At 45.9% G+C, this 72,089-nt stretch overlaps 2 protein-coding genes across 2 annotated transcripts; both read left to right on the top strand.

Annotated features, from left to right (window-relative positions):
* Positions 1-34,568: 34,568 nt before the first annotated feature.
* Positions 34,569-35,714, top strand: LOC142302035 (beta-1,3-galactosyltransferase 2-like). The gene has a single exon (XM_075343109.1). The coding sequence runs from the start codon at positions 34,569-34,571 to the stop codon at positions 35,586-35,588; it is 1,020 nt and encodes a 339-aa protein (XP_075199224.1). The 3' UTR covers positions 35,589-35,714.
* A 9,338-nt stretch (positions 35,715-45,052) lies between these two features.
* Positions 45,053-49,228, top strand: LOC142302033 (beta-1,3-galactosyltransferase 2-like). Its single transcript, XM_075343108.1, has 2 exons — positions 45,053-45,163; positions 47,562-49,228. The coding sequence occupies exon 2, from the start codon at positions 47,597-47,599 to the stop codon at positions 48,614-48,616; it is 1,020 nt and encodes a 339-aa protein (XP_075199223.1). The 5' UTR covers positions 45,053-45,163; positions 47,562-47,596; the 3' UTR covers positions 48,617-49,228.
* Positions 49,229-72,089: the final 22,861 nt, after the last annotated feature.

The following is a 72,089-nucleotide window of genomic DNA, read 5'->3' as shown; positions in this document are numbered from 1 at the left end:
TAATAACTGTTTAACTCCATATCAACATGGATTTATGAAGGATCGCTCCTGTCAAACTAACCTGATCAGCTTCTATGAGGATGTAAGCTCTCACATGGACCGAGGAGAATCATTGGATGTCATTTATCTCGACTTCGGTAAAGCATTTGACACTGTCCCACATAAAAGACTACTAAGTAAAATGAGAAAGCTTGGGCTCGGGGAAAATGTGTGTAGATGGGTAGGTAGCTGGCTTAGTGGTAGAAAACAAAGAGTGGTTATTAATGGTGCATACTCAGATTGGGCCAGGGTTACTAGTGGGGTGCCACAGGGGTCTGTATTGGGTACCCTACTATTTAATATATTTATTAATGATCTGGTGGATGGTTTACAGAGTAAAATATCAGTATTTGCAGATGATACAAAACTATGTAAGGTAGTTAACACAAAGGAGGACAGTTTGCAACTACAGATGGATTTGAGTAAATTGGAGAATTGGGCTGAAAAATGGCAAATGAGGTTTAACACAGATAAGTGTAAGGTTCTGCACATGGGAAGGAGAAACAGATGCTATGATTACCTACTAAATGGGAAACTGCTGGGGAAATCAGACATGGAAAAAGACTTAGGCATCTTAGTCAATAAGAAGCTAAATTAGAGTGCCCAGTGTCAGGCAGCAGCCACCAAAGCAAATAGGGTGATGGGATGCATTAGAAGAGGTCTGGGGGCACGAGATGAAAACATCATTCTCACTCTGTACAAATCACTCGTCAGACCACACTTGGAGTATTGTGTGCAATTTTGGGCGCCGGTGCTCAAGAAAGACATTACTGAACTTGAAAGGGTTCAGAGGCGGGCTACTAAAATAATAAATGGAGTGGGTGCATTACAATACACGGAAAGGTTATCAAAATTAGGTCTATTTACTCTAGAAAAGAGAAGACTTAGGGGAGACCTAATAAATATGTACAAGTATATCAGAGGGCCATATAGAGATCTCTCCCATGATCTGTTTGTACCAAGGACTATGACAAGAACAAGGGGGCATTCTCTTCGATTGGAGGAAAGATAATTCCTACATCAGCATAGAAGAGGGTTCTTCACGGTAAGAGCAGTGAGGCTCTGGAACTCTCTTCCTGAGGAAGCGGTGATGGCCAACTCACTGAATGAATTTAAGAGAGGAATGAATGATTTTCTTGATAGCAAAAGTATAGAAGGTTATAAATAGCATAATCTTACAGGTAGATAGAAGAGCGACCTAGATTATTAGAGGAATGGGTGGGCTGCAACACCAAGACAGGTTATTAAACTTGGGGTTATTTAGTTTGGAAAAACGAAGGCTTAGGGGGGATCTAATCACAATGTATAAATATATGAGGGGACAGTACAGAGACCTTTCCAAAGATCTCTTTACACCTAGGCCTGCGACTGGAACACGGGGGCATCCGCTACGTCTCGAGGAAAGAAGGTTTAATCATAATTGCAGACGAGGATTCTTTACTGTACGAGCAGTGAGACTATGGAACTCTCTGCCGCATGGTGTTGTAATGAGTGATTCACTACTAACATTTAAGCAGAGCCTGGATGCCTTTCTTGAAAAATATAATATTACCAGTTATGTATATTAGATTTTATGACAGGGTGTTGATCCAGGGAACTAGTCTGATTGCCGTATGTGGAGTCAGGAAGGATTTTTTTTCCCCATTGGAACTTGTTTGACACATTGGGGTTTTTTTTGCCTTCCTCTGGATCAACATGTTAGGCTACGGGTTGAACTAGATGGACTTAGAGTCTCCCTTCAACCTTAAAAACTATGAAACTATGAAACTAATATTATCACCAATATACACAGGTTCTCTGTATATAGTGAATAGTATACAGGTAATACAGAGAACACTGGTGACATTATACACAGGAGCTCCCTATATAGTGTACAGTGTAGTGTATAACAGGGGTAGACAATTAATTTTCTCCAGGGGCCACATGAGATACCGTAACTGTTGTGAAGGCTGTTCCAATAGGCTGAAAATAATTGTGCTCAATACTAATATTAATCATATTAATTGATATTAATTGTATCATTTATTATTGAGCAGAATAAACTACACTGACCTCTCCCTATATACAATATGAGCCCACACAAAGCCCCCTATATACAGCATGAGCCCACTCACAGCCCCTATATACAACATGATTCTACACAGAGGCCCCACATACAGCATAAGCCCCCACACAGGCGCCCTATACACAGTATGATTCACTCACAGCCCCCTATATACTGTATGATCCACACAGCCCGCATGTATAAAGTATGACCTACACACAGCCTGTCTATATAAAGTATAACATACACACAGTCCCTATATACAGTATGATCCATGCAAAGTCCCCCTATATAAAGCATAAGCCACCCACATCTCCCTATATATAGTATAAGCTCACTATAAGCAGCAATAGAAATCAGAGTATATCAGCTTCAAGTTTCCTAAGGGTACTGGTAAAAACAAAAAAAATATAAAGAAAAGTTTTAAAAAAAACATGAAAAAGTAAAAAAAAACTCGTAAGTTCAAATCACCCCTTTTTTGTCAAATTGTAAGTAAAACAAACAAATGAAAAATACACATATTAGGTATTGCCGCATTTAGAAATGCCCAATCTATCAAAAAATAAAATTTCCTTATTTTTCGGTTTTTAAGATGCACCAAATTAAAAGCTACACCCCAAATTTAGAGAAAAAGAAAGGTAAAAAAAATAAGGTCCATCTTGCAATCCATTGGTCTCTTACCGGGGTTATGGCAGCAGTGGTAGAGCGGGGTCACAGGTGGCAGGGGCAGTGGTGGAGCAGGTCGATGCTGCGGGTGGTGTAGGCGGCAGGTGTCCCAGATGCTGTGAGGCAGGCAACTTCCAGAAACTGTCAGCGATGCGGGCTTCAAACAAATGGCGTCTAGAGTCGGCGTGTATGCAGATTGAGCTATCGTCTCAATGACAAGCCGAGATCTGATCTGTGCATGTGCCACCTCCAGGTGCCATTTTCCTTAAGGCCGCTGCTGGGAGATCAATGCTGGTAGGTAGCAAGTGCGCAAATGAGATCTTGAGCTGAGTGCTCTATATGCACATGCGCCGCCTCCGGGTGCCATTATTTGAACCCCGCACAGCTGACATTTTCAGGATGCCCCTGCCTGACAACACCTGCCCTAGCACAGCCCGCAGCACTGGCCCCAGCACAGCCCACCGCCGCACCGGCCCTAGCACAGCCTGCCTCACAGGCCCCAGCACAGCTCGCCGCAGAATCCACAGCACAGCCCGCCGCACAGACCCCAGCACAGCGCCTGCTTTCTGCGACTCCTCTCCACCACCTCCCGGTAACGTGCATTCGGATTATAAGATCAACCCCTCATTTTCCTCCCATTTTTTAGAGGGAAGTGCGTCTTATAATCTGAAAAATATGGTATTCAGACTAAAATTGAAAACTCCTGTTTTTGAGAGAAGTAGCGTTTCAATTCTTTCAGCATTTTACAGCATTTTGCAGCATTTTTGAAACAATTGAAAACATTGAAAATACTGAAAGCAATGTGAAAGTGCAAAAACACTACATATGCACATAGCCTCAGGGTTGGAGGAGGCTTTTTTTTTAATCTCTTTTCTTATTTTGCCGCATACAAGTCATTATACAGGAAAGAATGTTTCTTAATCTTTTTTCTTGTAAATCCATTTTATCTTCGGTTTTGCATGTTTTATTGTTAGTCTGTAAAAGTGGCGTAAGACTCTGACAATATTTTTCCCAGAAGCGACCTGTGAGTCAGATGCGTACAGGCGTCTTCCCCATGCTGTTCCCATTTGATTTGAGTTCTCTTTCCATCCATTTTAGCGATTCTCCTGCCCCCCTAGTCCTACTGTTAGGGTCTTCCTGAAAAGTTTGAATTTCCCATTGACGTCCATTATACTCATTACTCAAATTGAGCTTGCATCCACTCAATTTGAGAAACATGTATAATGTTAGTGTGTGTGGAGCTCAAGCATTTTTCCAGCAGACCATCCCAGGAGGCCTTGGGAGCAGTAAAATAGCTGAAATGGATGGAAAGAGCACTCAAAACGAATGGGAACAGCATGGGGATAATGACTGGATGCATCTCTGAGTCCGAGGTCGCTGCTGGATAGTTAAAAATTAAATAATTTTTAAAAGAAGCATGGGGTCCCATCCATTTTTGATAACCAAAGTAAAGCAGACTTCAAAAATAGTGGGGACCCCACATCATTTTTTAAAATTATTTATTTATAATTAAATAGTTTTAAAAAAGTAATTCCCCATTTTTTGATAACCAGCTAACGTACAGCAGACAGCTGTTGGCTGGTATTATCAGGCTGGAAAGGTCCAAGGTAATTGGGCCCTTCCCAGCCTAAAAATAGCAGCCCACAGCTGCCCCAGTATTGTCGCATTAGATTAACCCCAGCTCTTCCTAATTGCCCTGGTGCTGTGGCAATCAAGATTGTAGTTTAATTGGGTTGTGTAATGTCAGCTGGCATCAAGCCCAGAGTAATGGAGATGCATCTGTAAGACACTCTGCAAGTGTAAAGTTAAAAACACACACAGGAAAAAAATAGATCATTTGGATAAAGACTCTCCGACACTTTCTCTCAATTACCAGTTTATAAAAAGAATGTTCCCATGAAACTCCAACATAATTCTCTATCCAGGACCATTACTCCGGCAACTGATTAGCAGTAAAATACAGCTATTCACAGGCACCAGGTGACAACAACTTACATCAAAGCTGCCGGGTGTCATTGAGCATAGCGTTGCGCCGTCAGCTCTGTTGAGAATTGTGATCATACCCCCGGCTCTTCCTGATACAATGTACACTTATGCACATCCATATTCTTCCTCCAAACGCGTGAGTGGAGTTGATACCAAAAACTACTATTTTGGTCTCATCTGACCACATGACCTTCTCCCATGCCTCCTCTGGCTCATCCAGATGGTAATCGGTGACTTTCAAATGGACCTGGACATGTGCTGGTGTGAGCAGAGGGACCTTGCGTATCCTGCAGGATTTTAACCCATAAAGGTGTTGTTACGGGGGGCAGTCTGATAATAAAACCTAAAGGAATGTCAGACAGTCAGGGTCCACCGTGCAAAGACTCTGCTGCAGACTATGGCAGAGGATAAGGGGTATATAAGTGTGCCACTGTAAAAAATAATAGCACAAGTGCAGAGTGCAATACCTCTGTTAAACTCACAGAGGAATATAATTAGAAAATAAAGCAATTCCTCCCTTACTTGGAGGGTGTGTGGAATGGTCTCTGTTAAAGATCACAGAGACAAAAGCAGTGAGTGGGAAATGGCACCTACCTAGGTCCGTTCCTCTAGTGGTGCCAGGAGACGGACAGCAGCGTAAGCCACACAAAGCTCCTACCTGCGTTCGCTCCACTAGTGTGCGAGGACACGAACCACTAGATATGGCACCTGCCTAGGTCCGCTCTTCTAGTGGTGCAAAAGAGACGGACAGCAGCGTAAGCCGCACAAAGCTCCTACCTGCGTTCGCTCCACTAGTGTGCGAGGACACGAACCACTAGATATGGCACCTGCCTAGGTCCACTCTTCTAGTGGTGCAAAAGAGAGGGACAGCAGCATAAGCCGCACAAACCTCCTACCTCTGTTCGCTCCCCTAGTGTGCGAGGATACGAACAACTGCCAGACGCAGTATAAGGAACGTTACCCTAGCGGCAACGTCCACCTATGAGTAGAATCACAAGGCCCAGCCGGACCATGTGCCTCAGGCACCTGCCTATGTCCGCTCCACTAAGAGGTAAGGATACGGACTGCAGCCGAAGCTGTGAGGTATAAGAACGCTACCCTGCCGGTAGCGCTCACCTAACATAGACAGACAGATGCCTAGAGGGACGTGCACAGGGCGTCTATCCTCATGCATGAACCAAGAGGACTGAGCGCCGGGCGGCGTGTGTCAGGGTCTTATATAGACTCTGTGCCTCATCCAAGATGGGGGACACCAGAGCCAATCTGCTGCCAGAATGACAGCAATGACGTCACGCTGGCCTATCACCGAGCAAAGCGTCACAAGCACATGACCAGCGACCAATCGGCATAGAAGGTGTCAGAGACATGTGACCACGTGACACAAGCACATGACCAGTGGCCAATCAGCTTAGAAGGTGTCAGAGACATGTGACCTCGTGTCAGCGATGATGTCACCCGCACATGTGCAATGGCTCCAAGATAGGACTTAGTCTCCAGCGCTTGCACATGTGCAGTAGCATGAAATCTGGACATAGTCTCCAGAGCCACAGCAACCGTAACAGGTGTGATGTGTTACCAACAGTAATCTTTAAGACTGTGGTTCTAGCTCTCTTCAGGTCATTGACCAGGTCCTCCCATGTAATTCTGGGCTGATTCCTGACCTTTCTAACATCCATCCTTACCCCACGAAGCAAGATCTTACATGGAGCCCCAGACCGAGTAAGATTGACAGTCATCTTGTGTTTCTTCCATTTTATAATAATTGTGCCACTAGTTGTTGTCTTCTTACCAAGCTGCTTGCCTATTCTCCTACAGCCCATTCCAGCCTTGTGAAGGTCTACAATTTTGTCCCTGGTATCTTTAGGCAGCTCTTTAATCTTGGCCATGGTGGAGAGGTTGGAGTTTGGTCCATTTGAAATTAATCCCTGTTTTTTTTTCGTTTATTTATTTATTTTTTTATAAGGGGGAATAGCAGCCTACTAGGGCTTAGCACAAATGTGCTTGAAAATGTGTCTCCCCAGTGAGTGAGCTCTGTCATTGTTTGCAAAGTGGTTTATTCTATTCTTGCTACTATTTGAGTTCTGAATTTTGATATTACGTTAGCCTTGTATACTGATTTTGTTCCGCAATATTTGAGCATTGTATATTGGACTGTTTTTTTGGTATTTTTTAAACACTGTATATTGGTTTGAGTTAATGGGATTTTTGGGTACAAATTGGTATTTTTGGAGCATTTTATACTGGTATTAATTAATGGGATATTTTTGGTAATATTCAACCACCGTATGTTGTTGGAAATGGTTTCAATGTATTTTGGCATTATTTGTGTTCCGTATAGTCAGCGCTGTATAGTGACGTGTTACTGTGTAGTTGTCTATATTGTGTGTTTGTTGTGTGTAATGTCTATGTGATATACAGTTGAACCCTTTAGTTTCCGTTCGCGCTCTATAAAGACACATCTGCAGGTTTTTCCCTCCGCTCTCTATAAAGACACATCTGCAGGTTTTTTCCTCCCTCTCTATAAAGACACATCTGCAGGTTTTTCCCTCTGCTCTCTATAAAGACACATCTGCAGGTTTTTCCCTCCCTCTCTATAAAGACACATCTGCAGGTTTTTCCCTCTGCTTTCTATAAAAACACATCTGCAGGTTTTTCTCACTATCTAACATGAAACCAGAATAAACCTTTCCCGTTTTAGGTCAATTAGGAACCAAACTTATTTCTATTTGCCAAATACCAGAATAATGAGTGAGAGAAATTTTTTTCAGTCATTTTTATTAATTTCTGCAAAGTCAAAGGTTTACATAAATTAAGAGTACTATACCTTTAAACAATATGGGACAGCCCATATGATGATGTCATGTCTTTGGAAGCTTCTGATCGGTTTATTGGCAACATTCGACTTCATTAGAGACACACCTGTGGATGTATTGTAATGCACACCGGAAACACACGGCTTCTTTGTGTAGCATCATGGGAAAGTCACAAGAAATCAGCCAAGATCTCAGGAGGAGAATTGTGGACTTGCACATGTCTGGTTCATCCTTGGGTGCAATTTCCAGATACCTGAAGTTGCCTCGTTCATCTGTAAAAACAATTAAACACAAATACAAACAAGATGGGAATGTCCAGTCATCATACCGATCAGGAAGGAGACGGGTTCTGTGTACCAGAGATGAACGTGCTTTGGTCAGACATGTGCATATAAACTCACGAACAAAAGCAGAAGACCTTGTGAAGATGCTGGCGGAAGCTGGTAAGATTGTGTCATTATCCACAGTGAAACGAGTACTGTATCAACATGGTCTGAAAGGCCACTCTGCCAGGAAGAAGCCATTACTCCAAAAGAAACATAAAAAAGCCAGATTAATGATTGCAAATGCACACAGGAACAAAGACCTCAATTTTTGGAGACATGTCCTGTGGTCTGATTAAACTAAAATTGAACTGTTTGGACATAATGATCATCGTTATGTTTGGCGGAAAATGAGAGAAGCTTTCAAGCCTAAGAACACCATCCAACTGTGAAACATGGGGGTGGTAGCATCATGTTGTGGGGTTGTTTTGCTGCAGGAGGGACTAGGGCACTTCACAAAATAGATGGCATCATGAGCAAAGAAGATTATGAGGCAATACTGAAGAACATCTCAAGATATCAGCCAGGAACTTAAAGCTTGGGTGGAAATGGGTCTTCCAAATGGACAATAACTCAACGCATACTGCCAACATGTTACAAAGTGGCTTAAGGATAACAAAGTCAATGTTTTGGAGTGGCCATCACAAAGCCCTGATCTCAATCCTATTGAAACTTTATGGGCAAAGCTGAAAAGGCCGGTGCGAGCAAAGCGACCTACAAACATAGTTCAGATACACCAGGTCTGTCAGGAGGAATGGGCCCAAATTCCTACCTACCATTGTGAGAAGCTTGTGGAAGGAGATCCAAAACGTTTCACTCAGGTCATACAGTGTAAGGGCAATGGTACCAAATAATGATGAAATGCAGGGAAACTTTTGACTTTGCAGAAAGTAATAAAAATGCCTCAAAACATTCTCTCTCTCATTATTCTGGCATTTGTCAAGCATAAATAATTTTGGTTCCTAATTGACCTAAAACGGGAAAGGTTTATTCTGATTTCATGTCAGATAGTGAGAAAAACCTGCAGATGTGTCTTTATAGAGAGTGAAGGGAAAAACCTGCAGATGTGTCTTTATAGAGAGCGAAGGGATAAACCTGCAGATGTGTCTTTAGAGAGAGTGAAGGGAAAAACCTGCAGATGTGTCTTTATAGAGAGCGGAGGGAAACTTCTGGTTTCAACTATACATTCTTAAGCTGCCCTGTAAGTGTGTGGGGCACAATCAGCTTCTTTTTGCTCTACTTTTGGAAATACCCATGACGTCCTTCTTCAAAGCATTTCACAGAACAATCCAATAAAAAATCTGCCATTATTTTCTCATCTTTCAAGAATTATAATTGTTGTAGGTGAAAGCAGTTTGGGAGCGGAGTAAATATTGAACTGAACTAGGTTGTTTAATGATTGACCAAAAACAGGTTTTAAAATATTGTAAACCCCCATCATCGCTCCTAACGACAACTTCGCATTTAGAGATTATTTTTAAAAAGATTTTTTCCAAATGCTTCAAGCTATCTGCTCACAAAGCATTAGCTCATTGATCACATTCTAGCTACAGCCACCACTAGGTGGCGCTTTGGAGGGGACTGCATACACATGATTGCTAGGCAAGTTATGTACATGTGTTACATACTTCACAATGTTGAATGGAAGTGTCCTCAGAGTGCACATCACCCCATTGCAACATCTTGCAACTCCTAAAAATAAAAATGGTTTAAGTGATACATGCCAATAGTTTAATAAAAAACATAATCATATTATTGGTTAAATTCCTTTCTGTATGAACATGTTAATAACATTTTTCAATTTGATCCAAGATTTTGCGCTCATATACAGAGGTTGAAATAAGCATTGAACACAACACCAATTTTCTAAGCAAATATATTTCTAAAGTTGCTATTTGCTTGACTTTCTCACCAAATGTCAGTAACAACCCATCCAATCCACATAGGCAAAGAAATCAAACCATAGTTGTCCATAAATTTAATGAAATGACACATCTAAAAAGTATTGAACGAGCTTAGTAAAATGTATTTAATACAAATGCAAAAGGCTTTGTTGGTGATGAAGCTTTAAGGCGACTCCTGAATGGAGAAACTAGTTGCATGCATTGCTCAGGTGTGATTTTAGCCCATTCTTCCATGCAAATACACTTCAAGACCCGAAGATCTCGTGAGCTCCTTCTATAAACGCTGAGCTTTAGTTCCTTCCATAAAGTTTCTATTGGATTCAGCTCCGGTGATCGGCTCGGCCATGCTACCAGATTTATTTTCTTTCTTTGAAACCAATTGGGAGTTTCCTTGGCTGTGTGCTTGGATCATTGTCTTGCTGAAATGTCCACCCTTGTTTCATCTTCATCATCCTGGTAGATGACAGATTTTTATCAAGAATGTCTTGGTACATTAGTCCAATCATCCTTCCTTCAATTACATGAAGTTTCCCAGTATCATATCATGAAAAGTAGCCCCACACTATGATGTTCCTACTTCCAAACTTTGCTGCTGGTATTTTTGTGGTGATTGTGACTCACCCACCCCAGGGCTATGGGACACCCGGTGCCGGGCCGGACTAGTCCGGGGGTCGTCAGTGTTGGCGGGACCCGACTCCGTGACCCTGGCGGGAGTCAATTAAAATGGCTGCTTTGGGGGTGATTAAAGTTTATAATATTCGTGACGCCACCTGTGGTTTGCGGCTATTAAGCCGCCGCTGCTGTATGAGGCCTCCGGGGCTGGTGGAATGGCAGCTTGGATGGTCCTGCTCCCCACAGGTGGAGCGGTGCCCCGGGGACACTGTTGGTGCTTGTAAGTGTCGATGTAGTGATGGAAGTCTATGCCGTGCAGATGAAATAACAGAAGCAACACCAAGGGTGCAGTTTCAAGTTGTTTACTCACAGTTCTTGGTTTATGGCGCGCTGTTCCTTTGGACGGCTGGAACCCCCTGTCAGGGACCTCCGCTGATCCCGGGTAGATCTGGGAATAAAATCCGTTGCACCCCTCTATTGTGTTCCTTTCTTCAGCTGACTTCTAAGCCTTGCCTTTGCTGGATGAACCTGGCTTGGCCTCCAATACAGCCTCCGGGCCGGGGCTTGCCCAGTGGGTCTCCTACCCCCTTTCCAGAGGTTCTGCAGTGGGCTGTGGCCCTGGGTGCTTGAAGCCACCCTGGACCTTGGTTTTTACTGTTGGAAATGACTTCTCTTCCTCCAGTTTCTAGGGACCGTCCCCTGTGTGAAGCCTGATCCCTCCACCGAATGACTTTGTGGAACAGGCCACCAGCTTGGAAGCTTTGCAGTGGCCCTGGAATCCCTTCTGTTGTTCTGCTGTGGTGTCATCTGAGCCTATCTGGGCCCCAGGGTCTTCACCAGGAACTCAGCTCTCTTCAGACTTTTCCTGAGGTAGCTACCTCCTTCTCCTTCTCCTCACAGTCTTCGCTCTCTCACTCCCTGAGGTAAACTGAAACTAACTGATCCCTGCTTCTACTCTACACTCTGTTTGCTCCTCCCACCTCCCTGTTGCTAAGCTCCCACCCTATGGGAGAAGGGATGGGTCTTACGGCCCCTCCCAGCATGCAGCATGGAAGGGTTGCTGCCACTGTCCCTGGTCCCTATGTGTGCCTAACAATGGGTGTAGTGTAGATTTGCTTGTGGACCGGCGTTTACTCCTTTCCTTACCAAGGATGGGACATCACACCTCTAGCTGGGGTGCAATGTTCCTGTGGCGACGGAAGCCAAGGGCACCACAATTGGCCTTTTGGCCTCCAATCATGGTGTGTGTTATGCCATTCAAAGAGTTTAATTTTGGTCTCATCTGACCAGACTATATTCTCCCAGTATTTCATAGGCTTGTCTAAATGTTGTCAAGCAAACTGTAAAAGCAATCTAACATGCTTTTTGCTCAGCAATTCCGGATTAAGGCCCAACAGCGCTCACTAGATCCTTCAGTAGTTTAGAAATCCTGTAACCAACGTCATCAGTATTTTTTGCAGCAATAAGGTTGTTTTTACGGTTGCTGTGGCTCTGGAGACTATCTTCGAATTTCTTGCTACTGCACATGTGCAAGCGCTGGAGACTAAGTCCTATCTTGGAGCCATTGCACATGTGCGGGTGACATCATCGCTGACACGAGGTCACATGTCTCTGACACCTTCTAAGCTGATTGGCCGCTGGTCATGTGCTTGTGACACGTGGTCACATGTCTCTGACACCTTCTAAGCTGATTGGTCGCTGGTCATGTGCTTGTGACGCTTTGCTCGGTGATAGGCCAGCGTGACGTCATTCCTGTCGTTCTGGCAGCGGATTGGCTCTGGTGTCCTCCATCTTGGATGAGGCACAAAGTCTATATAAGACTCTGACGCACGCCGCCCGGCGCTCAGTCCTCTTGGTTCATGCATGAGGGTAGACGCCCTGTGCACGTCCCTCTAGGCATCTCTCTGTCTATGTTAGGTGAGCGCTACCGGCAGGGTAGCATTCTTATACCTTACAGCTTCGGCTGGAGTCCGTATCCTTACCTCTTAGCGGAGCGGACATAGGCAGGTGCCTGAGGCACATGGTCCGGCTGGGCCTTGTGATTCTACTCGTAGGTGGACGTTGCCGCTAGGGTAACGTTCCTTATACTGCGTCTGGCAGTTGTTCGTATCCTCGCACACTAGGGGAGCGAACAGAGGTAGGAGCTTTGTGCGGCTTATGCTGCTGTCCGTCTCTTTTGCACCACTAGAAGAGCGGACCTAGGCAGGTGCCATATCTAGTGGTTCGTGTCCTCGCACACTAGTGGAGCGAACGCAGGTAGGAGCTTTGTGCGGCTTACGCTGCTGTCCGTCTCCTGGCACCACTAGAGGAACGGACCTAGGTAGGTGCCATTTCACACTCACTGCTTTTGTCTCTGCGATCATTAACAGAGATCATTCCACTCACCCTCCAAGTAAGGGAGGAATTGCCTTATTTACTAATTATATTCCTCTGTGAATTTAACAGAGGAATTGCACTCTGCCATAGTCTGCAGCAGAGTTTTTGCACGGTGGACCCTGACTGTCTGATATTCCTTTAGGTGTTATTATCAGACAGCCCCCCATAACAGTTGTGAAGATCTTGAGACAGCTCATTAGTTTTACCCATCATGAGATGTTTCTTGTGTGGCACCCTGATAATGAGACACCTTTTTATAAGCCATCAGTTGAACCAGTTGATATTATTTTTTGCTTAGTGGCAGGATTGCTTTCTAATTACTGATTGATTTCACTTGGTGCCATGACCTCCATGGCTTTTTGAACCTCTCTTTCTTCATGTGTTTCAATACTTCATACACTGTGTGGTTATACAAGGCATTTTCTTTTCAGGTATTAAATATTAGACAAAAATTCAGATGGATGTATTTTGGAGTCACAGATAGCCCCATCGCAGTTCTTCTAAAATGTCTAAAATAGGATGGCTTTTGTGGTAATTTCACAGAGTGTATTGAAAAACATATTTCTCATTTATTTCTGACCATTCAATACTGTGTTGTATTTAGGTTCAAGATTTTGCTGATACAGATAACAACAACTTAATAACACTTGATCCACTGGTTTTCTTTTACAGTGCTCCAAATCATCTGCTCAAAAAGCTATAATGTTAACTGATTAGAGCTGGGCGGACCTGGACTGTAAAAGTCGGGATCCGTGTGGTTTCAAAGTTTTTCAAGTGCTGGACCTGGGCCCGGGATTCCATCTGTTTGATCCTGATCCGGTACTTGAGAAGTTAAAATAATAAAAAATGAAGAATGAAGTGACTGCTTCATGCTTACCTAGGCTCCGCAGCTGTGCACTGTTCTCGTACGGCTGTATGCTGCTCCTGCAGCCTCCGATCATTATTGCTCATCCATATGCACTCAGCACAGCTTTCCCCGCCCACTGGCCTGCGCAATAACATCACCGGCGCTCATGATTTGAAAACAGCGCTCAGTCCCGCGATAGTGCCACTGCGCATGCGCAACTTTCCGGAGCACTGTGGAACATGAAGGCGGTGGCCTCATCTATGTAAATGAACACTGGGGGACGGCAAACAGCGGCAGGAGGGGGGATAACAGGCGAAATACAGCCCGCCCCCGGGGCCAGCAGACCTCATTACCATAGCAAAAGGTAATATTTTAAAAAGTTGTTATTTAGGTCTGAAAGGGGGGCCAGTAGCAAGATGAACCTTTCTAGAATGCAGCCCAGGAGCTGCAGAAGGGGAGTCTTTTAGTTTAATAGCGAAAATTCTGGTGACAGGTTCCCTTTAAAAAGATAACTATTAAGGCAACCCCTTAGAAAATTCCTCTCTTACCTTGGTCCAGGGCACATTGTGGTATTTAAAGTTGTAACGTGTCTTGCCCTTGTGACGCCCTGGCAAAACCAGGTAGTCACAGTTAGGCCCCAGCATTACACCGTTCCCTCACTAGGAAACATACAGCCAACCAGAATACCTAGTCACCCTTCCTTAGGGAAAGATAGACACACCAGTGGGCATGACCAAGTAATTGGGACACGCCCACCCAGGGGTCTAGACAGCCCGGGGTAGGAAAACGAGCGGTGAAGTTTTATGCGGGCGTCACACGAGACGATCCATCGTGCGATATGTCGTTGCGGTCACGGTTTTTGTGACGCACATCCGGCATCGTGTGCAACGTCGTTTCGTGTGACACCTACAAGCGTCTCAGAACGATCGCAAATCGGTTACAAATCGTGTATCGTTTACACGTCGTTTATTTTTAAAAAATCGTTTATTCTTCTTTGCGCCGGTTGGTCATCGTACCCGGGGTAGCACACGTCGCTCCGTGTGACACCCCGGAACGATGAACTGCAGCTTACCTGCGGCCGCCGGCAATGCTGAAGGAAGTTGGTGGGCGGGATGTTTACGTTCCGCTCATCTCCGCCCGTCCGCTTCTATTGGCCGGCGGCTGTGTGACGTCGCTGTGACACCGAACATCCCACCCCGTTCAGGAAGTGGATGTTCGCCGCCCACAGCAACGTCGCTCAGCAGGTAAGTATGTGTGACGGGGGTTTAACCACTTTGTGCGCCACAGGCAACTAATTGCCCATGATGCACAAACGACAGGGGCGGGTACGATCACTCGTGCGATTGCACGATAGATCGTATCGTGTGACGCCCGCTTTAGAGTCTAGTTTAAAGTTCAGTGTGGAGAGGAGTGTGGGCTGGAGCTAAGTGTAGCTCCAGCAGAAGAGTCCAATCTGAATGGTGCCAGGGTAGGAGCCCTGGTGCCACTGGCTAGGAGGCAGACGGTGGTCTCTGTCAGCAGGAGATGGGAAGATGGCTCGGCAGAACCGAGGTGGACCGGGACAGGGTTGTAGCCCACTGGTAAAGACACGGGGAACCGACCCGGAAACCGTAGCACAAAGGGGGGTACTCGGACCCTGAAGCCAGAAACTGGAACCAAGCGGACTGGTTACTTAACCGATTGAGGCCAGGACTAGAGGACCTGTCCCACCCAAAGTCCCTCATAGAAGACAACAGCCCACCGATTAGGGATAAGAGGTCACCGCCAGCGCCCATAGATCCCACGGGCCAGCGTCTGCGGGCACGGCTCCTTAGGCCACATGCAGCCGGGAGCGGACTCCTGAGTTTCAAACTAGGAAAGTCCAGCTTACACAAAGCAGTGCAGGAAAAGGATAGAGACCACCAGCCAAGTGGGAGGACCCAAAAGCAACTGGCCACGGCACCGGCCACCATCACCTTGGTTTACCAGAGACTCGTGTGTTTTACTAACAGTGACTACATCAGCACCCCCTGTGGTCGCTATACCCTGCACGGAGCCACTGGGTCCCGAGGCCACCATCCCTGCCCACGGAGGGGTTAACAACTTGCTGCACAACATCTCCCCCGGGTGCCCCATAACAGCAGCGGTGGTGTCCCACCTCACCACACACCGTGGGTGGCGTCACGAACTTACTATGGCCTAGCCCGTACATCTACGTCCCCCCATTTATTCGGCGTGTCCGCGAGACCCCCCAGGTCCGGAGACCCTCGAGCCACCTCCTCTGAAGGTCCGGACCCGAGCAGCGCCGGCTGCTGGCACGGGGGTGGCACATCCCGAAACTTGGCATCACGAACAGGATACTTACCCATCCACTTACCTTGTGGAAGTGCGCCTTGTATTGGACAGTCGGTGGTGATCCGTTGCCAAGTTTTCGGAAGTCGCCATCTTGCCGCCATTTTGGGCGCGAAGGCTACAGCTCAGCGTCTTCTTCCCGGAGAAAAGGGCGTGAAAGCCGAAGCCCCGCCCCCTGGGAATGCGGCCGGAAAGCGAGCCCGGAAGTCGAGAAACGAAACTAACAGGCCGCAGAAAGGAGTGCCGGCAAAAGACCAAGGGGGGGTGGCGGGTGAAGATTCTGTGACATGTGACTGAGCAGATAAAGGGCAGGGACTCCAGGACCTGGCCACCCTTCTTGTTCCTGGATACCACCAACTGTGCCGAATCGTCTGGCAGGCCCGCAATGCAAGAGCCCTCGCCCGGAACAGCTGACTAGGTAGAAGCTCAGACAGAGCGAATGTGCCGCTGGATCCAGGCACAGGCGAGCTTTCTGCTCAAGACATGGACGGCCGAGATGGCGGAGTTAGCGGCAGTCGTTCGGGCCCGTGAAGTGGAGGCAACCTCGGAGGAGCGGGTAAGCGACCCACGCCCCTATGTCCCCCAGGGACTGGCCGAACAGGCTGAGGGGCCCGGTCAACGCTGGCCGCTCCCAGACTCCCGGCCTCGGCTGAGGCGCAGCGGGGATGTAGCTGCAAGGCAGCATAGCGGGCCACGTCATAGTGGGGTTCCCCATTGCCGAAGGTGTCAGTCGTAGCCGGCACGGAGGGACTCTGGCTGACAAAGGGGGGTACTCGGACCCTGAAGCCAGAAACCGGAACCAAGCGGACTGGTTAATTAACCGATTGAGGCCAGGACTAGAGGACCTGTTCCACCCAAAGTCCCTCATAGAAGACAACAGCCCACCGATTAGGGATAAGAGGTCACCGCCAGCGCCCATAGATCCCACGGGCCAGCGTCTGCGGGCACGGCTCCTTAGGCCACATGCAGCCGGGAGCGGACTCCTGAGTTTCACACTAGGAAAGTCCACCTTACACAAAGCAGTGCAGGAAAAGGATAGAGACCACCAGCCAAGTGGGAGGACCCAAACGCAACTGGCCGCGGCACCGGCCACCATCACCTTGGTTTACCAGAGACTCGTGTGTTTTACTAACAGTGACTACATCAGCACCCCCTGCGGTCGCTATCCCCTGCACGGAGCCTACGTCCCCCTATTTATTCGGCATGTCCTCGAGACCCCCCAGGTCCGGAGACCCTCGAGCCACCTACCCTGAAGGCTCGGACCCGTGCAGCGCCGGCTGCTGGCACGGGAGCGGCACACCCCGAGGGCAGAAAGGTGTCCTGAGAGGGTGGCCTGAGACCAGAGAGGAGAGCTGAGCAGACATACTGAATTCAGAGGTTATCTCTTAAGAGATGGCATGAGTTCAGAGAGGTGATCTGAAAATAAGGCTTGAGAGCAGACAAAAAAGCTGTAGAGATGGTCTGAGAGCTGAGGGGAAAACTGAAGAGATGACTTTGGGGCAGAGAGAAACGCCGCGGAGACAGCCAGAGAGGAGAGAGGAAAGCAGAAATCTAAGAACAGATAGGAAATTGCCTCACAGTAGAGAGGATTGCTGCAGAGACAGCCTGAAGGCATAGAGGAACACTGAGGAAATTGCCTGAGGGCAAAGAGAAGCACTGAGAAGAAGGCCTGAGAGCAGATAGGAATACAGAGGAGGCGGGCTAGGGCAAAGAGGATCTCTGAAGAAATGGCCAAAAAGTGAAGGAATTCTCAGGAGGCGGCCTGAATGTAGAGAGGAATGCTGAAGATATGGCCTGAGAACAAAGCGGATTGCTGAGGAGACAGCCTGAAAGCAAAGAGGAACAATGAGGAAACAGCCTGCAGGCAGAGTGGAATGCTGAAGAGGCACCTTCAGGGCAGAGAGAAGATCTGAGGAGACTGCCTAAGGGCAGAGATTAGCTCTGAGGAGACAACCTGAGGGCAGAGAGGTGAAGTGAAGAGATGGCCTGAGAGCAGATAGAAATGCTGAGGAAACAGCAGTAGTGCAGAGAAGAACACTGAGGAGATGACCTATGAACAAAGAGGAATGCTGACTAGATGGCTTGAAGGTAAAGAGGAATAGAGATGAACAAACCTTTCATCGTTTGGTTCGTCGAGCCATACCAAGCAAATGCTACGTTTGCCAAACCATTCGACAAACCTTTTTGAGCCTCATTGGATTCAATGGGAGGCCAAACATAAGGCAAAGAAAACACCTTTCAAAAAGCTTCCAAAACAGCAAAAATATGTCTTACAGTGTAGCCCCACTGTTTTGGCATAGCCGTTAGCTTCCTAGACTATCGATATAGGAAATATAGATGAGGATGAGAGACAGGTGTAGGGCTGGTGCTCCCATACCCCTGCCAGTACAGACAAGACACAAATTGGAGACTTATCTTGGAGTATCGATATTTAAAAACCTTTCAGGGAGACAGCAAGACAGTGGCATCAATCCCCCCCCATTTCCCATTTTGGAGACTCTTCTTGGAGTGTCCACATTTCCAAAAATTAAGGTGAGACAACAGGAAAAGTGGAACAGTTGACACAGACTAAAAATAGTAGAATGCTACAACATGGATGCGTGGGACTGGCCCTGTATCAAAGCCTGAAACAACATATCTACCTTCACCAGAGACAGCAAGATGAGAGGCAGGGGTAGGCTTCTTGCTCCAAGTACCCTGGTACAGACAGGACACAACTTGAAGACCCATCTTGGAGTATTGATAGATAAAAACCTTTCAGGCAGACAGCAGGACACTGGCATATCCCCCATTTCCCCATAGTGTGTTTGCACACCAGGGAAGTAGGGTCCATGCAGGGACACAGGACGTGGCCTGGCATTTAAATTTTGAAAAATTAAAAGTGGGATGAGTGACAAGATTAGGCCTCTTGCTCCCACACCTCTGCCAGTACAGACAAGACACAATTTGGAGACCCAACTTGGAGTCTTCAGATTTAAAAACATTACAGGCAGACAGCAGGACAATGGCATCAATTGCCCCCCTCCCTATATTTCCCCATACTGTCTTTGAACAGCAGGGAGGTATGGTCCATGGAGTACACAGAATTTGGCCTTTGTGTATCACATAGGTCAAAAACATCAGGCATGGTCACTTTCATAGCAGCTGACGGTCTCTCACTCACCCCAACTGTATTGGTTAAACAAGAGGAGGTTCTGCTGTCAGAAACCTGTGTGAGAATAATTTTGATGGTGATGCAGGAAGATGAAGAAGCAGGAGACACGGTTGATATGGTGGCCGGTTGTTGGGTAGGCTCGGTAGTCCACATTTTAGCGTAAAAAGATTCCCACATTAATGCATGTTGGTTGCACATGTACTGGCTCATACATGTAGTAGTCAAATTATTTTAATTTTTGCCTCTACTGAGTTGTTTCCAATGTTGGCAGATAATGAAAGTTGGGTCATCCTTTACGGTCTCAAAAAAGGCCCAGGCTAGGCAACCATTCCTGCGAACTGCAGACCCACGACCGCTGTTGGCCACAGCCAGAGTTGTTGCTGAGGATACAGTGCTTCTCATGGTGATATCACTACTGTATCATCCTCGTTTTCCTCATCATCATCTGCTGAGCTACTTAGCTGCATGCCTTTGGGTTCACACCAACTGGGAACAAGAACTTTATCATCAGGCTCTATGTTTTCTCACTCCTCCTGTTCCTGAGCTGACATCACCGAACAGTACGTGTGCGCCTCAGGTATTTGAATCTCATCATCATCACCTTCACCCACAGGAGTTAACATCTATTGGCGAAGGTCGGGATCCTGCTCGGACTCTACTTCGTCCAAGCCAGGATCCAACTGACAAAGATTTTGGGCATCGGTGCAGATGCTTTCCTCCTCTTGAGTCTGGGAATTTTTGGAGCAGAAGTCTGATGCCCATCGGATAGAATGTGTGAAAAGCTCTGCAGACTCACCCGTGTGTGGTTCCCCACAGTCAGTTTGCTGGTTGGAGATTTGTGACGTGGGCGAAAACAAGTGTAATTACGGTAACACCTCTGAGGAATGAAGTGTGTGTAATGTGGAGGTACAGGAAGAGGAGAAGAGGCCACTTGATGAAGCGCTTACCATCCACTCTAGCACCTGCTATTTATCAGCCTTGTTTCGAAGTTGAAGCGATGTACAGCTGCCAAAGACATCTAGTGCAGTAGGCTGTCCAGTAACGGAAGTTGTTCTCATTTCTTTTGGGATAGGATGAGTCGGTGTTTGCTCATTAGAGCTTTGACTAACAGAACATCCCACACACTACCTTTTCACCCTTCCAGCACAATAACATCGTGATTTACCGCTCATGGTTGATATATACCTTTCTTTCAAACAAATGTTTTGCAACCCTATGCCTACACCTGTCGGACACCTGACTTAAAAGATAAATTTTTTCTTTCCTGCCTGAGTTGGCAATATTGTGAATGTACTTAAAAAGTACCACTTATGAGAACTGTGGTTGACTGTGTAATTTTGAGCAGGCAATGAAAAGTGCCAAGCCCTTTTTAGCTAGTTCACTAGCAAAGTTACAGCAGGCAGTACTAAATAACAATACCTAGAAATGTGGTTGACAGCGTAATTTTGAGCAGGCAATGAAAAGTGCCAAGCCCTTTTTAGCTAGTTCACTAGCAAAGTTACAGCAGGCAGTACTAAATAACAATACCTAGAAATGTGGTTGACAGCGTAATTTTGAGCAGGCAATGAAAAGTGCCAAGCCCTTTTTAGCTAGTTCACTAGCAAATTTACAGCAGGCAGTACTAAATAACAATACCTAGAAATGTGGTTGACAGCGTAATTTTGAGCAGCTACATGAAAAAAATGCACTATAGACCAAAATACATATAAAATAGAATTTATTGAAACATTAAAATACAAAAAGATGAAAGTTATTTAGAAAATACCCACAAGATGGTACTGCTCACAAGATGCAGGAATATTCAAGCTCGGTATATATGTCAGACTGAAAAATGCTATATAATTAGTACCAATAAAGTAATCACTGCAAAATAGTAATAAAACTGGTACAAAATTTAGTAATAGTAATTGTATTGATACCTCAAAAGCACATTGTAGGTGGAGTTTCGCGTCCGGCGCATGCATCATTGGCTCCTTGTTATGTGGGCTTGTTATGGATACCATTTTCTATATTGCTGCTGTGATCTTAATATCCATTAATCTGGAATGCTGCAAATATTTTATGTTTCAGTAGAATATTAACTCAAACATTGAAAGTCATAAATTTAGCATGGATTTTTGTAGGTTTGCAGATAGTTTTATCTAGGTGATAAATATACTGCTCAAAAAAATAAAGGAAACACAACAAAATGGTATTTTAGTGTTCCCTTTATTTTTTTGAGCAGTACACATCACCATTTGGTGTTCACACTATTTAAGATCACAGGTTCTGTTATATAAACTAATAGATGGGAATCTACCCAGTGTGTTTATGTGTATAAATTCCACAATATTACTTTCTTGTGATATTTTCCTGCCACTTTAGCACATAGTCACTTTTTTCATACTTACAGATGGATATTGATTTAGGTGCAATAGCTATTATCATTGAAATTGTTATATAAAGTTGCTGTAAGTTTTTCTTCCACTAGGTGGCAGCACTTTTCACAATTTTTTTTAATACCGTTTTTTGCACAAAACATTTATTTATCCATTTTTTTGAATAAGATGAGCTCTTAGGTATAATTTTTCTATTCTCTGATTTTGCACAGAATTTTTTCAACTAGTTACTACTTTTATGTATAGATATTACAGATTGGTGTTATGCAGTGGAAATATTTACATCTGTTATTGAATTACTTTGCGGTATTTTGATGATTTTGTTTTGTAATGGATTTATCCTCCCTTTTATAAATGTACTAGCTGTAGTACTCGACATTGTCGGGGATAGTAAGGCTGTGTCCACGGGAGAATGTAGCTGCGGATTTTTCTGCATCAAAATCCGCAGCTTTCCCGCAAAATCTGCACCTTTTCAAAGGTGCGGATTTGCCGCGGATTTACCGCGGAATTGCCGCGGATTTGATGAGGATTTTGGTGCAGATTTTTTTTTTTTTCCCAATTTTAAAGCCAAAATCCGGATGAAAATCCGCAACAATAATTGACATGTTGCAGATTTTTCCGGATCAAAATCCGCACGAAATCCGCACAGCACAGCATTTCCAAAATGCCATAGAAATGGCTGGGAAGTGCCTGAGCTGCACATTTTCGGGAAATCCGCGGCTTTTCTGTGAGAAATCCGCGACAAAATCCGCGCATTTTCTGCAGCGTGGGCACATAGCTTAACTGTCTGTCTCTCTTCCTCTCGACCACCCTCCTCTGTCTCTCTGTCTGTCTCTTTCTCTCTCTCTCTCTGTCTCTCTCTGTCTCTCTGTTTCACTCTCTATCCATCTCTCTCTGTCTTTCTTTGTCTGTCTGTGTCTCTCCCCGTCTGCCTCTCTGTTTCAGTTTTTCTCTCAATCTCTGTTTCTCGCTCTGTCTCACTTTGTCTTTGTCTCTCTCTATCCATCTCTCTCTGTCTCTCTATCCATCTCTGTCTGTCTCTCTCTGTCTCTCCCTCTCTCTGTCTCTCTTTCTATCTTTGTGTCTGTCTCTGTTTCTCTCTATGTCTCCCTCTGTCTCTCTGTCTGTTTCTCTTTGACTCTCTCTGTCTCTCTCTATCCATCTCTCCACTGAAATCATATTACCGCACACATACGTTTCTTATACTGAGAATATCCTTCATTGCCTATAGCAACCAATCACATCTTTTATTAATGACCTGTAGCTCCCAGCTCCATTGACTTTAATGTAAGCAGGTTTTCTGGTGAATAACTGTAAAGTGCAGGGTTAAATGTTCCCCTCAAAACATAGTCTATGACATTCCCTGAATCAATTGAGGTGGCTGCGGAAAATTTCGTGATTGTAAATGTGATGGTGCAGATTCCTTTAGTGGACATACACGCACACACACACACACACACACACACATATATACATACACACACACACACACACACACACATATACACACACACACACACACACACACACACACACACACATACACACACACACACACACACACACACACATATACACACACACACACACACACACACACACACACACATATACATACACACACACACACACACACACACACACACACACACACACACACACACACATATACACACACACACACACACACACACACACACACACACACATATATACATACACACACACACACACACACACATATATACACACACACACACACACACACACATACACTCAGCTTTATATATAAGATTTTAATATGTTATTATAATTAATAAATATGTTTTAAATATATATATATATATATATATATATATATATATATATATATATATATTTATAGTCCCAGTGTTTTGCCTTTGGTTCCCAATTTCTATCATGAAATGTACACACACACACACACACACACACACACACACATATATACATACACACACACACACACACACACACACACACACATATATACATACACACACACACACACACACACACACACATATACACACACACACACACACACACACACACACACACATATACACACACACACACACACACACACACACACATATATACATACACACACACACACACACACACACACATATACACACACACACACACACACACACACACACACACACACACATACACTCAGCTTTATATATAAGATTTTAATATGTTATTATAATTAATAAATGTTTTAAATATAAATATATATATATATATATATATATATATATATATATATATATATATATATATATATATCTATATATATATAGTCCCAGTGTTTTGCCTTTGGTTCCCAATTTCTAGCATGAAATGTGCCAATTTCTGGCACACACACACACCTTTTCCCACACTGCACATCCCTATTCTAAACTATTGCTCTTCGATCTATCTCAACTACCTATCATTAACCCCCTAGCTAAACTAACTGTCTATCAGCCCTGGTGGCAGCATCGGCAGCAACACTTTCCCTAATGTTTCACATTCACAAAATGGCGTCGACACCACATGTCCACATTTTATATGCAGACGGACATGTGACTTAGGCAGCCAATGACACAAGCCCTTGTGCCTGAACCTTGTGGATGTTTGCTTCCCTGTGATTGGCTGTATGAACATCCATAAATACAGTTAAGGAAGCAAAGATGGCACCGTGTGCGTCTGGATTCTCCCGTCATTAAACACATCTCCCCCATTCATCATACAGCACCACAATCCTATACAAAAGCATAAAAAATTGTTTAAAAGAACTGAAGTCCTCAGTGGTTGATACTTTTTTTATATTTTACCTGTATACAAAAGCATAACATGTTAGTAGAAAAGCATTTTTTGAAAACACCGATTAGTGATTGAACAAAACTGAACAGTGCCGACTTTTGGAGAAAGTGTTCATGTTACCGAGCCCGAGCTGAACAGGCTAAGACTCACCTTGAATTTGAAATTGGCGAAGCTTTATCGAACAGGTTCGCTCATCTCTAAGGAGCAACATTGAAAAGGTGACATGTGAGCAGAGAGGAAATCTGAGGAGACAGGCTGAGGATATAGGATAACTCTGAGGAGACGCATGAGGGCAGAGAGGAAAGCTGAAGAGACGGCCTGAGGAAAGAGAGGAGCACTGAGGAGACGGCCTGAGGATATAGGATAACTCTGAGGAGAAAGCTGAAGAGACGGCCTGAGGATATAGGATAACTCTGAGGAGACGCATGAGGGCAGAGAGGAAAGCTGAAGAGACGGCCTGAGGGAAGAGAGGAGCACTGAGGAGACGGGCTGAGAGCAGAGAGGAGCACTGAGGAGACAGCCTGAGGATATAGGATAACTCTGAAGAGAAAGCTGAAGAGACGGCCTGAGGGCAGAGAGGAGCACTGAGGAGACAGCCTGAGGATATAGGATAACTCTGAGGAGAAAGCTGAAGAGACGGCCTGAGGGCAGAGAGGAGCACTGAGGAGACAGCCTGAGGGCAGAGAGGAGCACTGAGGAGACGGTCTGAGGGTAGAGAGGAGCACTGAGGAGACGGCCTGAGGATATAGGATATCTCTGAGGAGAAAGCTGAGGAGACGGCCTGAGGGTAGAGAGGAGTGCTGAGGAGACGGCCTGAGGGCAGAGAGGAACACTATGGAGATGGCCTTGCTCATCTGCACTTATTGCCTTGCTGATCTGTACAAGGAAAGCGCCTGTGTCATTTTTTTTTTTCCTCAAAACTTGTACAAAACACTTATCTGAAAGACATGCATAATGTACCCTGACACGTGTCATTGGTTATTGCAATCTGTTTACAATAGGAGGCATTTATGAAATGAGTTTTTTTTCTATTTTAACTGAGATTGATATGGTTAATTGGATTTGGAATGGCACTCCAAACTTCACGTGCTTCTTTACAACTATGAATACCACAATAAGACACTTTGGATGATGCATATCCTCAATAAAATTCTTTTATTTTATTAATTTCTAAATATAAAATCATTTTCAAATTGCATATATGTGTACAACAGGGTCACAAAATTCTTAATCACACTGGACTAGCTCCAATCCCGCTATTATAAGTTACAGTAGCTGCATCAACTTATTCATGGCCTATAACAAGCCTCCACCATAAACCATGATGATTTTCCCCTCCCATCGGGTGAATCTCTATCTTTCAAGGGGCTCCCTCACGCTACATGCGCACGCTGCTTCTTTTTCGTGTTCACAAAATGCAGCCAAAACTGCACCTTGTCAGAGAGAGCCTGGAAATGTCACAAGAAATGTAGGTGCTTTTTTGCTGCTTTTTTGGTGCGTTTTTGGCTGCAGTTTTGTCAACAATTGTTTCATGTATTTTTCAGTTCAAACAAGCCCATAAAGCTTGTTGAATTGAAAAAAAAAAAAATTAGAAATAAATAAATAATTAAAAAAAACTGGCGTGCGGTCCCCCCCAATTTTAATGCCAGCCAGATAAAGCCATACGGCTGAAGGCTGGTATTCTCAGGATGGGGAGCTCCACGTTATGGGGAGCCCCCCAGCCTAACAATATCAGCCAACAGCCGCCCAGAATTGCCACATACATTATATGCGACAGTTCTGGGACTGTACCCGGCTCTTCCCGATTTGCCCTGGTGCGTTGGCAAATCGGGGTAATAAGGAGTTTTTGGCAGCCCATAGCTGCCAATAAGTCCTAGATTAATCATGTCAGGCGTCTCCCCGAGAATCCTTCCATGATTAATCTGTAAATTACAGTAAATAAACACACAAAATCATTTATTAGAAATAAAAAACACAAACACATTCCCTCATTACCAATTTATTAACCCCGACAAACCCTCCATGTCCGGCGTAATCCAGCATGCTCCAGCGTCGCGTCCAGCTGTGCTGCATGCAGGTGACCGGAGAAGTAGCAGACACCGCCGCTCCGGTCACCTCCATGCAGCTAATGGAGACAGCCGCGCGATCAGCCTGAGCTGTCACCGAGGTTACCCACGGCCACCGCTGAATCCAGCGGTGGCCGCGAGTAACCTCAGTGACAGCTCAGCTGATCGCGCTACAGCGTGGAGCCGGCAGGAGCGTGGAGCCGGCAGGAGCGTGGAGCCGGCAGGAGCGTGGAGCCGGCAGGAGCGTGGAGCCGGCAGGAGCGTGGAGCCCGGGACTTTCAGCGGCGGCGGCGGTGAGAGGGGTCCATCATCTCCCCTGTGCGTACACGCTGGGGACAGCGGTACGTCGGGGAACACGTGGAGGACGGGACTATCAGCGGCGGCGGCAGCGAGAGGGGGATGGACGTTGGCAGCTGAAAACATAGATTTTTCCCTCTCGCTGCCGCCGCTGCTGATAGTCCCGTCCTCCACATCATCTCCCCTGTGCGTGCATGCTGGGGACAGTGGTACTTCGGGGAACACGTGGAGGACGGGACTATCAGCGGCGGCAGCAGAGAGAGATAAAAATCAATGTTTTCAGCTGCCAATGTCCATCCCCCTCTCGCTGCCGCTGCTGATATTCCCGTCCTCCACATCATCTCCCCTGGGGACAGCGGTACTTCGGGGAACACATGGAGGACGGGACGGGACCACTTGCTTGACCTCACTTCCTGACAAATCACCTGCGTTTTTGCTAGCAAAAACGCAGGTAAAAGGCAGGTAAAATGCACCACTTTTGATAACATGCATTTTTTCCTGCGTTTTTGATGCCCTCATTGATTTCAATGGGTGACAAATGTTGACAAAAACGCAGGAAAGAATGAACATGGTGCATTTTTTTTGTCACAAACTTTTGACAAAAAAAACGCTGACAAATAAACTGCAGTGTGCGCATGACAAATCTGACTTCTCATAGACTTTGCTGGGAAGTCAGATGTCAGAAAGTTCTGCTGACAAAACTGCAGCCAAAAAAGCAGCAAAAAAGCAGCAAAAAAAGCAGCGTGCGCATGTAGCCTAACACTTCCTCACCATAGCCTCCAATAGCACTATACATATAGTAGTTCCTGGCGTGGTTTGGAAACCCTGATTAATATTTATAGTGGAGCGCAGCTGTAACTAACCTGTACGGAGTCAATTGCGGTTGTGCCGTCCTTGGGACCAAGGACGGCACAACCGCAATTGACTCCGTACAGGTTAGTTACAGCTGCGCTCCACTATAAATATTAATCAGGGTTTCCAAACCACGCCAGGAACTACTATATGTATAGTGCTATTGGAGGCTATGGTGAGGAAGTGTTAGGGAGCCCCTTGAAAGATAGAGATTCACCCGATGGGAGGGGAAAATCATCATGGTTTATGGTGGAGGCTTGTTATAGGCCATGAATAAGTTGATGCAGCTACTGTAACTTATAATAGCGGGATTGGAGCTAGTCCAGTGTGATTAAGAATTTTGTGACCCTGTTGTACACATATATGCAATTTGAAAATGATTTTATATTTAGAAATTAATAAAATAAAAGAATTTTATTGAGGATATGCACCATCCCAATTGTCTTATTGTGGTATTCGCATTTATCAGGTGTGATTCCTGCGTTATGTAGGTTCAAGATAAGGACAAATGATGCAATTCTTTACAACTATGTTGTTTCCAGGCTTTAATGAATGACACCCTTCCAGTCCTTCAAGATCTGATATGGAAGAGAAAAAAATGCTGTTAAGTTTATGACAATGTATGTTGTAATCCCTTACATCCTATCAACTCCTTGTGTAAGTTCTGCAACTGCTGAGTAATAGGAACTTCTCTTACCAAAACTCCGAAAAAGAATCTCATTGAGAAAGTCCTGTTTTTCTGTTGGGAGTAGTTCTGACTGAGTATAGAGCTACCGATAGACACAGTGGTGTACCTCCAATATCGGTAGACCACGCGGCCGCAATGGGGCCCATGATTCAGGGGGGCCCGATTATTTCTATGTACACCCCTGGATAGACAGCTTCCTTGTTATTACCTTTTTTCTGTATCTTCAGTGTCCCATTCAGTCTCTCAACTTTACCACTTTTCTGAAGATGATATCGGGTGTGCAATGCCTACTGTATTCCCAAATTATATAAGATCTTTCTCAACACTAAAGCTGAGTGGACTCATGGAAAATTGGGCCTGCTGGGTCCCTGCTAATTTTTTTTTTAAAATCTGGTTCCAGCCCAGTATCTTGTACTCATTTAAGTCTATGGGAACCAGAATCTGGCGATTAAAAATGTTGGTGGAAGGGATGGGGATAGGAGCGCTTCCAGGTCATACATTCACTTCCGGAGCTGCGTGCGTCTAGATCGTGCACTAAAAATAAAGGTAGATGTAGAATGTACTGTCTACTTCCAGGTATGACGTAATTTGTCACGTGATGGGGCGTGTTCAAAATGCAGCCCGGTTTTGAGTAAGCATTCTTTTTCTAAGTCCATGTGGGCATGGACCAATTGAAGCGGGGGTCTGGGGGTAAAACCCCTAGATGGGGGGAGAGCGATAAGCAGATCTCTGAGACCGCAATGTGTCCTCCTCTGCTCATCCTGAGCCTCATGCTTCATTCTTCCAGCTGTATGCAGCAGGGGGCTGAGGATGAGCTGCGCCCGCGATGATGTGTCCTCCTCTACTCAGGTGTGATGCCCTGGACTAGCCAGGTAGTCACAGACATAACAACACACACACCCCCTTCCCTAGACAGTCACAAGAGTCAAACAAAAACCCTTGTTGCCTCCCTCCAGGGTCTGATGTCCACACCAGGTGGGGCGGAGCCAGGTGGTTGGCCCCACCCACCGAGGAGTTCAGAGGCCTGGTGGTGGGAAAAGCAGACAGATTAAGTTTGGAGGTGGAAGTGAGAGGAGCAAAAGTCTGTGTGTGTCTGGGTCGAAGCCCAGGCACTGTCAGCAAGGTTGGCAGACAGTGGTGGCCATCTGCAGGAGTTAGTGGAACTCTGCAAAACCGTAGGACCGGGGTCGGGCGGTGAGCCGCCGGTACCGAACCGGGGAGTGGAGTGAAGCTAAGCACACAGGCAGGGCCATCGGACCCCGACTAGGCTTGGAGCCGCCGACAATGGTCAAATCCGAGTGTGACAGGAACCCCAGGGGTTTCCTAACAACAAAGACCCGACAGAAGGCAACAGTCCACACCGTGAGGATATACAGCCACCGCCACAGGCTAGAGATCCAAGGGCCAGCGCCTGCGGGCAAAACGGGCTCCTCTGGCACCTATACACCGGGGAGCGGACTACCGGTGGGCAACCACAGGAGTCAGAACATTCTAACAAGGTGCAGGGAAAGACAGCCACCATCACACTGTCCGGGGAGAGCACAAAAGCACTGCAGCTGGCTGCGGGACCCGTCCATACAGCCGCTTTGTTTACCAGGGACTCTGTCATTGACTGCCTGAGTGAGTACACCAGTGCCATCTGGCACCACGCCGCTCTGTCCCTGCAACCCTGCATCCCACCCACCCAGCCTCCCCGTTACACCACCGGGCCCCGGGATCACCAACCCCTACCCACGGAGGGGACAACATCCTAGCTGCTCCCCGCCATCGCTCCCGGGATCCCCGTCACCAGCAGCGGTGGTGCCCATTATCACCACGACCCGTGGGTGGCGTCACGAACTATCTCCCTAAACAAACCACCCCCTTTTCACTCGTGGAAGAGGAGCGCTGCTCGAGTCCCCGGGTCCGGTCCACCGCTCGAGCCACCGAGCAGCAGCAGAAGGCCCGGACCCGAGCGTGGCGAGCGCGTCCCCTCCGCCCGCGACACAGGCAGATGCTGTCACACAAGCTGGGGGCACGTCTGACTGTAACCAATCATAGACGCCAGGAGGCTGGTGGGCGGGGAAAGCAGTGCATATGAAATGAGCATTGATGAGTGGCACAGGGAGGCTGAAAGAGCATCATACAGCTGCGCCGGACCCTTGGTAAGTATGAAGCGCTTTATTTTTACTTTATTTTTTTTCAATTTCTTGAGTGCTGGATCCAGATCAAACACCTGGAATCCCGGGTCCAGTGCCCGAGCACCTTTGAAAACACGCGGATCTGGACTTTTACAGTCTGGGTCCGCCCATCCCTACTCAACACTTCTTCTGTAAAATGTTTTCCTCTGTCATTTTCTGTTATCTCCAGAACTCTATATTGACATATCACTTCCAATATCAATTTGGCTACTGCTTTGTGGTTACCTTCTCACAAGACCCATCTTCAGATTATCCTAATAAGAGATCAACACATACAAGGATGTCCTCATATGTGCCCACCATTGGTAACTGTAAGTTCTTCTCTATTAACAGTGTTAGGTTGATCTGACCAAGGAAGTCAAAATTTCTCTCCCACGATCCAAAAATCCCACCCAATGCTCTATGACTTTTGCACTAGTCTATTTCTTTGTCTGATAACAGCTGCTGGACCTCACCTAACAGCTCAAAGTTCATTTATTCCATTGCACAATACATGAGTAGTTCTCTCATAGTGGCATGATGGCAGCTGCCTTAGCAGAAGTCTCCATGTTGGCATTACCATGGGTTTCTCTTGTCTTTTCCTATTTGTGAGACTTAACTTTAAGGCACCACTCCAACATTTTTCTTTTTTTCACTGCTGGAGTAGTGTTTTAAATCTAAGTCCTGTCCCTACTCTTATACTTACTGTAATGCTAGTCACTACTTATGGGTAGTATGGACGGAAGAGTAGTCAGGAAAGCTGGAGTTTGGTAACGGGAGGACATGTATGAGCGCAAGGAGTAAACAGAGGCGTAGTCAGGTCACCATCCAAGGGTCAGAAATCCAGGAGAGCATGTAATAGGTTCAGGGAGAAATCAGACGGGGTCAAGTAACAGTCGGAGGTCAAAAGGCAAGCTGTCACGACAGGAACAGGGAGTGGGCAGAGAGTAGTCAAATAACAGTCCGGGGTCAGAAAACAAAAATCAAAACACTAGCAGAGACACAAACCAACAGCACAACTGTATAACCAGAAAATACAACTGGCAGAGTTCTGGGCGAGCATGCTCAGTAAAGAAACCTGAGCCATTACCAGGAAGGAGGAACACTTGAGTAATCAGTACCAACATGCAATCCTGCACTGTCAATCAAGCTGCTAGCTTAGTAACTCAGGAAAGCGCAGCAGAGCATCTCCCAAGGCAAAATGCTCTGCACAGAGGAATCGTATCACTGCCAGGTTTGTAATACAGGAAAACGCAGCAGAGCACCTTTTAATCTGCAAGATGCTCAAACAACAAAAAAAAAAAATGGTAAAACTGATGTGTCAGTGTGATGCCTCAGGTTGGTTTGTTTTTGTTGACACCAAACATGTATAGGTTTACTGTTATCTAAGGGGTTAAAAAAATTCAGATGTTTGTCCAAAAAAAGTGGCGCACTTTTTGCGCTATTTTCCGAAAACCATAGCATTCTCATATTTCAGGATCTGGGGCTCTGTGATGGCTTATTTTTTGAGTCTCGAGCTGTTGTTTTTAATTGTACCATTTTTGCACAGATGCTATGTTTTGGTCGCCTATTATTGCATTTTGTGCAAAATTTGTAGCGGCTACAATACATAATTTTGGCGTTTTGATTTTTTTTGCCATTACGCCGTTTACCGATCAGGATAATTGATTTTATATTTTGATAGATTGGGCATTTCTGAAAGCGGCGATACCGAATGTGTGTATATTTTTTATTTTTTTAACCCTTTAATTTTCAATGTGGCGTATGGGGGTGGGGTGATTTCAACTTTTAGGTTTCTTTTATTTTTTTAAAACTTTTTTTTAACTTTTTTTTATTTTACTAGCCCTCTTAGGGGACTATAAGGATCAGCAGTTTGATCGCTTGTTCCTTTCTGTAGATCACAGCTGCACAGCTAAGACCTTACGTTTATGACAGCTAAGATCTGCAGAAAAGCTGCAATGCTCTCATCCACAGCAGTCTGCTGGGTGTAAGAGGAACTGAGTCATGATAGCTACAGGAGTTATCACATGACCCTGTGCTACCATGGCAACCATCGGCTCTACATGATCACGTCACGTGACTTCCGATGTACACCGTGCTCTGACATTTTGGCAGTGTGGTGTAAAGGGTTAACAGGCATGAGTGGAACGCGGATCCACTCGTGCCTTATAGCTGCACATGTCAGCTGTTCAAATCAGCTGACGTGTGTGACTCACCGCCGGCTGCCCACGGCAGCCTGCAGTGAGTATACCTACATAAGGTAGGATGTACCAAGTACATCCAATGTCGGTAAGAGGTTAAGTTTGCACAAATGTATGAAGCAATTTGTAAGCATTGAATAAAATTGTACAGAACGAGTTTTCGTATAAATAGTTTATGAAAATGTCATGTAATAACAAAATTACAAGAAGTTCCGTTATCCTGTCTTAAAATCTTATTTGAGCAAGGTCCATGGTATTGTTAGAAGTGCTTCATGCATCTGCTTTTGCGTTTGTGAGCGGTCATATTCCGTTACAAAAATTATTATTATTATTTATTATTATAGCGCCATCAATTCCATGGCGCTTTACAAGTGAAAGAGGGTGTACATAATAGGGACAAGTACAATAATCATAAACAATACAAGGCACAGACTGGTACAGGAGGATATAGAGGTCCCTGCCCGCGAGGGCTCACAGTCTACAGGTGATGGGTGAGGATACAGTAGGTGAGGGTAGAGCTGGTTGTGCGGCACTATGGAGGACTGAGGGTTACGGCAGGTTGTAGGCTTGTCGGAAGAGGTGGGTCTTCAGGTTCCTTTTGAAGCTTGTCAAGGTAGGCGAGAGTCTGATGTGCTGTGGCAGAGCATTTCAGAGAATGGATAAAAATCAGCGGTAGTCCCGTTAGCCCAGTGTAACACATAGTGCAACAAATATGAGGTGCCCAGCTGTTATCTTGATCTCCAGTTTGACAGTCAAAGTAATACTTTACTTGTAAGCAAGATGCACTTGCTTTGTGAGATTTTTGTGCTGATCATGAGAAGTGTATTTGCCACATATGCAGCAGAAATTGTTCAGATCATTAACACATTTGCCTCTATCCATCTTAAGATTATAAACTGCTATAACTATGACAGATCTGATCTCTTTTGCAAACTCTGTCCAGCTTGACTTATATACTTACTGCTGACATCAGCCGATAGACCTATTTGAGCAAGTCCGGACAGGTCCAGGCATGTCAGCAGGAATATTTACAATATAATTTAATGCATTAATATTATAATGAGTTAATATAGGCTTTTCATCCATAACATAAAATCTAGACGTGGCAAGCAAATTCGGAGTTCATATTTGGAATTAGTGCCCTCAACTTAGTATAAATCACATTTTTTTCTCTCAATAGCAAAATCATTGTTCAGCAGCTGGATGGCAGGAGGGCTCCTCTGGGTCATATCGTAAAAATCAAAATAAAAAAAAAAAACAATGGCAGATTTTTATTTTATTCTCGATTTCACTGAACTTTGAATTTTTTTAATTATTTTTTAGTATATTATATGGTAAAATGAATGGTGACATTCAAAACTACAACTCATCCCGCTAAAATCAAGCCCTCATATGTCTTTGACAATTAAAAAAAAAGTTCTGGATCTTGGAAGAAGGGGATAAAAAAGGAAAGTGCAAAACAGAACATGGGAAAAGGGGATTTGGACCCCTTTATGTAGAGATGAGCAAATCTGAAGTTCGGTGTTCGGTACAAATTCAGACTTTTCGAACAAAGCAAAGTTTGAGTTTAGAGTTCGGGTGCTTTACTAATGCAAACCACTCCTGGGAGCATTGCCGTGGTTGGGTATGTACGGTGCTCGGCTCGGCCCAGCTGCTAGCAATGTTTGAAGTGCTCTGTTTATGGCTGGCTACATGCAGGGGAAACCCGAACTGCCAATCACTGACTTCAAATCAAGTTCAAGTCAAGTCTGGTCCAAAACTGAACTTTAGAAAAGTCCAGCTGGATCAGCAGAACCCAAACTTCCACGAGTCCACTCACCTCTTTCCTTAAGCTTCAGGACTTGAGTGTGACTGCATCCACTATAGGTTATGCCCTTGTATTAGGACTATAAAGGATGTAGACTACTGCAATTTACTGGCTAAGTTTTTCCACCTTTTTTACATTTTATCTCATTTTTACAGAATTCTTGGTGAGGCCTTGATCTTCAGAGGACAAAATGTATGTATGGATTTGCTATCGGAAATTTCTTACCTTTTATTTCGGGATCTTTATGTTAATGTTCGGATGGTTATTCTACTACGAAAGTAAAATCAATATAGACAACAATTGGATTGAAAATTCTGTAAAATTACAGGAGAGAACAAAACCTGTGAATAATATGACTTACCCGGCGTTCAAGCACCCCCTGGCTCCTCCATACCCATTTCCATACAAGTTCCTTATTAACCAGCCGGACAAGTGCAAGAACCGGAAGCCTTTCCTTCTTATAATGGTGCTTGTACAGTGCCAAGACTTGAAGTCTAGACACACAATACGAGGAACATGGGGTAATGTAAGTATTTATGATGTTGAGGTGGTCAGGATTTTTCTGGTGGGTCTACCTCATATTGCTCTTGACCGAACCAAAGATGTTTTGGACGAAGAAAGTGAGACCTTTGGGGACATCGTACAACAAGACTTCATGGACACCTATTACAATTTGACCTTGAAAACCTTAATGGGTATGGAATGGGTGACCAAATTCTGTCCTTCTGCCAGCTATGTCATGAAGATAGACAACGACATGTTCCTTAACGTAGACTACCTGATTCATAATCTTCTTCATCCAGACTTACCTGTTCGTACAAATTACTTCACTGGAGCCGTATATATGAGCACTAAACCTAAGAGGAAAAAGTCTTCAAAGTGGTATGTTCCCAAGGAGGTCTATCCAAATGATACCTACCCACCTTATTGCTCTGGTCCTGGCTATGTCTTTTCAGCTGACATGGCAAAAAAAATCTATGATGTGGCCCAAGACATTAGGGTCATCCCCATGGAAGATGCTTTTATTGGAATTTGCTTGCATGAGCTCCACATTCAACTCAGTGTACCCCCAAGAGGAATATTTATAGGCCGCAAGATTCATTATAACCACTGCAAATTTAAGAACGTTGTCACAGTGCATCATTATCGTGGAGAAGAGCTACGGAGTATATGGGCCGACTTTTGGGCTAAGAAATTTCAGAAGTGCTAAAAAAATAGAAACTGAAAATGAAATGGAGAAAAAAAAATCATATTTGATGAGAACTTCCCATCATGAAGAGACTTTTTAAAAAGTTTAAACAATCATATTTGCACCTGTGTTAATATTTTATAACAAACGCTATACATATTTTTATATTTATTTAAAGACTATAGACTCTTTAACACTGACTTTTGTATTTATATTTTATTTGTTTGCAAAATTAAGCAACTTTGAAAATACATTATTAAAAAAAAGTACGATATTACTGCTGCAGAGTCTGTGTAAGTGCTTCACATGTCCGGCTTTCCTGTTGGTCATGATATAGTTTTGGAGCTCCTGGCTGCTCTCCCTGATCTCATTCCTCCTTATCTCAGAGTTAAGTGGGTTTTACACGCAACGACATCGCTAACGAAATGTCGTTGGGGTTACGGAATTCGTGACGCACATCCGGCCTCGTTAGTGACGTCGTTGCGTGTGAAACACAGGAACGACCGTTAACGATCAAAATTACTTACCTAATCATTGAACGTTGACCAGTCGTTCCTTTCCCGATTATCGTTGCTGTTGTACGATGCAGGTTGTTCGTCGTTCCTGCGGCAGCACACATCGCTATGTGTGACACCGCAGGAATGAAGAACATCACTATACCTGCGACCACCCTCAATGAGGTAGGAAGGAGGTGGGCAGGATGTTCGGCCCGCTCATCTCCGCCCCTCCGCTTCTATTGGGCGTCTGCTTAGTGACGCCGCTGTGACGCCGAACGAACCACCCCCTTAGAAAGGAGGTGGTTCGCCAGCCACAGCGACGTCGCTAGGCAGGTAAGTATGTGTGTCAGGTCCTAGCAATGTTGTGTGCCACGGGCAGCGATTTGCCCGTGATGCACAACCGACGGGGGCGGGTGCTTTCACCAGCGACATCGCTAGCGATGTCGCTGTGTTTAAAGTCCGCTTTAGACATAGCAGAAGGAACAGGTTGTAGACAACAAATCCAAGTGTAGAGAGAATAGACAGCATTCAAGTTTTCAGGGACAGTAGATCACACAGGCCTCCGCTCACTTAGCACAGAGCAGTGACTGAACCCACGTTGGCACCACCCCTGTGACTGTAATCCAAACACTGCCGGTAGGAATAAAGTTAATTTCCTCATGGTACTAGGGTTCAATTTGCAGGTTTCAAACACTAATAACCTGTAGATTAACCTCATATCTGTAGGATAATAGTTTATTTTTTCACGTGACAGGTTACCCTTAAGTTTGGGCCTGGTATCCGGTAGAGATGAGCAAACCTCCCGCAATTCGTTTTGCCGAATTAAACCAAACAAGGGGTATGTTCGCCGAACCTTTATCGAACTGAACTTCAAACTTTTATCGAACCTTTCTGAACCCCACTGGATTCAACGGGAGGCCAAACGTAAGGCACAGAAAATATCTTTAAAGGGGTCAAAAAGCTTCAGAAACAGCAAAAATATGTTTTACAGTGCAGCACCACCTATTTGGCATAGCCATTAGCTTCCTAGGCTATTGACAGCAGAATATAGAGATGATGAGAGACAGGTGTAGGGCTAGTGCTCTCATACCCCTGCCAGTACAGAAAAGAGACAACTTTGAGACCTATCTAGTAGTCTCGACATTCAAAATACTTTAAGGCAGACAGCAGTACAGTAGCATCAATTGGTTCCCTCCCCATAAGGCGTTAAAAGAGCTGGGAGGTATGGTCCAAGCAACACACAGGCTGTGGGCTGGCATCAGAATTTGTAAAATTAAGACATGCTACAGTGACCAATGTAGGCTTCTTCATCCCAGGAGACTGGCACTAACCACAAAACACAACTTTAACACCTATCTTGAAGTCTCAACATTTAAAAACCTTTCAGGCAGACAGCAGTACAGTAGCATCAATTGTCCCCCCTCCCCATAGGGCTTTAAAAGAGCAGGGAGGTAAGGTCCATGGAACACACAGGCTGTGGCTCGGCATTTGAATTTAAAAAATGAAGACATGCTACAGTGACTGGTGTAGGCCTCTTGCTCCCAAAAGACTGGCAAAAGACAGCTTGAAGGCCCTACTTGCAGTCTCCACATTTAAAAAAATTAAGGTCAGGCAACAAGAAAAGTGGCAACAATTGGCACTCACTACAAAAAGCCCAACAAAACAACATGTCTGCAAGGGACTGGCCCTGGAACAAGGCCTGAACCATCATTTCTACCTTCACCAGAGATAGCAAGATAACAGACAATCGTATGCCTCTTTCTTCCAGATCACGGAAACTGCAGTGAAAATTTAACTTTGAAAACAGACTTGGAATGTTCAGATTTAAAAACATTTCAGGCAGACAGCAGGACAGTGACATCAATTGCTGCCCCCATTACACCATACTGTCTTTGCACAGCAGAGAGGTATGGTCCTTGCAACACACAGGATGTGACTTGGCATTTAAATATTAAAAATCAAGACATGCATGACAGACAGGTGTAGGCTTCTTGCCCACAGAAGCCTGGCACTACACTATTGCTTAGTCTGCACAGTCTGGGACTGGGGTTTAAAAGTCACTGGACATCCACGACTTGTTCATGTTAATGAACGCTAGCCAGTCTACACTTTCAAGGGATCATCACAATCTAAAACTTGCAAATGTGGTGCTATCATCCACTAATGAAGAATGTTGTGCAAAGATCACAGATTTTGGGCAGTCCAAAATTATTGGCGAAACCTCATTAATGACAACTTTGTGTTGGACACCCAACTACTTGGCGCGTGAGGTGTTGATCATAGGAGGAGGAAAAAGCAACAGACGTAGTTGATTTGACAGCTAGAAGTTGGGTAGGCCCGGTGGTCCGGGCATTGTAGCGCAGTGAGATTCCCACAGTAATGTATGTGCCTGTTCATGCTAGTAATAGTCAAATTATTTGAATTTTTGCTTCTACTGAGTCGTTTACAATGTTGGCAGATAATGAAAGCTGGGTCATCCTTTTTCATCTAAAAAAAAGGCCAAGGCTAAACAACTCTTCCGACATTGATTGTGCAGGAATCGCCAATGTAAAATCCTCACCTTCCCCCTACTCCTCCTCATCTGCTGAGCTACACAGCTGCGTGCCTCTGGGTTCACACTAAGTGTGATCTACAACTTCATTATCAGGCTCTATGTAGTCCCACTCCTCCTCTTCCTGACCTGACATTACAGGACAGTACGTGTGCGCTACAGGTATCTGACTCTCATCATCATCACCTCCACCCTCGGGGGTTAACATCAGTTGATGAGGGTCAGGATCCTGCTGGGACCCTACTTCGTTTGGGCTAGGATCCAACTCACAAAGATTTTGGGCATCAGTGCAGATGCTTTCCTCCTCTTCAGTCTGGGAATCTTTGGAGCCGACCTTGATGGCCATGGGATAGAATGTGTGAACAGCTCTTGAGACTCGCCCATGTGTGGTTCCCCACAGTCAGTTGCCGGTTGGTGATTTGTGACGCAAGCACAAACAAGTTTAAATGGGATGGCACCTCTGAGGAATGAACTGTGTGTGATGTTGAAGTGCAGGAAGAGGAGGAGAGGCCACTTGATGCAGCCTCATTTCAAAGTTGAAGTGATATGCCGCTGCCAAATAAATCTAGTGCAGTAGGCTGTCCAGTAACGGAAGTTGTTCTAATTTCCTTGGGGATAGGATGAGCTGGTGTTTGCTCACTATTCCTTTGACTAACAGAACTTCCTACCTGTACACCTTCAATACACCGCCTATCCCCCCTTCCACGACAACCTTGTCGTGATTTACCACTCATGGTTAATGTACCCATCTCCTTTCAAAAAATGTTTCCCAACCCTGTGGCCACACCTGTCAGACACCTGACACAAAAGATAAATTATTGATTTCCTTCCTGTGTTTGCAATATTGTGAAGGCACTAAAAAGTACCACAACCTACAAATGAGGTTCACTGCATAATTTGGAGAAGACATGGTAAAGTGCCAAGAAGACTTTTTTAGCTTGTTCAATAGCAAATTTTTAGCAGGAACCACTAACAATACCTAGACATGTATTTCACTGCGTAATTTTGAGCAGGCAATTAAAGTCGCAAAGAAACACTTTTTAGATATTTCCTTAGCACCTTTTGTAGGCCAGGCACCAACAAGTAGCAAAACCTATAACTGTGTTTGCAAATATTTTACCAGGCAATTAAAATTGCCAAGAAACACTCATGATTAAGAACATTTATTGTTCAAAACGCGTAGACCGGACGGTGGACGGTGTCTATGTGTTAACTTTTGGAAGAATAAAGCAAAGGTTTTAATATACTATCTGCAGATGCTTGTCTTCCTCTAACCTTTGCCCTACGCTTAGTTAGACTGGCTCACCAGAACACCAACTAATCCTCTATTCCAGTGTTTCCCAAACTCCAGTCCTCATGGCCTCCAACAAGTCATGTTTTCAGGATTTCCTTACTATTGAACAGGTGATGGAATCATTATCAAGGCATCACCTGTGCTATGTAAGGCCTCTTTCACACGTACGTGCCTCCGGTACGTGTTTGGCAGTTTTCTCACGTACCGCAGACACGTAAACACGTACACCAATGTTACCCTTTGGTAACAGGCACATTAACGTAAATCCAAACGGAACGTGTGTCCGTGTGGATTGTACGTTTGTGCGTGTTTAAAAACGGCCGACATGTCCACGTATCCTCCGGCATCACGGGTGTCACACGGCCCGCACCCGTACCACACGGATGTAGTGTGGATGCGGTCCCGTGTGACACGCGCCGGAGAAACATGTGTCATTATTTTAAAATTAAAAAAACAAATACTCACCTTCTTCAGCCCTGCAGAATCTTCCGCTGCAAACAGTTGCTGCTGTCCGCCGCTCATTATGAGCATGTTAAGGAGGTGGGCGTGATGTCACGGGCGTTGATCTCCGCCCCTCCGCTCGGCCGGAAGCAGCATCAGCGGGGAGTGGGCGTGGCTGGAGCCGGAGATCAGTACCCTGGACAGCAGCAAGGACCACGTGAGTATGTAAATTACCGGTTCTCCGTGTGTTATCGCGTACTTACCTAACGCAACACGCAAGGAAAATACGTGTCTCGCGGCACGTGCGTGATTTTCACGTGAGTGTGAGAGAGGCCAAAAGGAAATCCTAAAAACATGACCTGTTGGGGGTCGTGAGGACTGGAGTTTGGGAAACACTGCTCTAGTCGCTAATGGGATATTGTCCTCACATATTAATGAACTTCTACTTAAACATGGTTAAGAAAAATGGAGCAGAAGACAATCCCATGTACAATTCCATTGGTGCCAATCACTTAAAGAGCTATTCGTTATTTGATAATTCAAAAAGAGCTTGCCCCTGGGAGAAAAAAAAAGGTGTAAATAGATAAAAAAGGTGTGATAGATAAAGGCTGTATGAGCCGGCCATCAGCCAGTCTTTGAAATGCTTTTGAGTGCGGTGGAGTTTGATGGAGAGTTATGTTGTGAGAAGTCGTGCATGGACTATATGAATTGACATCAATTAGGGAGTGTGATAGGCCGCCCTAAAAAGATGTGTTTTTAGGGAATGACTGAAGCTGAGTAAATTGTGGTTCATCCTAGTTTCTTGGGGTAGAGCGTTCCAGAGGATTGGTGCAGCTCGGGAGAAGTCTTGAAGCCGGGAGTGGGAGGTTTAGATTTGTGTGGATGTTAGTCAAAAGTAGTTTGCAGAGACTAGAGAACGGGTAGGGTAATAAACAGAGATGAGGGTGGAGATAAGGGGGGTGCTGCACTGTGGAGAGCTTTGTGGGTGAAAATAAGCAATTTGATTTGGATCCTGTGATATATGGGCAGACAGTGCAATGACTGGCACAGAGTGGAAGCATCCGAGTAACGATTAGCCTAATAAGTGACCCTGGCTGATGCATTAAGGATGGACTGTAGAGGAGAGAGTCTAGTTAGGGGGAGACCAATTAATAGAGAATTGCAGTAGTCAAGGCAAGAGTGGATCAGGGCCACGGTGAGGGTTTTGTTGTTTCCATGGTGAGAAAGCGGCGGATTCTAGAGATGTTCTTGAGGTGCAGGCGGCAGGAGCAGGCAAGAGATTGTATATAGGGGGTGAAGGAGAGATCGATGTCAAGTATAACACCCAGAGAGCGAGCCTGCGGCCTAGGCATTATCATGGTGCAGAAAGTTCCAGACTTTTGGGCATTGTTTGCTATATCTCAACTTTCTGTTGCCTTGTTCATGGGATTGTCCTAGCAAAATCCGGCCTGTTGAAAAGTATGGAACAGCACAATAAATATCACACTCGTATTGCTGTACAACAGCATAAGTACATTACATGTCAATACCAAGCAGTAGATGGGGAGGTGACAGTGGATGGTGAGGTGGAAAAATCACAGACAGAATCTCCAAATTAATTTTCCAGGACATCCAACAGTGTCTACACAACAAGGTCTTGCCAGAAAAGGTACAAGTATTGTATTTTTTTCACAGTAATTAGACAGCACCTTAACTTAAGTTATTCCATCACATACCTGTATGTCATGGTGCCTTAAAATGAAATATGAAATTATTTGTGATGGGGAGGATCATGGTGAGGAAGTCAGCATTTTCCTGGTGGGTCTACCTCACATTGCTCCTGATTAAACTCAAAAGTTGTGAGAGGAGGAAAATGAGATCTTTTGGGACATTTTGCAACAAGACTTCATGGACAGATATTTCAATTTGACCCTGAAAACCTTAATGGATATGGAGTGGGTGACCAAATTTTGTCCTTCTGCCAGTATGAAGGTACACAACGACATGTTTCTTAATGTACACTACTTAAGGCCTCTTTCACACGTCGGTGCTTCTGGTACGTGTATGGTCAGTTTTCTCACATACCGGAGACACGGGCACACGTAGACCCATTAAAATCAATGGGTCTGCGTTCACGTGCGTATTCAGCTATGGACCGTGTGCATGGGTGGAACATATGTGTGCCCATGTGCTCCACACGTCAACATGTCCGTTTTTCTCCGGCATCCCGGTTGTCACACGAAACGCAAATGGACCACACGGAGGTGTTCCGTGTGACACGCGCCGGAGAAAACACACGTGTCTGAGAAAAAAATAACAAAACTTTACTTACCTTCTCCAGTCCTGCAGTCTCTGCCACAGCTGTCACTTGCTTCCGACCGCCACTCATTATTCTCATTGAATATTCACTTCACCGCGGCCGGAAGCAGCAGCAGCGGGGAGTCGGCAGGACCAGAGGCCGAAGATCAGCACCACAGGCAGCGAAGCCAGGGACAGGTGAGTAGAAAGTTCCCGTTCTCTGTGTGTCATCATGGATAACACATGGAGAACACACGTGAGCCATAAACACGGCTCACGGAGGGCAAAACGCACCTTTGACACATCCGTGGAAAACGTGCGTGGTTTTTCACGGGCGTATGAAAGAGGCCTAATTCATAATATTCTTTATCTAGAATAACAAGGTCATAGAAAATAGATCACAGAAGCCACAGCAGCCACTCATTTCAGTGGTGAACATACCTGCTAGCTGGTTTATAATGAGGGCAATCTAGCTCATTGACCAAAACTCGAGGCTCTGGGGGGCCCCTGGCCAGATTGCCCTCATCATACGCAGCGTGCTGGGCAGGGAGCGACCTTGCCGCTCCGCACAGTGTAGGCAGTGGAAAACAGAAATCTGTCCTCTGCTCTCTGTCCAGCACTTTCTCTGTGACACAGGCGCTTGCACATTGATGACGTCAGCACACCGAGTGCACCTGTGTCATTTGAAAAGTACCCGGCAGGAGAAGCAGCAGCACAGGGGGGAAGGCCCGTACAGAGAGGTGAGGGGTGACAAATAGCCTGAGGAGGGTACAATAAGAAATGGGAAGTAAGGGGTGACTAATAACCTGAGGAGGGGACAATAAGGAGGGGGAGGTGAGGGGTGACAAATAGCCTAGGAGGGGACAATAAGGAGGGGAAGGTGAGGGCTGACAAATAGCTTGAGGAGGTGGACAATGTAAGGATTGGGATCAGAAGAGGGTGGAAGAGGTGCTTCAGGGCCTTTTGATGAATGCGTGGGAAGGGGGGAGAGGGGGACATTATATGTGAATTTTAAGGCAACTTGACAGGTAGCCTCCAGCTGCATTCACATCTGTATGTCAATATTCCCTACCTAACCAGCCCTGTGTAATGCTTTTCACTAAAATTAATGTTTAAGAAAAGCATTTATAAACTGCGTTGTTTCTGTGATAATTAGCGCCTTGACTAGTCAATGGGGCGTTGTTTCCCCAGTCTAGTTGGCCTGTTTCTAGGTTATCACACCCTGTGGGCGAAATAACATGATTTCCAAAAGCCGGCGTCACCGCCAACCCCTTAAAATTTGTGCATGTGCTCGACTGTGCTCTCTCACATTGAATCTCATCTGAAGTCAGGTGTCCACGTCCCGGCTTCAGAGAGGCGCACTGCACATAATCATAAGAACAGCTTCTGCACTCCTGATCATGCGCAGTGCACATCTCTGAAGCCGGGATGTGTACACCCAACTTCAGATGAGATTCAATGTGGATGAACACAGCTGTGCGCATGAACAAAATTTCCAGGGGTTAGTGGAGACGCTGTCTTGTGGAAAACATGTTATCATGACCACAGGGGTGTGATAACTTGGAAAGAGAGCCGACTAGACAAAGGGAAACAACACCCCATCGACTAGTCAAGGCCCTAATTAGCATAGAAACAGCGCAATTTATAAATATTTTTATTTTAAAACATTCATTTTAGTGAATAACATTATACAGGGCTGATTAGGCAGGGCATTTTGACATACAGATGTAAATGCTGCTGGAGGGCATAAAGGGACCTGACAGGTTCCCTTTAAAGAGTATTGAATGGTAGAGGAGGATGCTAAGTTTCTCCTAGCTTCCTCTCCACAATTCATTATATGGCCTCATAGCCGCATCCTCACCCCATCATTACATGGCCCTCATAGCATCCCCCACCCCACAATTCATTATATGGCCCTTAATGTCCTTCCCACCCCACAATTCATTAAATGGCCCTGGTTATGCTTGTCCTCCACACCCCACAATTCATTATGAAGCTACCGGGGACACATGACAGGGACTAAGGCTATGTGCACCCGTTCAGGATTTGCAGCATAAAATTGTGCTGCAAATCCTGATGTGTTGGTAGTAAGAACACTGCGTAAAATACGCGTTTTGCTTGTAACTGTAAAACACTGCGTATTTTCCACTACAAAATCACAGTGTGTGCAAATAGCCTTAAAATTAATTGGGGGGGGGGTGTCACAGAGACTGATTAGTTTATATTTATTCGGCGGCAGAGATTATAATTAATGGGGGCACAGTCCCGGCTTATTTATCCCTTTATATTGTGAATAGTGGGTGGCTAATTGTGTAATATATAGTCTAGCACATATTTACATTCAGTGGCACAGTCTAGGGGACTTTTTATAAAGGAGGTAAATGTATGTATACAATATATGTGACCTTTCTATTTTCAGGGCTGCGGTGATCAGTGTGACAAGACGAGTCGTGGCTGGAAGATGGCGACATGAAGATCTGACCAGATGGAGAAGAGACAACAGAAAATAACAAAGCAGATGAGACGTCAGTGGGAAGTAACTTTCTGAAAATATTTATCCTGTACTATATGACTTGGAGTATTGCTGTTATTTGTTAAATCCCTTAAGCCATATTCTCACATTTGTGTGATATGTCCATGTGCTGACAGACTTTTTTATCAAACGGCTCACAGACTCCTAGAACTTCGTAGATCCATTCACATATCTGTGAAAATGACAGATCCGAGAATGAGATCTGCGAGACTTGGAGCATGTGCTGTTCTGAGCCTATTATAAGGAATAGGACATACTCCATGTGTCTGAGAAAAAAAAATATCAGACAGTACACCGACACTGCACACAGATGCGGGAATGTAGCCTTATTATGTATAAGACAGTCCATTAGTATTTAGTGTACTCACTATGTAAAGCACCATCCTTAATTACATAGTTTTCCCTTTTATGTATAACATTGTACCTTATTAGCATCCTTTCTAGTTATGTATGGTGCTGTCCCTTATTATATAGTGTCCTCTTGTTATGTATAGGACCATCTCTTATATAGCATATTCTTGTTGCTTTTGTTATTCACAGCGCCCTCTCTTTATTATATAATCCTCACTTGTTAGATATAAAATGACTGCCTGACAGGACATCACCTTCTTCATTAGAAAATAAGCCTTACCATGTTCCATCAGCCGTCATGTCATTTTATATCTAACAAGAGAGGACACTATGAAATAAAGAGAGGGCGCAATAAATTGCAAAAATAACAAGAGAATGCAAAATGTAAGGTATGTTGCTGTATGGCACGGTGGCTCAGTGGTTAGCACTGCAGTCTTGCAACGCTGGGGTCCTGGGTTCAAATCCCACCAAGGACACCATGTGCAAGGAGTTTGTATGTTCTCCCCGTGTTTGCGTGGGTTTCCTCTCATACTCCAAAGACATACTGATAGGGACATTAGATTGTGAGCCCCAATGGGGACAGTATTGCCAATGTATGTAAAGCGCTGTGGAATTAATAGCGCTATATAAATGAATAAAATTATTATTACATAACAAAAGAGGGCACCATGTAATATAAATGTATATACATATATATCTGCAACTTTGTTGCCATAAAATAAAGTGGGGACCCTGGCACAATTTCTTGCACAGGGGACCCAAGCTGTCAGTGTCCGCCCCTGACTCATTTTATGCTTATAGAGGAGTTGTGCCCCTCACAATATCAGGTGAGCGCTTCCCCCTCACTCTTTCTCCCATTTGTACACGGTTAAGACCCTATTGCACTTTTTTTTTTAATCTTTCCAGCCTCTTTTACAATTTTGGAAAGTTGTCACAGTGCATCATTAAGGTGGAGAAAGCTACGGATTATATGTGCAAACTTTTAGGATGAGAAATCAAAGAAAATGATAATGTAATAATATTTATACAAAATAAAAACGGATTGGAGAATAAAACATAAACAGTGGAACCTCGGTTTACGAGTAACTTGGTGCGCGAGTATTTCGCTACACGAGCAAAGCCTGCTGTAAATTTGTAACTCAGTTTACGAGAAAGCTTTGCTGAACGAGCAAATACTCACCGCACACACTTCCGGTTCCGTACTTTAACCGCGCTCCGACCCACTCTTGCAGTCCGCACAAACACGCATAAACACACACAAACACGCACGCACACACATATTATGCTCACCTTACCTTCCGTTCCATCACCGGCCTCGCCAGTACAGGATGTGTATCGAGTAACCATCGCGACAATGGAGGAACTTCTGCTGTCAGCCGCTTCTCAAAGGCAGTGCGTTGACCAATCAGAGGCAAGCGGCTCCTGTCTTTGACGTCAGCGCTCTGACAGTGGAAGCTCCGGCATCGGTCGCTATGGTTACCCGATACACATCCTGTACCGGTGAACTACAAGAACCAGGAGGCCGGCAATGGAATGGAATGTAAGGTGAGCATAATATGTGTGTGTGTGTGCGTCTTTGTCTGTGTTTGTGTGTGTTTGTGTGTGTTTGTGCGTGTGTGGAATGGCACAAAAGGGGACCAGGATGTGACATTGAACAAGTTGTGGAACAAATTGTCTGAGCTTGCATTATTTCCTATGGGAAAATTTGTTTTGCTAGATGAGTAACTTGGTTTACAAGCACACTCCCAGAACGGACTATGCTCTTAAACCAAGGTTCCACTGTACGTAAATTTACATAGAAAAAGTATTGAGAATTTATCATCATGAAGAGTCTCTTTGGAAATGTACAAATATTGAGGCTAAGAAGCTTCAAGTTACTTCAGAGCCTTTGTGGTCTATGGGAAATATACAGATTTTGCATTCATGACTGGTTACTTCTCATCATTGTGTACACATTAGAAATATAAATAATGGAGACACATTTAATCTAATGTCAAAGATTTTACATAGTTTCTGTGTTAACTTTTTACATTTTCTGTCATTTTTACAGAAATCTTGGTGAGGTCCTAATCGTTGGAGGACAAAATGAATGGGAGAATTTGCTTCCAGAAATGTTTTATCTTATTTTTCTTGATCCTTGTGTTCATGTTTGGGTATTACCTCTACAACAAAAAACAAATAACAATAATCAACAATTGTATTGAAGATTCTATAAAATTACAGGAGAGAACCAAACCTGTGAATAATATGACTTACCCGGCGTTCACGCACCCCCTGGCTCCTCCGTACCCATTTCCATACAAGTTCCTCATCAACCAGCCGGACAAGTGCAAGAACCGGAAGCCTTTCCTTGTTCTAATGGTGGTCGTTCGATGCCAGGACTTAGAGTCTAGACATACAATACGAGAAACCTGGGGTAATGAAAGTAGTTATGACGTTGAGGTGGTTAGGATTTTTCTGGTGGGTCTACCTCAGATTGCTCCTGCCCAAACCCAGGATTTGTTAGAAGAGGAAAGTGAGATGTTTAAGGACATTGTACAAGAAGACTTCATGGACACCTATTACAATTTGACCTTGAAAACCTTAATGGGTATGGAGTGGGTGACCAAATTCTGTCCTTCTGCCAGATATGCCATGAAGGTTGACAGTGACATGTTTCTAAATGTAGACTACTTGATTCATAATGTTCTTTACCCAGACGTTCCAGTTCGTACAAATTACTTTACTGGAGCCATAATTAAGGACTCTAGACCTGTGAGGTACAAGGCTTCTAAGTCATATGTACCTATGGAAATTTATCCAAATAATACCTACCCACCCTACTGCACTGGTGCTGGATATGTTTTTTCACTTGACATGGCTCAAAAAATCTATGATGTGGCCCAAGAAATTAGGGTTATTCCCGTGGAAGATGCTTTTATGGGAATTTGCTTGTATGAACTCCACATTCCTATTAGTGAATCCCCTACAGGTTCATTCATCATCTACAGGCTTAATTATGACCACTGCAAATTTAGGAAAGTTGTCAGGGTGCAGGATTATTCTGGAGAAGAACTAAGGAAAATATGGGCCGACTTTCAAGCTAAGAAGTCCCAGAATTGCTAAGAAAATAGGAACTTTTATTAGAATAAAGATTGTGTTTCCTCCCAAAACATAACATGACAGATGGTCTTGGTGTATGGAACAGCAATACACAATTTCTATCAACATTAGATATCGAATGAAAATTAATGTTGGCAAAGTGTCCAGTATTTTGACTATTAAGGTCATGGGTAAAAAAATCAGAAGTGGTGCTCATGTTTCTATTATACTGAGGGAAAAAACTCACCAAATACTCCATGTGTACACTTTGCTTAAGATTCATGTGGAAAAAAATATTACTCTGAGATGAACAGACTTCAGTGAAATATGTCCTTGATTTTTCCGGTGCCACTCTACTTTTACAGCACAGTCCTAGAGATCATTACTGGTCCCTTGAATCTCTTTAGTGAACAATGTCCGATGGCCATTCCTACACTTCTGAGTGGCACTGTAGACAACATCATGAAACTTTCCATAACTGTTTAATCAACTACCATATTTTTTTGTTTTATAAGACGTACCGAATAATAAGGCACACCCCCAATTTAGAGGAATAAAAAGGTTAAAAAAAAAATGGGGTCCACTTTATAATCCGGTGATGGCTTACCGGGAATGAGGGTGGTAGCGGTGGTGGAGTGAGGGTCACAGGAGGCAGGGGTCGTGCTGGAGTACGGTGATGGTGCGGGCAGTGCAGAGGGGGGCCCAGATACTCGCGGCAGGTGGTGGTGTTGTCCTGGGGCTGCGAGCGCTGCTCTGTCTTGGGGCCACGGGTGCTGCTCTGTCTTGGGCCGCGGGCGCTGGTCTGTGCTGAGGCTGCTTGCTCTGCTCTGTGCTAGGGCAGTAGGTGCTGCTCCGTTCTGGTGCTCGCTGCAGGCGGTGAAGATGTCAGAGAATTGACAGACGGAGTTGGCACGTGCGCAGATTGAGTTATCGGCTCAATGACAAGCTGAGATCTCATCTGTGCATGCACCACTTCCGGACACCATTTTTCTTAAGTCCGCTGCTGAGACATCAATGGGCTGTATGTGGCGCGTGCGCAGATGAGAACTTGAGCCGAGAGCTCCATCTGCACATACGCCAACTGTGGGCATTATTATCTGAATCCCTCACTGTCAACATCTTCAGAATGGCCTGTGCCTCACCACCCACCACTCAGAGCCGCACAGAACCGAGCCGCACAGAGCAGTTCTGCCTGCCTGCCTGGTACAGAGCAGCACTCGCAGCACAGCGCACAGCATTGTCTTGCCTCCTGTGACCCCTCTTCACCACCCCCCCGTAAGCTACGTTCAGATTTTAAGACGCACCCCTCATTTTCCTCCCAAATTTTATTATCCGAAAAATACGGTAACTTCCAGTCTATGGTTTAACACACACTCTGAATCCAGTTTGCAATATAAACATAGGAAATGGTGCAAATTGAAATACAAGAAATTGAAAAAGGAGTTAAGGATTAGTCAGCAATCAGTTTGGAACATTCATATCATTGTTAAATTCACATAGCAAAAAACAAAGAAAAAATGGGTCAACTCACAATTCCAGAGGTTGCATGAATCTTCCTACTGATATATATGCCCCGGATCCCGACGCGGACTCCACGGTATTCCATTGTGATAAAAATCAAAGGCAGTAAACCCATTGACTTAATATAGCAGTCTTCACATTTTGGCATGGTGTCACTTTCTTGAAGATGTAGACCTTAAAGAAGGCGACACTATGCCGAAACGCGGCACATACTTTTAGTTTCTTATTTTTAAATCTAGGTAATTTTTTACAGTGAAGAATTGTGCTAGACAGACTTTTAAGCTATGAAATCTAAGAAGTGCTATGAAAATAAGAAGATTGCTATAGAAACTAAAAAAACTGAAGAAAACAAATTTCATAATTAAAAAAACTCTTCTGAAATTTACACAATGCGCTTTATACATACAGTTATGCTCGAAAGTGTTGGCACCCGTGAAATTGTTCCAGAAAATGAAGTATTTCTCACTGAAATTACTGCAAGTGCGCATGTTTTGTCATTCACGTGTTTATTTCCTTGGTGTGTATTGGAACAACACAACAAAAAACTGGGATAAAAAGGAAAATTGGACATAATGTCACAAAAATACAAAAATGGTGTGGCCAAAATTGTTAGCACCCTCAACTTAATATTTAGTTGCACACCCTTTTCAATAAATAACTGCAATCAATCGCTTTATTTTTTATAGACAAGTGCATCTCAATAAATTAGAATATCATCAAAAAGTTAATTTATTTCAGTATTTCAATACAAAAGGGAAACACATATATTATATAGAGTCATTACACACAGAGGATCTATTCCTATATATTATATAGCGTCATTACACACAGAGGGATCTGTTTCTATATATTATATAGAGTCATTACACACAGATGGATCTATTCCTATATATTATATAGAGTCATTACACACAGAGGGATCTATTCCTATATATTATATAGAATCATTATGTGGCGCCCTGGCCTAGCCAGGTCGTCACAGATAACACACACACACCCCCACCCCCATTAGACAGGGACACCAGCCAAACACAAAACCCTTGTTGCCTCCCTCCAGTGTCTGATGTCCACACCAGGTGCGGCGGGGCTAAGAGGTTGGCTCCACCCACCAAGGAGTTCACAGGCCTGGAGGTGGGAAAAGTGACAGATCAGTGTAGTAGTTTGAAGTGAACACTTGGGTGTCTGGGTAGTGGCCCAGGCACTGACAGCAAGGTTGGCAGACGGTGGTGGCCATCTGCAGGAGTGGTGGATCGACGCGGAACCGTAGGACCGGGGTCGGGCGACGGCCCTCCGGTACTGACCGGGGAGCAAAGTGAAGCCAGCACACACAGGCAGGGCCATCGGACCCCGACCAGGCTTGGAGCCGCCGACAATAGTCAGATCCAAATGTGACTGGAACCCCAGGGGTTTCACAACAGCAAAAGTCCTGATTGAAGGCAACCGCCCACACCGTGAGGGTATACAGCTACCGCCTAAGGCTAGAGACCCAAGGGCCAGCGCCTGCGGGCAAACGGGCTCCTCTGGTACCCATACACCGGGGAGCGGACGACCGTTGGGAATCCATAGTAGTCAGAAGGAGAACATCAAGGTGCAGGGAAAGACAGCCGCCATCACCTGTCCGGGGAGAAACACTGCAGCCGGCTGCGGGACCCGTCCATCCAGCCGTTTGGTTTACCGAGGACTTTGTACCTTTTTTGCTGAGTGAGTACACCCGTGCCATCCGCCACCGTGCCACGCTGTCCCTGCGACCATGCACCTCACCGACCCTGCCTCCCCGTCACCACATCACCGGGCCCCGGGACCACCGACCCCTACCCTCGGAGGGGGGAAACAACATCCCAGCTGCTCCCTAACATCGCTCCCGGGATCCCCGTCACCAGCAGCGGTGGTGCCTATCTTCACCACGACCCATGGGTGGCGTCACAAACTAAATCCCCCAAACCAATCACCCCTTTTTCACTCACGGGCGAGGAGCGCCGCTCGAGTCCCCGGATCCGGCCCACCGCTCGAGTCACCGAGCAGCCATCGCAGCAGCGCCGGACCCGAGCGTTAATGAGCGCGCGGCGGCGTCCTCCCCACCCGCGACAACTTGGCGTCACGAACAGGATCCGAACCTGTGCGGGGAAAGAGACACTGCTGCCGGCTGCGGGACCCGTCCATCTAGCCATTTGGTTTACCGAGGACTTTGTACCTTTCTTGCTGAGTGAGTACACCCGTGCCATCCGGCACCGTGCTGCGCTGTCCCTGCGACCCTGCACCTCATCGACCCTACCTCCCCGTCACCACATCACTACGACCTGTGGGTGGCGTCACGGACTAAATCCCCCAAACCAACCACCCATTTCACTCACGGGCGAGGAGCGCCGCTCGAGTCCCCGGATCCGGCACACCGCTCGAGCCACCGAGCAGCCATCGCAGCAGCGCTGGACCCGAGTGTTAGCGAGTGCGCGGCGGCGTCCTCCCCGCCCGCGACAATTACACACAGAGGGATCTATTCCCATATATTATATAGAGTAATTACACACAGAGTAATCTATTTCTATAAATTATATAGAGTCATTACACACAGAGGGATCTATTCCTATATATTATATAGAGTCATTACACACAGAGGGATCTATTTCTCTATATTATATAGAATAATTACACACAGAGGGATCTATTTCTATATATTATATAAAGTCATTACACACAGAGGGGTCTATTTACATATATTATATAGAGTTATTACACACAGAGTGATCTATTTCTATATATTATATAGAGTCATTACACACAGAGGAATCTATTCCTATATATTATATAGAGTCATTACACACAGAGGGATCTATTTCTATATATTATATAGTCATTACACACAGAGGGATCTATTCCTATATATTATATAGAGTAATTACGCACAGAGGGATCTATTCCTATATATTATATAGAGTCATTACACACAGAGGGATCTATTTCTACATATTATATAGTCATTACACACAGAGGGATCTATTCCTATATATTATATAGAGTCATTACACACAGAGTAATCTATTTCTATATATTATATAGTCATTACACACAGAGGGATCTATTCCTATATATTATATAGAGTCATTACACACAGAGTAATCTATTTCTATATATTATATAGAGTCATTACACACAGAGGGATCTATTCCTATATATTATATAGAGTCATTACACACAGAGGGATGTATTAATATATATTATATAGAGTCATTACACACAGAGGGATCTATTCCTATATATTATATAGAGTCATTACACACAGAGGGATGTATTAATATATATTATATAGAGTCATTACACAGTTAATGTTGATGATTATTAACTTTTTGATGATATTCTAAATTATTGAGCTGCACTTGTATTTGTCAATGTTCTATTTTTGCCGATATCAAGCTGTATCAGTGGAAAAATAAACAAACTGTTTTTACCATTCTATTTTTATTATGACTGTAAAAAAATTACTAAAATACATTTAAAAATTTGTTTCCTATTTTGTAAAAAATATTTTTATATGCAGAACATTTTTTTTTATGGGATTGAGTAGTAACAGTAATTTGGATGAACAGTGGCATTTTAATATTTTTTTGACCTGTTATTTTATTTATTTATTCATTTTTTTTCACTTGTCTTGCAAAATGTACCTTTCAAGACTCATTTGAAAATTAGAATATTTATATTCTAATTTTAATTTCCTTGTAACTGAGGCTGGAAGATTAACCCCAGTTACAAAGTAAATGCAGCATCGTGGCTGATTAAAAGGTACCTGTAAGCAGGTTTCTGCTATGTAATCTGATGAGAACATGCTGCAGGAGTTGACACAGATTTCAGAGATGTATCTCTTATCACACTCAGTACAGTTGTTTACCAGCAATGTTTGTTTTAGCTTCAGGAGATTATAATTGCCAGACTAGGTCAGAGAGAAATCAGCTAGTCCAGCACACCCCCTGCTGTGCTTAGTAGCTCACTGTCTATAGACATTGTACAACCCCTGGCAAAAATTATGGCCTCCCCTGGCTCTGAGGATGTTTATTCAGTTGCTTACTTTTGTTTAAAAAAAAGCAGATCACAGACGGCACAAAACTAAAGTAATTTCAAATGTCAACTTTCCGGCTTTAAGAAACACTAAAAAAATCATGAAAACATGATGTTCAGCCAGTAACGGTTACTTTTCAAGACAAAACAGGGGGAAAAAAAATATGGAATCACTCAATTATGAGGAAAAATTATGGAATCATGAAAAACAAACACAAAAGAACCTTCCAATACATCACTAGTATCTTGTTGCACCACCTCTGGCTTTTATAACAGCTTGCAGTCACTGAGGCATGGACTTAATGAGTGACAAACAGTCCTCTTCATCAATCTGGCTCCAACTTTCTCTGATTGCTGTTGCCAGATCAGCTTTGCAGGTTGAAGCCTCGTCATGGACCATTTTCTTCAACTTCCACCAAAGATTTTCAATTGGATTGAGATCCGGACTATTTGCAGGCCATGACATTGACCTTATGTGTCGTCTTTCAAGGAATGTTTTCACGGTTTGTGCCCTATGGAAGGATGTTAATACATCTTGATAAATGATTTCATCATCCCCCAAACATCCTTTCAATTGATGAAATAAGAAAAGTGTCCAAAATTGCAATGTAAACTTGGGCATTTATTGAAGATGTAATGACAGCCATCTCCCCAGTGCCTTTACCTGACATGCAGTCCCATATCAATGACTGTGGAAATTTACATGTTCTCTTCAGACAGTCATCTTTTTATTGTTTAGCTTTTGTGTATGTATATCCCATTTCCTTTAGGCGGTTTCTTACAGTTCGGTCACTGACATTGACTCCAGTTTCCTACCATTCGTTCCTCATTTGTTTTGTTGTGCATTTCCTGTTTTGGAGACATATTGCTTTAAGTTTCCTGTCTTGACGCTTTGATGTCTTCCTTGGTCTACCAGTATGTTTGCCTTTAACAACCTTCCCATGTTGTTTGTATTTGGTCCAGATTTTAGACACAGCTGACTGTGATCAACCAACATCGTTTACAACATTGTCTGATGATTTACTCTCTTTTAAGAGTTTGATAATCCTCTCCTTTGTTTCAATTGACATCTCTCCTGTTGGAGCCATGATTCATGTTAGTTCACTTGGTGCAACAGCTCTCCAAGGTGTGATCACTAATTTTTTTAGATGCAAACTAACGAGCAGATCTTATTTGATGCAGATGTTAGTTTTGGGAATGAAAATTTACAGGCTGATTCCATAGTTTTTTCCTCATAATTGAGTGATTCTATAATTTTTACCCCTGTTTGGTCTTAAAAAGTAACCATTACTGGCTAGCACACCATGTTTTCATGATTTTTTTAGTGTTTCTTAAAGATAGAAAGTTGCCATTTGAAATGACTTTAGTTTTGTACCATGTCTGTGATCTGCTTTTTTTAAACAAAAGTAAACAACTGAATGAAGATCCTCAGAACTAGGTGAGTCCATAATTTTTGCCAGGGGTTGTATATAGAGAGCCTAGTGTGGGTTAAGTTTTCTGAACTTTCTGCATTTTAAATCTAAAAAACTTTGATTATGTCAGAACAGCTGCAACAAGTAAAATAAGTGATACATCATTGGATTCATGGTCACTTTGATTACAAAATGCTGCTCTCGGATGAGGTAGCAAAAACTTGATGACATATTTACTTTAACAGAGCTGTCTGAGTCTCCTATGACCCAGTAACCACTGTTCCTTCCCTATACACAGTCAGTGCTGGCCTTAGCCTAAACAGTTCCCTGTGCAAAACTGCCCTTTGGTGCCCCCACCCTACTGATTTTTTACCCAGTTTTCCAGGACACAAACGAGGAGAGGAGGCCATTTTTTTTATATCCTGAGAAAATTGATCTCTTCAAATGTATTGATAATAAACTCCTCCAAATTTGTGCTGGAGAATCTGCACCTCAAATCCACATAAATGTTACCATGTCTGAGCTCATCCGTATGAGGGTCTTCTGATCTCGTCCATTTATGGTGTATCCCTGGATAATACATTATGGATAATGTAGCACCCAGGGGGCACGGGATTTTGCACCTGAGTTACTCATCACCGGGCTGGTGTGATGATCCAAGATGTCGCGGTGGTCTGCCCGGCTTCGTGCCCTGAGGTGTACACCAATAAAGAGGGAGGATGATGAGGGTAGTAGCAGTAAGATTGTCGTGACGCCACCTGTGATACGCGGCCAGAGATGAGCCGCCGCTGCTGTCGCTGTCCTCCGGGGCGGATGGTAGTAGCAGCAGAGATGGTGTTGCTCCCCACAGGTGGAGCGGACCCCGGGGAGGATGATGAGGGGAATAGTGATGGCGTAGGCCTTTAACACCAAGGAGTTGGACAGCGGCGCCGGTAGTAAGAGTCCAAGTGAAATGCTGCAGTTCCAGGTGTCTTTACACACTCTTTATGCCGCTCGCCCGGGCAGTACTAGTCACTCGCTGTGATGGGCACCGTCAACCTCGGATAAATTAGAAGCAGTCACCGGTGTTTGAAAGAAGAAGTCCTTTGTCAGAGTTGCCTTTCCAGAAGGGAGGAACTCGGCTGAGCGCCCTGTCTGCTCCAAGCCGCAGGCCCTGTGAAGAGAAGAAAGGTGATGGTGTCGTCTCGCAGAACTTGTGTCCCGGGTAGACTGACTGAAGATTGTGTGAGGGTGCTCCTACTTCTACCTTAAGTGGAACCCACCCCCCAGGTAGCTGGCATCAGTGACCGGGGAAGTCCCATGACTCTTGATGGCCACTCCCCTGCCTACCCTGAACCATCCCCTCCTGTGAGAAGGCTCCTAAGCTATATGTAAGGTGTGAAATGTGGAACACCGGTGATTAACCAGCTCCTTACCCGAGGTAAATATCGCCCGTGAAATATGGTGTAATACTCTGTAGCGACTGAAACCTCAGGAGCGCCACAGATTGTACTTGCAGATCTCACCAATGGGGCCCACAGGTATCTGGAGAATGAGGCACTGATGATTTTTGTGGGGAGATGGTATATATTTTTGTGTACACATGGATGGATGAGAGTTCTGCCATCTCTGTACTGAGAGCGGCGCAGGTCGTGGCCACATTGGTGTGATCAGCAGCTACTAATAAAATCCTGTGGATAAATGTACAGGATGAGAATAACAAAACCATAGAAGAAAAAATCCCTATAAAAACAGTATTTTATTAAGTCTCATTTAAAAATTACATCCAGTAATTGTACCCTACACCCCTTAAAAAAAGTGGGGTTTCCATCACAGAGGGAAGTAATTATCATGGTTTGTGCGGGGCAGGAGTGAAAAAAGCCGGAGCTATAGCCCCTTGATGACTGCACTCAGTAAAGTTATGTCCTATTTTTACGTGACTTAACGACCAGGGACGTATTTTTACTGCCTAAAATTCATTTGATTGCCATGGCCAAAGCAACGGCTTTCAAATGATGCCCCCTTCTGTTTCTTACAGATGGGGACCCTTGCTTGACCCCAGGGTCTCCGGATCGCACTATCTGTGAGGTGCTGCAGCAGCACCATATCATAGGCTGCAGACAACAAAACACGCCCCCCCCCTGCAGCACTGATTGGAGCGATCGTGCTATGATGCGCAATCGCTCCAATCAGTGTGCAGGGAGAGCGATCTGAGCTGGCGGTGAGTGCCCTCCCTAGGCTTGTTTTGGCCTGGAGAGCCCTCCAGCAGCATGTCTGTGCCGTGCACCTGACTCGCCCACCCAAGGGCTGTGGGACACCCGGTGCCGGGCCGGACTAGTCCGGTGGTAGTCAGTGGTGGCTGGGCCCGGCTCCATGGCCCTGGTGGGTGTCAGTAGAATATGTGGCTTGAATTAAAGTTTGTGTTCGTGACGCCACCTGTGGTCTGCGGCTATTAAGCCGCCGCTGCTGTGTGAGGCCTCCGGGGTGATGTTATGGCAGCAATGGTGGTACTGCTCCCCACAGGTGGAGCGGAACCCCGGGAACACTGTTAGTGCTCGTGAAAGTCTATGGTGTTGTGTGGCTAACACGGTGCAGGGCCGACAGGCAATGAAAGAACCAGGCACAAACAGCAGTCTCTTTACCTTTTCCTCTTTTACTTTGGGAACAGTCCAGTCCTGGGAGACCGTTACAGGTGGTGATGGGGATCCGGTCGGCCTGGAAGTACTTGGGGTGATCTTTCTGGCCAGCTGAGTATGAGGCCTACTCCTGTGCTTTTCTTTGTTATGATAGGACCCTGCTTCTCTGAATCCAGCAATGGCCCTCTTTGCTGCTGGGACCGATGGTACGTCCCTTTCCCTCTGTAGTAGGCTGCGCAGGCCCTCTCTGGTGCTTCCCTGCTGGAGTCCACACCGGGCCCTGATGCTGCAGCTGTACCTTCGGGCTGTTTATGGGCCAGGTGCTTGCAGCTCTCCTGCCCTTCGCATTCGGCTACCAGGGAGTATTTTACGCCCTGGTGGCCACAGACTCCGATGTCCGAGTCTCTTCACTGCCTCTCTGCTACTCCTGCTTCCCTGGGCAAAGCTACTCTAGCTCTAGGCCCCAGATCCACAGGACAGCATACTCTGCGTCTGCTCACTGTCAGTCCTCTGTACAGACTGAACACTACTTCCTCCCTCAGGTCAGACTTAAGGAATGCTCCCTGGAATTCCAGGTTCAGAGCTCCCCCTGCTGGCCGGAGGGAGAACTGCGTTGGGTGTTAAACTTGCTGGCCAATGGATCTCCCCATTACCTCCAGGCTCAGCATTAACCCTTTGGAAGGGCAATGCTGTTGTGGCGACCAGGTCCTGGGGCGCCACACTCCCCCTTAGTTAAATTTAGTACTCCCGGACTGTAGCAAACAAAACAAGACATACATGTTACAACCTTAAACAACTATAAGAGTCCAGTGTGGCTCCGTGCCGGGTGTCCATTACACTGCTCCATGGGGGACCCGCTGCGATAAAACCCCCAACGTAGGCTCTGGGCGTGCATCAGAGCATTGATGACCCCACTCTATGCACGCCGGACGGGTTTTTCTTCAGGGGTTGCTGAGCACACTGGTGCTAACTATGTACAGCTAGATGTTGGCCACCCATAGTCCAGTGGCCCAATTGTCCATTTTCTCAACCCAAAAAAAAAACATTTTATACACAATTTGAGGTAAGGGCTGACCATTACTGGCCACAATTGTTAAATCATCATCTGGGCCATGGTCAATGTCTGAATCAGCCCAATATCTTTTGTACAGTTTATAAGGGATGGTTGTTACCTGGGACCCCGTATCCAGGAGGGCATTCAACGGGATCCCATCCAGCACAATAGGAAGGACCGGGCGTCCTCCCACATACTTGCTGCGACTGGGGATTGAGACGGGCTTCCTTACACCTGGGGGTTGGCTCCTGGCCCGAGGCTCAGCCCATTTAAAGGACAGTGTCTTGCAATGTGGCCCGCCTGACTGCAGCGGCGGCAGATTGGTTGTCCAGTTGAATCATACCGGTCTGTATCTTTTCCTCGGGTCGGCGGAATCCTCCTCTGTCGCATCCATGGGACGTCATCTGGGCTGGAGGCCAACTCGATTCTTGCAGGCGATGGGGTCACTTGTAGAGACTGCACGGTCTTGGCAAGGGCAGCTACAGTCTTGGTCAGCTCTTGGACCTGCTGTCTGAGCACTGCAGTGGGATCCTTATCCAGGGACTGTGCCTCAGCCCCTGCAGCGACTCGTGTTGCAGGCACCACCCCATGGTACGTGATAGCAAGAGGCCGGAGGGGTACTGGGTCACTCGGTGTAGATTCTCTCAGTACCCGGATGGCCTGGTCCTTAAACTTTGCAAAGTCCAGAGCAGGGTTCTGCAGGACCATGATACGCAGCTGGGTCCTGTGGGCGTCTGACAGGAGCCCCTCTATGAACTGCTCAGTTAGGAGTTTGTCTTCTTCACGTACACTCTCTGGGTCCACCTGTTTAACTGCTTTCAGGGCCTCCTGCAAGTTTAAGGCATAGTCCCTTATGCTGTCTGTGGCCCGCTGTTTGCACCCAAAGAATCTCATCTTTATTTCTGCTGCGGTGCGGGTGTCGAAAGTACTCTTTAACTTGGCCAGTATCTGGGTTGCTGTCCCTTTATCTGTATCAGGCCAGGACTTCACTTCACGCTGGGCCGCGCCGGCTAGCTACCCCATTAATATGCCCACCTTCTGGCTCTCAGTCAGCGGATACACCCGGAACAAGCTGTGCAGACTTTCTCTGAAGTCGCTCTAGGTATGGGACTCCCCGGAGTACTGCGGCAGCCATTCTGCTCCCGGGATGTACGGCATTGTGATCGGCATTACCGGCGCTACAGCGGGGGCTGGGGCGACGGCGACTGGGATTGCTTCGGCTGGTGCTGCGGCGTCTCGGGCTATGGCAGCCACCTGCCCTCCCTCCGAGTCGGACATCTTCCTCCCCCTTAGTGAACCTTTCCAGGCTCCGTTCACTTTTCAAATTCCCTTCTGGGTCGTGCGGGGTTAATGGCGCTCTGTTCTGATGGCGCGCTCCCTTCGCGCTCTTTGTCAGGCACGCCCCCCTTCTTCCTGCGCTCAGCGAGGCTAATGGCGGCGGCAGTTTGCAAACAGTAACACAGTCTTTTAAGCACAGTTTCTGCAGGCGCACAGTACCCGGTGGGACCGGGCACGAAATCCTGTTCGTGACGCCAAAATTGACTCGCCCACCCCAGGGCTGTGGGACACCCGGTGCCGGGCCGGACTAGTCCGGTGGTAGTCAGTGGTGGCTGGGCCCGGCTCCGTGGCCCTGGTGGGTGTCAGTAGAATATGTGGCTTGAATTAAAGTTTGTGTTCGTGACGCCACCTGTGGTCTGCGGCTATTAACCCGCCGCTGCTGTGTGAGGCCTCCGGGGTGATGTTATGGCAGCAATGGTGGTACTGCTCCCCACAGGTGGAGCGGAACCCCGGGAACACTGTTAGTGCTCGTGAAAGTCTATGGTGTTGTGTGGCTAACACGGTGCAGGGCCGACAGGCAATGAAAGAACCAGGCACAAACAACAGTCTCTTTACCTTTTCCTCTTTTACTTTGGGAACAGTCCAGTCCTGGGAGACCGTTACAGGTGGTGATGGGGATCCGGTCGGCCTGGAAGTACTTGGGGTGATCTTTCTGGCCAGCTGAGTATGAGGCCTACTCCTGTGCTTTTCTTTGTTATGATAGGACCCTGCTTCTCTGAATCCAGCAATGGCCCTCTTTGCTGCTGGGACCGATGGTACGTCCCTTTCCCTCTGTAGTATGCTGCGCAGGCCCTCTCTGGTGCTTCTCTGCTGGAGTCCACACCGGGCCCTGATGCTGCAGCTGTACCTTCGGGCTGTTTATGGGCCAGGTGCTTGCAGCTCTCCTGCCCTTCGGATTCGGCTACCAGGGAGTATTTTACGCCCTGGTGGCCACAGACTCCGATGTCCGAGTCTCTTCGCTGCCTCTCTGCTACTCCTGCTTCCCTGGGCCAAGCTACTCTAGCTCTAGGCCCCAGATCCACAGGACAGCATACTCTGCGTCTGCTCACTGTCACTCCTCTGTACAGACTGAACACTACTTCCTCCCTCAGGTCAGACTTAAGGAATGCTCCCTGGAATTCCAGGTTCAGAGCTCCCCCTGCTGGCCGGAGGGAGAACTGCGTTGGGTGTTAAACTTGCTGGCCAATGGATCTCCCCATTACCTCCAGGCTCAGCATTAACCCTTTGGAAGGGCAATGCTGTTGTGGCGACCAGGTCCTGGGGCGCCACACACCCACTGGGACTTTGGTACCATGCCACTGCTGCTGTCCGGTCGCCGCTCCTGCATCCTGCTGCTGCTGTAAGTATTGCGTGCTGCTCCTGCGCACTCCCGGGCTGCCTTCTTGCCGATCTGCGATGTATATGCCTCCCGGGCTCTCTATCTCCCCCACCTGCATGCCGTGCCCCTGCTGGTACTTGTAGTACCACACCGATCGCCGCTGTCTGATTGCCGCTCCTGCATCTGTGACGCCCTGGATGCCCAGGGGTCTCAGGTCACGACATTCACCACATACACCTTCTCCCTAGAGAGGTACCACCCGTCAAACACTAAGACCTGATTGCCCCCCTCAGAGTCAGACAGGCACACCAGGTGGGCGGAGTCAGGCGGAAAGACACGCCCTCCGAGGAGTCTGCTGGCCTGAGGCAGGAAAACAGCAGCAGTTTCAGACAGGAAAGCAGAGAGTACAGTGAGGAGTGGAGTACAGTTCTGCAAGGGGCCTGGGTTGGAGCCCAGGACCCTCAACCAGTCAGGCAGGCAGACGGCAGTGGCTGCCTGCAGGAGACCGGGAATACAACCGGTGGAACCGTAAGGGACCGGGACAGGGTAATGGCCCACCGGAACCGAACCGGGGAGCCAACAGGATACCGGAGCACCAGGGAGGGTACTCAGACCCTGACTAGGCTATACACCACTACCATAGTCGAATTAACTGATTGCGGTCTGGACCTCAGGGGTTCATTCCGGAGGAGAAAGGCGGACATTGCCAACCCGACTAGGAAGCTGCAGCCGGCTGCGGGCCCCGTTCATCACCTCGTTTGGTTTACCCGTGACTCTGTGTGATTCAATCGTGAGTACATCTGTGCCCTCAGGCACCGCACCGCGCCGCATCGCAACACTGCACCCTGCAACCCGGCCCTCACCCAACCGGGCTCCGGGACCAATTTCCCCCTACCCACGGAGGGGTCAGCACCTAGCTGCGCCACCACACCGCTCCCGGTAGTCCCCGTACCTTCACCGCAGCGGTGGTGTCCACCATTACTACAACCCGTGGGTGGCGTCACGAATAACCATCCCAAAAAACAAATACCCGCATCCCCCGAGCATAGCGCTAACCTCCCTTGCAGAGCAACGTGACCCCCGGGTCCGTGAGAAGCTCGAGCCACTGCCCGCAGAACCCGAGCACGGATCCGAGCGGCTCGGCGGCCTCAGCCGAGGCCGCGGGGCGGTACACATCTTGCTAGCCCTGTGTGCTCCCATGCTGCCCCCCTACCAATTTGTATCTCTCTATCTCCCTTTGCCGCCGACTTGAGATCTCTTTGTCTCACCCAGCGCTGCCGATTTGCGGTCCCTCTATCTTCCCTCCGCCGATCTACTATCTTCCCCTTCCCGCCTCGGCATCTGCTGCCCCTCTCTGATGTTCCCTACCTGCTGACACCGGGTCGTCCGAGGTCTTCATTGGTCCGATCGCATCGGCCTCCAGCAATGGTCCTTCCTGGGTCCTCGGTGAGCTGACTGTCTTACTGCCTGCTGTGTGACGCCCTGGCCTATCAGGTCGTCACAGGGTATTGTGCAATCTGCCCTTCTGCACAATATCCACATCCTCCTTTGGATTGGGTCCCTGACCTTTAGTGTTGCTAAGAACAAGCTAATCAAAATCCTAGGAACACTCTGCACCCACCAGACACACCAATGAGTAGCCTGAAGGGAATAGGGCTTCCCACTTGGGGGGTTGGTTAGGGAGGGTCAGGAGTGTCAGGAGCAGTCAGTTGAGGAGTGACTCTTGTGAGGAGAGGTCACAACTGGAGTGTTGGAGGTGAAAGTGAGAGGATGTCAGGAGCCGGACTCCTTGTTACTACTAGGTGGCAGATGTTGGTCTGGGCCTGGTAGGAGCTGGAACCCCGGTCACAGGGGTTCATGACAAGGGGTATGGAACTGCCGAGGAGGGCAATTGGCGAGCTTGTGTCATCTCCGGGCAGGGGCCAAGGCACGACGGGGTACGTTGACCCTAGGCCGGGAAGTAGCTTCAAGCGTCCTGGTAATTTACCCGAGGAGGACGGAGCCTTCAAGATTCGTTCTCCACCCGCTCAAAAATCAGGGTACTAGCGCAACGAGTGGGATAGGACTTTCCCAATACGCAGTCCAGAAAATCCCAAGCATGAACCCAGAGAGCAAGCTCACTCCGTTAGCCATATGTTTGAGCGGGACCTGACTAGTTCTACACTACAGGGGCCAATCAGTAGAAAGGTGCCAAGGAAAAGGTCACAGGATAACAAGCAACACCAACGGGCACGGGATCCAGGCGTGCTCCCTCCCTGCTGCAGCAGTGCTCAGAACTTTGGTTTACAAGTTGTTGGAGTCAGCGTTATTGGACTAAATGAGTATGCAGTGACCCTTTCCTCCCCAACGGTATCCCTCCGCCAGCATCACCGAGTCCCGGGGCATCCCCCCTACCCATGGAGGGGTTAAACTAAAACACCTGGCTGCCATCCCATCTCCACCGGGTGCTCCCAACGGCAGCGGTGGTACTCCACCTTACCACACACCGTGGGTGGCGTCACGAACTTTAAACATACAACCCCCCTGTAAATAACCCCTTTTCGTTTTGAGTGGCCGCACGGCCCCCGGGTCTGGAGACCCCTCGAGCCACCGCGGATCCGGATCCGAGCAGCAGTCCCGGCTGCTGACATAGGGGCGGTACAGCTGCCTCTTGTAATAAGCTGTCCATCATTCTGCCTACTTTTCCTCCTGCAATTGCTCTTGTCAGTGATCCTACTGCTGCTCTTCTGATCCTGTGAGTATAATTTTTTTTTGTCCCTCATCCCCTGTCCCTTTTTGCACCTTTTCCGCCTGTGCGTCTGCAAGCGGCGATGATCGGCATCCGTGCTCAATTTTGGACAGGACTTTTGTTTTGTCCATATTCCCCGTCGCTTTTTGCACCTCATCCGTGTGTGCGTCCTACAGCAGCCAGGCTCTGATCTGTGATGCACATCACACACCGGAGTCCATGCTCAATTTTGGGCAGGATTTTTTTTGTCACCAAACTTGAATCTCCTTTCTAGTTTCCCTTTTTCATTTTAGTTTTTTTTCTACTCAAAGAAAACAGATTCACAGAAACACGCACACACAAAGATTTTTTTTTTTTTACACACGCCCCACACACCCTACAATATTTCACAGATAGGTTCCTTGCAGGGGGGTCACATGTGGGGGGTTTCCACTGTTTAGGCACATCAGGGGCTCTTCAAACGCAACAGGGCATCTGCTAACGATTCCAGACAATTTTGCATTTGAAAATTCAAATGGCGCTTTTTGCCTTCTGAGCCCTGCCGTGCACCTACACAGTGGTTTCCCCCACATACAGGGTATCAGAATGCTCAGGAGAAATTGTCCAACACATTTTGAGGTCAATTTTATCCTGTTGCCCTTGTGAAAATGATAAAATAGAGATTAAGAGAACATTTCACTGAAACACCTAGGGGTTCAAAATGCTCAGTACACATCTAAATAGGTTCTTTGGGGATCTGGTTTCCAAATTGGGGTCACTGTGAAGATGTAATTTACCCTCTCACTGTATATGCTGTACAGATTCCTATTTCAAGCCGGGTTCATTGTCTTATTTGAACTACTTCTGTGTACATTTCTATTGTTGTAGGTAATCACCCCCCTAAAATGCAAGGTTATATCCTCTTGAGGCACTTCCATCCCTGGGAGTAGGGGGAGGTGGGCCTAGAGTCCAACTAGTGTAAACTCTGCTTACCTGGGAGATTCAGGCAGAGTGAGCTGAAACTTGAAGGGAGCAGGAGCTCTAGCCTGTGTGGCTGTGGACACGGACGGAGCTAGGCCTGTGTGGCGGCCCGTGGGATTGTGTGGAACTCTTTGGACTACTGTAAGGCCGATTGCTTTGTAATCCGGTCCGAGGATTGTCGGGAAGGGCCCCCGAATCTGTTTTACGTGGACTTATCGTGTGCTGTTCTTGCATTCCTGTTAATAAACCTGTTGGATTGTCCCTCGGCCTCGTCCATCCTTTGCTCTGTTGTACACCCCCGTCACAAACTGGTTGGCAGCGGCGGGATCAGAGCAGAAGAAATGGAGGACAACAGCCAATCGACGTCTGAAACCAGAACCTCAGGATACAGGAACTGGACTGTGGCGAGTCTACAAACAAAGGCCCGTGAATTAGGTGTCGGCTACAAAGGACTCTCTAAGGAGCAACTAATTGAGGCATTGGAACACGCTTGCCTGCAAGATGGCACCGAGGAACAATTTCCACAGCAAGGGGAGCAAAGACGGGAGCCGGAGGTGAATACCCAAAAAAGTCAATGGGTTGTGTGGTACAAGGAAAAGATGGCACTGCTTGGAGATGAGGCCACCATAGAAGATAAGAGGGAGGCCATGCGTGGAGCTGAAGAGAAGGAGCGCAGGATGGAGGAGATGGCATTGCTGGATAAGCAGCTCACTGTGGAAGCCGCGAGAGGTTCCAGACAGACTGTAACCCCAGCACCCATCATGAGGGAACTTCCCAGAGTGTCCCGCAAAGACTTCAAGCAGTTTAATGAGGCTGCTGGTGACATTGAGGGCTTCTTCCAGGACTTTGAGCATCAGTGTCGATTAATGGAAGTCCCAGAAAGGGAGCGCGTCCGGCATCTGGTTTGGCTCTTAGAGGGTGGAGCTGCTGCAGCCTATAGAGCTATGGACCATCGGTGGAACTGTGAGTATGCGGATATTAAACAGACTATTCTAGAACATTATGCTGTAACGCCAGACACTTACAGGACTCAGTTCCGTACTCTAGCATGTGATGAGGAAGTGTCCTTCAAGATGTATGCCCACAAACTCAAACATCTGTGGCATCGTTGGTTGGAGGCAGAGGAGGCCTTAACCTTGGAGACCGTCCTCCAGGTCCTCCTAAAAGAGCAGTTTTACTTCAAGTGCCCCGCTGAGATCCGGGAATGGGTGCGTGAGAGAAAACCAGCGACAGTGGAGGAAGCTGCTGCTCTAGCTGATGAGGTGCTCACCATCAAGCCTCAGTGGAGGGTTCTGTTGGAGGATGGAGAGACGCCTAACAGCTCCACAACACCGGATGCCCCCAGTTATTCTGTCCCCATTGTTCCCCGTTCCTCTAAGCCACCACATGTTGATACCCGTGTTAATGTGCCTCCAGTTGCTTCTACTGCACTTTCTGGAATACGCCGGGGAGAGGAAGTAACAGAGCGCAGGTGTTATGTTTGTAGGCATCCCGGGCATTTGCAGGCCTCATGCCCAGCCAGGCCATGGAGGAATCATCCTCAAACCCCTACAGCACCTTCAGGTGGGAGCCGGCCTCCAAGTTCCCCTACCCCTTACCCAAGAGGACGCCTTGGATGGAGGGAGACCCAGCTCAGATGCTATCAATGTGGACAGCCAGGGCATCGGCAAGTCTCCTGCCCAGCTGTTCAAATGAGGACTGATCCTGCGCCCAATCGGATTGTTAATTATTTACAGCCCAGCGCCATGGAGGAAGATGTGGCACCGCTATGTGAGGACTGGCCTAGTGACTCAGCCCATGTTGCACCACCAGGAGTTTACGGGGTGCGACCTGCAGTTATGACGACTTCTGCTCATCGAGGTAAGCACTTGCAGGAGGTTGTGCTGGATGGACAGAGACTTGTTGGATTTTGTGACTCAGGTGCTTTCCTCACACTGGCTGATCCCCGAGTGGTTCGGCCTGAGGCAATCCATAGAGGACCTGGGATTGTCATTGAACTGGCTGGTGGACAATGGAGGACTATTCCCACAGCCACTGTGGATCTGAGCTTTGGTTTTGGGGTCAGGCGATGTGTGGTTGGGGTGATGGGTGGTCTGCCTGCAGCTGTTCTCCTGGGCAATGATGTGGGAGAGCTACGATGCCAATTCGTGGCTGCATGAAGCCACATGTAAGTAACGCTCTGCCTGTGTGTACTTAACCAGTGACCTGTAGAGGTCCCTAGTACGTACACAAGTTGGGAGGGGGAGGGATTGTGAAGATGTAATTTACCCTCTCACTGTATATGCTGTACAGATTCCTATTTCAAGCCGGGTTCATTGTCTTATTTGAACTACTTCTGTGTACATTTCTATTGTTGTAGGTAATCACCCCCCTAAAATGCAAGGTTATATCCTCTTGAGGCACTTCCATCCCTGGGAGTAGGGGGAGGTGGGCCTAGAGTCCAACTAGTGTAAACTCTGCTTACCTGGGAGATTCAGGCAGAGTGAGCTGAAACTTGAAGGGAGCAGGAGCTCCAGCCTGTGTGGCTGTGGACACGGACGGAGCTAGGCCTGTGTGGCGGCCCGTGGGATTGTGTGGAACTCTTTGGACTACTGTAAGGCCGATTGCTTTGTAATCCGGTCCGAGGATTGTCGGGAAGGGCCCCCGAATCTGTTTTACGTGGACTTATCGTGTGCTGTTCTTGCATTCCTGTTAATAAACCTGTTGGATCGTCCCTCGGCCTCGTCCATCCTTTGCTCTGTTGTACACCCCCGTCACAGTCACTAGTCGTGGTTTCCACTGTTTAGGCTCCTCAGGGGGTCTCAAAACACGACATGGCATCCGCTAATAATTGCATCTAATTTTGCTTTCAAAAATTCATATGGTGCCCCTTCCCTTCTGAGCCCTGCCATGCACCCAAACAATTGATTTCCACCACATATGAGGTATTTGTGTACTCAGGAGAGATAGCACAATACATTTTATGGTGTGTTTTTTCCTGATACCCTTGTAAAAAAAACAACTACCTGGTTGAAGCAACAATTTTGTGGTAAAAAAACCCCAAGTTTATCTTCACAACAAGGAATACCCTTTAGTAATCAAATAACGGGCCATGAACTAATAAATAGCAAACAACAACACAAGAACAAAGTATATGGCCAAAATATATAATAGGATAAAGAGTTGCACACCAGTCACAATGTATAGGGGAATAATGAAAAGCAGAACTTTATGGGAATACTAGACTGAAAAATACAATGGACTATCTGAAAAAAGTGAAAAACATGAAAATGGAATGTGCATAACTGCTATGAATAATAGGACAGGGAGACATTGTATGAAACGTACGTTGGAGTAGCAGGATCGTACAGACCTCTTTGTAAGTGACATTTTCATTTAGCCTTTATCTTTGCACTATCCCCTCCTTATTTAGGTTATACTGCAGTGAACTACGATTATATGCTTATCTTAGATATTTGCATTTGATTATCCTCGCACTTTGCATTTTTCCTTTTACAAAAGGTTAATGCATTACTCGCACTCTTCCTTTTTACATTGTATTTGGTTTACCTCATTAGTCATGTCCAGACTAACTTAACATACTTTGTAAATAGCACTTTTCACTTTGTATATATACTCCTGGGCTTGTTTTATACTAGTCAGTCTATGTCTTATTTAATTCACGCAGGCTATATAGCACTTTGCACATTTTATTTTTTATTTTTTGGGTCAGTACGATATTTATACTTTGCGATTTTTTTGCACATATATTCTGACTGCAGAGGGGATTAATGCAATTTTTATATTACAAATAATTTATTGGCATAATACAATATAATTTAATATTTACTGGCTGCTATTATACTGTCACTATATTTATATACCAATTTCATTATCTTGATATTATTGGATAATTTTCCTTTTTTGTCACTTGTGACTTTGAGATATTGTTTTTATTTATCAATTTTTATTTAATTTTGAATGGTATATAATTATATATGGTACATTATTAATGGTATATTATTAATTGTAATCATTTCGGTCTATCCGATCCTTATACCTGTTATACCACAATTTTATGCTTTATTATTTTTTAATGATTTAATATGCGTTAATACAAAATTCTAGATTTTGGCCATATACTTTGTTCTTGTGTTGAAGTTTATTTTCACGGCTCAAAGTTATCAACTTTTGTGAAGCCCCCAGGGGTTCAAGGTGGTCACCAAACATCTAAATAAATTCCTTGAGGGCTCTAGTTTCCAAAATGGGGTCACTTGTGGGTGAGCTCCATTGTTTAGCACCTCAGGGGGGTCTCTAAACAACATTATGTCCGCTAATGATTCCAGCCAATTTTGCAGTCAAATGGCGCTCCTTCTCTTCTGAGCCATGCTGTGCACTCAAACAATGGCTTTCCACCACATATGAGGTATTTGTGTACTCAGGAAAAATTGCACAATAACTTTTATGGTGCATTTTTTCCTGATACCCTTGTGTAAAAAAAAGCTACCTGGTTTAAGCAACAATTTTGTGGTTCATTTTTTTTTTTAATTTTTACGGCTCAAACTTTTAAACTTCTGTGAAGCCCCTGGGGTTCAAAGGGCTCACCTGACATCTAGATAAATTCCTTGATGGGTCTAGTTTCCAAAATGGGGTCACTTGTGGGGGAGCTCCCTTGTTTAGGCACCTCAGGAGGTCTCCAAATCCGACATGGTGTCCACTAATGAGTCCAGCTAATTTTGCTTTTAAAAATTTGAATGGCGCTCCTTCCCTTCCGAGCCAAACAATTGATTTTTACCACATATGAGGTATTGGTGTACTCAGGAGAAAATGTACAATAAATGTTTTGGTGCATTTTTTCCTGATACCTTTGTGAAAATTTAAAAATTTATGGCTAAAGTAACATTTTTGTTTAAAAAAGTAAAATTTTCATTTTTTACTTCCACATTGCTTTGGTTCCTGTGAAGCACCTGAAGGGTTATTAAACTCCCTGGATGTGGTTTTTGAACAGTTTGAGGGGTGCAGTTTTTAGAATGATGTCACTTTTGGGTATTTTCTGTCACCTTGGCCTCTCAAAGTCACTTCAAATGTGATATGGTGCCTAAAAAATGGTTTTGTAATTTTTGTTGGAAAAATGAGAAATTGCTGATTAATTTTGATGCCTTCTAACTTCCTAACCCCAAAACATTTAGTTTCACAAATTGTGCTGGTGTAAAGTAGACAAGTGGGAAATGTTATTAAGTAACTATTTTGTGTGAAATATCTCTCAGATTTATGGGCTTACAATTTCAAAATTTGAAAATTGCTAAATTTTTGAAATTTTCCAAAATTTTCACAAATAAAAGCAAAAAATATCAGCCTAAAGCCTAAATTTACCACTATCATGAAGTACAAAATGTCATGAAAAAACAGTGTCAGAATCACCGGGATCCGTTGAAGCATTCCAGAGTTATAACCTGTCAAAGTGACACTGGTCAGCAGAATTGCAAAAAATGGCCCAGGCATTAAGGCCGCTTTACACGGAACGATATCGCTAACGAGATATTGTTGGGGTCACGAAATTTGTGACGCACATCCGGCCTCGTTAGTGACGTTGTTGCGTGTGACACTTACGAGCGACCGCTAATGATCCAAAATACTCACCAAATCGTTGATCGTTGACACGTCGTTCATTTCCCAAATATCGTTGCTCATTTTGGACGCAGGTTGTTCGTTGTTCCTGAGGCAGCACACATCACTATGTGTGTCACCCCGGGAATGACGAACAACAGCTTACCTGCGTCCTCCGGCAACGAGGTGGGAGTAACGTGAATGAGGCTGCTGTCCGCCGCTCCGCTTCTATTGGTGTGTGGCGCCCCTGAGGCTTCCGTTGCCACAGAAGATATTGCACCTCAGCCAGAGGTGTGGTATCCCATCCCGGGTAGGAATGGGGTCAACTGCCGGTGTACAGACAAAACTTGCACACACCAAATGGTAGGCATACACCGGGTCAGGGATAGTGGCAGCAACCCCCATAGATTTAGCCATGGGGCCGTAAGTCCCATCACTGGTCCCAATGGTGTGGGTGGGGCCTAGTCAGTGGGTGTGTGGGATGAGTCAGAAAGAGTGAGTAGAAAAAGGGAACTAGGAAGTTCAAGTTTAGTCAGTCTGTCAGGCAGTGAAGGAGTAGAGGAGTGAGGAGGTGGGCTGTCAGGAGAGGACAGCAGATAGAGAAGACAGAGACAGAAGGAGGTTCCTGGTGGAGATCCTGGGGTCTAGTTAGGCCCAGGTGACACCGAAAGAAAGGAAGAAAGGATTCAAGGGCCACGGAAGGGCAATTGTCCTGTCGCGGGCGGGGAGGAGGGTGTCAGCACACCACGCTCACCCCTTCTGCTCGGGTCCGGCGGCTGCTGCTCAGTGGTGGCTCGAGCGGTGGGCCGGATCCCGGGGGTTTCTCGAGCGGCACTCCTCGCCCGTGAGTGAAAGGGGGTTGTTGGGTGTGGGGATTGTTTATTGTCCGTGACGCCACCCACGGTTGTGGTGATTTCA

This window comes from Anomaloglossus baeobatrachus, chromosome 4 (assembly GCF_048569485.1).
Source record: "Anomaloglossus baeobatrachus isolate aAnoBae1 chromosome 4, aAnoBae1.hap1, whole genome shotgun sequence".
Lineage (NCBI taxonomy): Eukaryota > Metazoa > Chordata > Amphibia > Anura > Aromobatidae > Anomaloglossus > Anomaloglossus baeobatrachus.
Note: the sequence above shows the minus strand (reverse complement) of the source record. Positions and strands in the feature narration are given on the sequence as shown.

What these genes read in the sequence shown, in the direction of transcription:
- LOC142302035 (XM_075343109.1), top strand. Translation starts at nt 34,569, where the DNA reads ATGTATGTATGGATTTGCTATCGGAAATTTCTTACCTTTTATTTCGGG.
- LOC142302033 (XM_075343108.1), top strand. Translation starts at nt 47,597, where the DNA reads ATGAATGGGAGAATTTGCTTCCAGAAATGTTTTATCTTATTTTTCTTG.